Source organism: Dama dama, chromosome 3 (genome assembly GCF_033118175.1).
Source record: "Dama dama isolate Ldn47 chromosome 3, ASM3311817v1, whole genome shotgun sequence".
Lineage (NCBI taxonomy): Eukaryota > Metazoa > Chordata > Mammalia > Artiodactyla > Cervidae > Dama > Dama dama.
In genome coordinates, this window is record NC_083683.1 from 48,409,782 (window position 1) to 48,478,320 (window position 68,539).

A 68,539-nucleotide genomic window follows, 5' to 3' on the forward strand; every position below is an offset into this window, starting at 1 on the left:
CTTACTGTGTTTCATCAACTGCTCTCCTATCTGACCTCATTTTTTCTGCATCTAACTGGTGAGGTCAGATGACTATCTGTTAACACACTGTTAACAAACTATTCATAGTTTACTATGAATAAACATGGACAGAATAAGAGGGACTCTACCACACATAAAATGCATAAGCTTTCTCATGTAACAAATTCTGGCTGCCCAGAATTCTGCTTGCTGCTTCTCCCCCAGCTCACAGGTTTATTTCTCCTTCTTTTCAGCTTCTTGGCTAAGTTCTGGATATTGAGATTACTAGGTAAATAACCTCCAAATCAACGATTTTTTTTTTCTCCCCACATAAAGGTTCAGTCCCAGTCTGAGTCACAGATTACAGGTCTTTAAATTGTAGTTGGATTCATGGGTGGGTAGAATATTGGTCTTGGTGTTTAGCTGACTTTAGAATTTGAATAATTTCCATGGTCTATTTTGGCTTTGACAATTTAATTTTATTTTGCTTTTGTCAGTTCTCATCTCTGATGAAAAAAACTTTTTTTCTCATGAGGAGCAGAGAACTAAATTTTGTATTCACAAATAAGCCATTATTACTAGACAGACTCCAGAGCTCTTATATGTAGATACAGTTTACTGCAAAGATGAATCACACAGAGTACGAAATCAAAAGCAACTAACCAACAGAAGTACGAATCACTTTTTTGCCCACTGAACTAGATCACTTTGAAACAGGCTTCACTTTTTTCATCTATTTGAGTGTCTTCACCCAAACTTTTGTTGTTGTTGTTGAATTTTTATTGCAGATTTTTTAAAAAATCAGTTGTATAAATGCATTGCTTTATAGATGTCTGTGGATTGCTTGTATCAGAAAATAAATCAGATTTTAAATCTAAAAGCATTCATCCAGAGGGGTTTACTTAAATACTCCTATGTGCTAAAATTGTGCTAGGCACTCTTCCTGTCCCCAAGGAGCGTCTAGACTCATTGTTAATATAAGACCAATGAATACAAGAGTGGGGTGGGGGAAGGGAATGAAAACCACAGAAAAAAACATATGTAGCTTAAAATATAGGATGTGGATACAGGCTATACATGCCAGATGGATTCAGAAAGGCAGGGAGCCATTGAATTCTAGAGTTATCAGAAAAGACCCTCAGATGGGCTTAAACATAGGGGGTCTTGAGAAATGTGTGAAATTTGGTCTTTCTACCTTCCAGATGGAGAAGATAAAAGCCATGGCTCCAGGGAGGGCATGGGACATTTCAGGGGGGTCAGACTGGCTTTCTCTGGCCAGAGGCTGGGGCTGGGGAAAGGCTCAGAGATTAACACAAGGACTTGAACAGGAAGATGGGGAAATAGCCAAGGAAGGCTTACAGCAGGTAGAGAAGTTGGAACCAGTGCTTTAAACCTTCACCCACCTCCATCCAGACAAAGTATGGATGTATTTCTTTAAACAATGTAAGCCCCTTCACTTTCCAGCCAGCACACTTGCACGAAAGTTAAATTCTGCACACTTGGAATTCAGGGCTTTATTCTGAGAAGCATCAGAGCATGAGGGGGTGGAGAGAGAGGGAGGAGAAGCCCAGAGCCTCCTGTGAAGACTGAGGCCTGGGTGGGAAAAGCAGCTTCTAAGTGGCTTCAGCTTCAAGGAAGAAAGTGCTGCAGAAACCCCGTCACCGGGGAGGGGAGTACTGATTAAGTCAAGCTCCACATTCTGAGTTTTGTGAAAGTTCGCATTTCTGCCTAAAGTTCCTTGGGGGGACCTAACAATCCTCAGGAATAGAAAACCGTTTACTCAAGAGGAAGGAGGTCTGTTAGGGAACTTTTCCTCCCCGGTATTAATGGAGACACCTGGAGCCAAAAGACAGCACAGCTGAGCCCAGGGGAGAAGGCAGCATTTAGGCCAAGGTGAGATGAGGTGGGAAGTGAGAGCCAGGGGGCCAACTAGGAACTTCTGGCTTCTCCCCCGGCTCACAGAACTCGGTCCAGCTGGAGCGGCGTCCTTCTTCCCGGGCCAGGCCTGCAGCAGTGGCCGACCGTCCCTGGCCAGAGCTGCTCAACCCCGGCCGGCAGCGCCCACTCCCCCCAGGGACTACCGGACCCCGGCCAGGGAGAGCAGACATCCAGGCTGAGCCTGGAACTGGACAGCCCCCCACCTCAGCAGCGCGCAGGGTGTAGTCTCTCCTGACGCCCCCCACCCGTCCTCTGTGTCTCCTCGCGCCCCCTCCCCAGGGTCTGCGCCCGTCCCCCACACCTTCACACAGGTCTCCGTCTGTGCTGTAACACCGGCCGCATTCCCGGCGCTCGGCTCGGGTCAACGTCTGCTGAGCTTCCAGAGGAAGCTCATTCACCGCATAGTTGGATGGGGGAGGAGTTGGGGCGGGGTGGGTGGGGGGGCTGTCGTTCTGAACCTCCAGGTGGGGGTCCAGGGGCCAGGTGCTCCAAGAAGGGGCTAGAAAATAGATCGGGACGACCCCACCCCCCAAGCTTGGCCCTGCTTGTCAGTCTCCAAGATATAGGACTCCTGATACTTCGCGGGCTCCCCTTGCGCCCTTCCCCTCGCCCGCCACCCAAGGACCCAAGGCGATGCCCCTCTCTCCCTCCCCCTCTGCTTCTTTCTACGGCTGCCCCTCCTCCCTCCCGAATCTTTTCCGTCCACGGTCTAGGGCTCGCGGCCTGCGCCTCTGCAAACACCCCCACCCCTCCAATCCGGGCAGAACTCCGAGGGGAGGGGCCGGAGGCCCCCCTTCCCGCCTGTGGTCGGAGAGGGCAGCGCCGCAGCCCGGGATGGGTGGGGGGCGGTAGACAGGGGCCGTCTCTGCGCCCCGCCCGATCAGGCCACTCTGCACACTTAGGGTGGGGGGCGGGAAGCAGGGCTAGCGGGGAGGGGGGGGTCCGGTCCGGGCAGGTGCGGGCTCTGGCTGGGCCCAGGCGGGCTCCGGGGCGGGGTCTCAGGTTACAACCCCGCGGGGGGCCGGGGGCGGCCCGCGGTTTGGGCGAGTTGGCCAGCCTCGAGAGGGGCCGGGCGCATATAACGGGCCCGCGGCGGGGAGAAGACGCAGAGCGCTGCTGGGCTGCCGGGTCTCCTGCCTCCTCCTCCTGCTCCGAAGGCCTCCTGCATGAGGGCGCGGTAGAGACCCGGACCCACGCCGAGCTCCTGCCGCCTCGCTGCGCTCCGCCCGGGCCCGGCTCCGCCAGGCCCCGCGGTGAGCCATGATCCGCCTCGGGGCTCCCCAGACGCTGGTGCTGCTGACGCTGCTCGTCGCCGCTGTCCTTCGGTGTCACGGCCAGGATGTCCGTAAGTCGTCCACAGCCCCTGCCTGCCACCCTTCTGTGTCGACCCTCAGCATCCTCTTTCGTGGCCCTCTCGAGCTCTGGAGCCCGCGGGTCTGGGTTAGAGCGGCTCCGGGGTCAAGGCGCGCGGAGACGGGTGCAGGATGCGCAGAAGCTCATCGAGTGGAATTCTGCAAGTCAGGGGCTCTATCCGAGCGTCCTCCCTGCGGGTGGTGGTTGGAAGCATTTGCCGGTCCTCGCGTTGCGCAGGAATATTAAAGAAGCAAAGCGTCGGGTCGGAAGTTTGCGCTTAGATTCAAGCGCGCTCTCTTTCACCAGCTTTGATAATTAAAGCGCACACGCACACTGCTTGCCTCACCCAAGCACTCAGGGTTCAGCAAAACAGGTTGTGGCCCATAAATCTTAGGAAAAGTAGGAGAGAAAGAGCACGAGCGAAGAAGCGAGCAAGCGCCAAGGGGTTGAATTCCCAGTCGTGTCCAGGGGTCGGTGTCTGGGGTTCAAAGGGAAGTTAGTTAGACAAAGGAGATGCTCTGAAACTAGTAGGCTGAAACCTGAGGCCACGATGAAGGGCTTCGGAGAGACACCCTGAGATCTCAGCGCCCCTCGTGGGTTTTCTGCCCCTCATGGCTGGCCCAAGAGCAAGGTGCAGCCCTCTTGGCATCTCGACTTTCCCCTTGCCTCTAAAAGATACAGAAACTTCCCGCAGGAGAGGCCATCTGAAAGGCGAGAACATTCCAACCAGACCTTGCTTTTGAAACGTCTGGGAAAATAGCGCCCCCTCCCCGCCGTCTTCCCCCCCATCCGCCCCCTCCGCACACCCCACCCCCACCCCCCGCCAAAGCCCAGGTACTACAATGAGTTACTTTTATAAAAGTTTCTGGAACTAGCCGAGGCTCTGCCAGGAGTGAGTGAGCAAGTGTGTGTGTGTGTGTGTAGCAGAGGAGTGGGACACGTTTGGTCGATTGCTATAACAATTTCAACCGTATAAAGTTAGAGATGGCAGTTTTACAATCTGGTCCAAAGGCAGTTCGAACCGCACCTTTCCATCATCTCCTTTGGTAAAGTCACTGTCTGGGATTATATTTAGGACAAATGAAACCTGGAAAGTGTATTAAGTAGAGAAGATTTTTTTTTTTTTTTTTCCACGTGTTTGGGCACGTTTCCGACGGCTGGGATTCCAGCCCTGTCTTGTATGTTACAGATTGTAAATCAATCGCAGGGGAAATTTGGGGGGAAGGTATGGAAATCAAAGTCCGTCTGCCGACTATTCTCTGCAGTCTCGCCTGCCACCAGGCTATCTCTGGAGACAGTTTAGAACGCTGCGTGCCCAGAAGGACTTTCCGTTCGTTAGGGTGGTCGACAGGGGCAGAACTGGAGCCCGCGGCGCAGCTGAAAGGAGCCTCAGGCCGGAGATTTTGGCCAGGGGGTCGGAAGGTGCACTAAGCTGGAGGCGCGCTCAGGGCACTTGTTGGAATACGGTGACTCTAAGTGGCCTCAGCTCGGAATGACTATATATTTGTCCTAAATTTGCACGTACACACTCACAAAGCTGTCTTCTTGACTGATCTCTGCCATAGTGCGCAATGGAATTAGCTAGGTGAGTCTCAAAATCCCCAAACTCTCCATCTGGTATTAGAGGCGCTCACTTAAGTGGCAGAGCGTTCTCAGCGCCGCCACTTTCCTAGGAGGGAATGAATTCCACAGCTCTTTGGGCCCAGATCTTCCAGTCTCGCTCCGCGCCGCCCCTCCCCCCCCCCCCACCCCCGCCTCCTCAGGGGCAGAGCATTGGAGCCGCTGGCTTTGCGCCCTAGCGCATCCTGGCCGGGTAACCCGCTCCCCTGGGTCAGCGGACCCAAAGACGTGACGTGGGGAAGGACGCAGTCTGCGTGGACGTCAGGAATGTCAGTAACCTAGGGCTCGGGCACGCCCCTCCTCCCCATCTTTCCACAAGTTTGAGAAGCTTATTGGCTGCTGCGTTTTTGACCCACATCTGCATTTCACAGCCCTTGTCTCTGAAAAGTGCCCCTCGGCTCGGGGGAGAGACCTCAATCCGTCTTTGTGAGGCTTGTTTGCGTTAGGAGATTGGCAGCGATGGCTTCCAGATGGGGCTGAAACGCTGCCCATATTTATTTAAACTGATTCCTTGCGGAGACCTGTGAATCGGGCTCTGTGTGCGCTCGAGAAAAGCCCCATTCATGAGAGGCAAGGTCCGGTGGGTTCCCCCGGACTCCCCGACCCCCTCTCCCACAATGCCCCCCTGTGCCCGCCCGCCGCCACCTCTCAGGCTCCAGCCCTGCGCGGAGCGGCCGCGAAGCAAAACAGTTCCACAAGAGAGGTAACTTTTTAATTGGCCTGCTACAAAGAGTCGCTTATACGGCCCTGCGGTAATGAGGGGAACCTGATCAGGCGCGCCGGGATGCTATCGGCCGCCGTTTCGAACAGCGATTATGGAGGTGCTGGGCTCCTCCGTCCACACCTAAGGGATCTGGTTACGGAGCTGGCTTCTTTCTGGGGCAGTCATTTAATCGCACTTTTCACCCTCCCAGTGTCCGTGGGCGAGCTGCGTCCAGAGCCGCAGCCACAACGAGTCACCGTAGGGTTTTCACACCCAGCGCTGCCGGCCCCGCCCCTGCGCCCGCGCATCCCGGGACCGCCCTTCCGAGGGAAATCTGATCTGCCTTCTGGGTGAACCCCCTCGTCCAGCTTTTTATTCTTTTCCCTCTTTGGCCCTCCTGGCTGAGAGTGGGTTCTTCTTTAGTCCAGACCCCACCCCTCGCTTTCTGCAGCTCCACCTATTTTAGCAGTGGGTGTGGCCCAGCAATTTTGATACTTCAGCTAGGATTCCCTCCGCCCCCCCACCGCCCCCCGCATGATTATCTTGCCTAAAAGCTGAGTGGATTTTTTTTTTTCTAGTGGTAAAAAAAGGGGTTTATCTTTCAGAGTCTCCTTAAAGAGCAGGGGGCAGGCCCGTTTCTCTCTCCGCCCACCTGGTTTGTGGCCCTTTCCTATTATTCATCCCTTGCTGCCAGTGCTTTGACGATTTTGATGAGAAAAACAGCGCTGGGCGCTCCCTAGCACGTGGTGCGGGCTCTGCCACGCTTGGCGCTCTTCGGAGCGCTCTTGTCAGCACAGGCTTCGTTTGCAGGGTGAATTCCAGACGGCAGGGCGCTTATGGAGGGGGACTACTCCGTGCCCTTCTTGGTCTGCATTCTTGGAGGGGGCCGGGCCTGGACTGGCTACTCTTGGCCGGGACCAGGCATTCAAAGCCTCCTTCCATATCCCCTCCATCACGTTGAGGCGTTGTCTTCAGATGGAAGCAGAGTCTCTCCAGAGGGGGCTCCAGCTGGAGGTCAGCACCCGCAGAGGGGTCTTTAGCCCTGCTTGCCTCCCGGGGCATTTTATCAGCCCTCGTGGGTTCCATGCAGGTGTATTGTTTGACTGGCCCAAACCCCCTCCCCAAGTTGGTCCTAAAACTAATATTACTTAAAGAATGGGACAAGATCCTACCTCTAATAGCTCCTCCTTTCACATACCTCCACCCCCATATATCCACTTCTGGAGCCTGGCTGCTGATAGAGTCTAATTTTTTGTGGGTAGAATTTTCTCCACGCCTTCTGAATTTTAGCTGTCAGTTGTATTCAGCAGATCCCATAATTCCTAGAGGCAGGCAGAAGAAAGAAGGCCTCTGTCCCTGTGTTGAGGGTGGGGTGGGGTGTGGGTGTCTCTGCATTTTCCCCTCCCCTCTGTCTTTACAGTCCTGAGTCCCCCAGTTCAGAGGCTCATCCTTCTCCTGCTCCTACTCTAACTTGCCCATGACCCCCACATCATCATGTCTCCCCAATATGAGATGCATGAAGACAATACTTCATCCTCGGTGCCCTCCCCGCCACCTTCCCTACTGGGTCAGGATTTTCATTGGTGAATAGAGAGCAGAGTGCAAAGTGGACAATAATATTTGTTGACTACATGGAAGAATGAATGATGTCTTAGAAAAAATAACAAGTTCTCTATGTTGGGTGGCCGGAGTCCACACGCTTCAGCATTTGAATGATGTCAAGTTGACCTGCAACCTCTCTCTTTTTCTCTTCTGGCTCCTCACCCCCTCCTTCCCTTGGCTCTCTGCTTCCCCCCGCCCCACCCTCGGTGCAGAGAAGGCTGGCAGCTGTGTGCAGGACGGGCAGAGGTATAATGATAAGGATGTGTGGAAGCCCGAGCCCTGCCGGATCTGTGTCTGTGACACTGGGACTGTCCTCTGCGACGACATAATCTGTGAAGACATGAAAGACTGCCTCAGCCCCGAGACCCCCTTCGGAGAGTGCTGCCCCATCTGCTCAGCTGACCTCCCCACTGCCAGTGGTCGTAATTTATTTATTTCCTGTTCCACATAAATAAATTACTCGCAGGGGCAGCAAATGCCCTGCCATGGATGCTGGTCATCTCTGTGAAGCAGAGGGACTGGTTATCCATGGGACCCCAGCAGCTGAGGCTGAAGGGAAAGGCGACTTCTCGCTTGCAGGATGACAGTGAGCCTGACACACCAGAGGGGTCCTTCCTCACCAGACACCTCCAAAAAATATGCTCCTAAGACCTGGAGGACAGAGGGGACGCCACACAAGCGTCCTCGCTGTAAGCACCTCCGCAAAGTCCGCGAGCCACAGTGGAGATCCAGTGCTCCTTCTGGCCAAAACACAGATTCATTCCTCCTCTATTGCCCACACCTTGGCCGCTCTGTAGAAGGCCTCCAAACATGTGGTCTTCAATGTGGAGCAAGCTCTGCAGGCTCACGGGGCAACAGAAAGGGTAGGCCCCCTTTTGAAAAATACGGAGCATTGGTGGCAGTTTCCTTTTGGTTTTGCCTCTGTTGGTATTGACTGCCAATCAAGGAGCAAGTTCCTAGCAGAAGGAAGAGCTGGGGTCTGGGAGTTCTAGTGGTGAAGAGCAGAGCTGGGCCCAGGACAGAGCCCCAGGTGCCTACACTCTGGAGCTGGGGCTGGTGAATGTATAGGTGTGCAGGTGACCCCTCCCCAGCTCTGGAACCCATGCCCTATCCCCCTGAAGGGGGATGGGGACACACATCTAGGCCTTTTGGGTGGCCCTCACCATTTTCTTCCTGATCAAGCAGAGAAGACAGTTGAAAAGGAAGCGAGCAGTTGCCTTTCCTTAACACTTCACCCGCCATGGAAAGCTGCTTGGGGAAGCCGCTTTGATAGCCCAGTTCCCCAGATCATTTCTGAGGGGGCCTGTGTGAGTGAAGCGTTGATCGCCTTTACTATTTCGCTGCTACAAATGGGGGAGGGGTTATTGATTCGGGGGGGCACTGACTCCAATGCCCTCTGTAACTTCTATGCTCTGCTGTTTTATCGTTTTTTTTTTTTTTTTTTTTTTGTGCTTGCTTCATGGAGACCCAGCTTGAATGTAAGACCTTTCTAACTACCTAACTCTTCTTCTGGGGTGGGGGATGTGTTGCAGGGTGCTTGGGGTACAGGAGGATCTTCTAACCCTCTGGGGAAGAGAAGAAATTGAACTCAGTTTCTCCATTTTGGGTGCTTTCTCTCCTGGTGGCTGATAGACCTTGAATTCTTTGTATTCTTTTTGGTTCCTGCATGCTGATTGCCTTTCAATAACAAATTCTGGGTCATCTCTGTTCTTCTTGGGACCTCAGCAACTCCAGACCCCAGTGAAACTTAACACCCCAACAGAGGGCTTCAGTGGAGTAACAGGAAGCTACCTCCTTCCCTGGTTGTGTCCCTTTCTATGATCCCTTCATGAAAGTTTGAATGATAAGAAGTTGTACTTTATCCATTTCATGACTCTTACATTTTCCTTCTCTATTTCTTCCATTTGCAGGGCAACCAGGACCAAAGGTGAGGATTGTTGTTGTTGTTTGCTTTTTTTTTTTTGCTTTATATTTTCTTCATTAAAAGCAATGCTGTGCTCCTTAGCATGTGGTTTTTAGGCATCAACAAAAGATCTGTTTCACTGGGCACCTTGATGCAGGGGCTACTGTTTTGTACTGGAGGCTTGGTGAGCTTGCTTGACTCAATCCTGACAATGTTTCATGTTTCAGGGACAGAAAGGAGAACCCGGAGACATCAAGGATGTAAGTACACTTTCTACTCCCATGTTGCATCAACTTTTCTAACTGGGTCATCTCCTTGAGGTCTCTTCTAACTTGCCATTTTGTGGGTGTCTCTTTCACAGATCGTAGGACCCAAGGGACCTCCTGGACCTCAGGTAAGAAAGAGAGAAACCCCGTTTTCCACGCTTTCCTTGAGTTATTGATCAACAGGCTCTCCCGGTCTTGCTGTCATCTCAATATTTTCTTCATTTTCAGGGACCTGCAGGTGAACAAGGACCCAGAGGTGATCGTGGTGACAAAGGTGAAAAAGTGAGTAGAGAAACAATGCTGTCTGACCCTTGTGGACTCCCCAGGTTCTCTAAGGACCACCCCCCAAATGCCTCAAGGGCAGCCCGTACACAGACGGGTCTTGTATAAACACTGCTTCACATTGGGGCCTCTTTCTTTCTGCCAAGGGTGCTCCTGGACCTCGTGGCAGAGATGGAGAGCCTGGGACCCCTGGAAACCCTGGCCCCCCTGGTCCTCCCGGACCCCCCGGCCCCCCTGGCCTTGGTGGAGTAAGTATCCTTATGTCCCCTTCCTTCAGGCGTCCCTCCAGAAATGTGGCTTCTAAATTGCTAGTCACACTTCACCTGGCTGGCTCCCAGGGCTGCCAGAAGTGTGTCCACAGCCTGTCTTGAACATGGACTTCTCCCCCAGGCCTGTAATTTAGTGGAATCACATAGTGGGCATGAGACTGTGGTGCTAAGGACTGACTTTGTTCACTCTCTGGGTTTCTGTAAAGAAAGTCTTCAGTTACCTGGCTTCCTGGCATCTCTACTGTGTGGCTGGTCCTTGGGAGTGGGTGTAGGGGTTGGAGGAGAGGATGATTGGGCACTTGCGGTTCCCTGGAAGAAGAGTGACCACTGTCCTTGGAAGACATTGAAGCTTCATCTTTGCCAAGTACATTCCAAGCAACTATTTATTCTCATGAAAGAGCCCCACTGAGTAAAGGTGTGTGGCTAAAGTTGTTTTTGGAATCAGACCAATCAACAAATTATATCATTGCCCAGTTTTTGCAGGTTTGCCATTTTGATGTTTGCTATGATTTAAATTTTTAAACTTGAATGACTCATAGATGCCTACTATATCCTCTGCTAAAATATTTTAAGACTATTGATTTTAGTGTTTTGCTGGGCATTAAGGTCTTAGAAAAGAAAAAAAAGAACCTTTAAAAGTGATATTTTTAGTTATATTTTTCAATTTCTGTGAAATAATATATTTAATATTTTAGAATTAAAGAAAACTTACAAAATGAAAGCAAGTAGTGGATATTCTTCCAAGTAACACTTCATCTCCCAGGGAAATGGTTATGCCAACTATCATCTAATAAGCCATTTCCAAAACTATTTTTCAGGAATCCTTAGTATTTCTGATCAATGCTAGGTTAGTCTCCAACAATTGGAGTTTTTTTCTATCCAGATATAGCTTACCTAGCCATGTAGGGAAAACATAGAGCCTCTCAAGCTTTTAATGTTGTTGGGTTTATTTGCAGAACTTTGCTGCGCAGATGGCTGGTGGCTTTGATGAGAAGGCTGGTGGCGCCCAGATGGGAGTCATGCAGGGACCAATGGTAAGAAAAGGCACCCGTTCTTCGCAGCCAAAATGGCAGGAGGTGGCCCTCAGCAGAGCCAGGGACTCTGACAACCTCACTTTACAGATAATTACTTAGAGCGGCCCTTCCCCATCAGTTACATAACCTCCCATTTAGCTAGCCCAGGGCGTTTGGTTTTTAATGGCGATGGATGCCAGTTTTAATGATGCGCTGGAGTGACTAAGAAGAATGAGGATGGAGAGAGGCATATAGGCTGATCTCTCAGAAGGCCAGTTGCTATTGCTCTTGGAATGAGAACTGAAGAATGCAGACAGCAGCCACTGTTCTCCTGCATCCACAAGACTTCCAGCAGGAAATCTCAGCCCTGCAGCTCCCACTTGGCACATGCTAAATGAAACTCAGACTTTAGTAAACATGGCTGCCATCCAGGGGAAAGCAAGGCCAGCTTCTCTGTCCAAATGGTACCTATAAATAAAAATAGAATGTTGCGAGGGGAGAGGGAAATGAGAGTGAGCAGCCCCTGCAGGCCCCCTGCTCACAGAGTAACTCCTTGTCCTTTGTCTGGGCTGGTGGCTGGGAGGCGGCGGCACCGTGGAGGCCGAGGGTGAAGCCTTTCCAGTAAAGCTTCTCATTTTCTGTTCCAATGCAGGGCCCCATGGGACCTCGGGGACCCCCAGGCCCTGCTGGTGCTCCCGTAAGTATTGGGTTTTTCCTTTTGGAAAGTGGAGACACAGATGCTTTCAAGCTCTCTGATGTCAGTTCTGGGGGGGCCAACCTGGTGTCCTCACTTTACTTTTTAGGGACCTCAAGGATTTCAAGGCAACCCTGGTGAACCTGGGGAACCCGGTGTTTCTGTGAGTACTGGCTCTGGCCCTGCCCTCCTGGGGGGACCTTCCGGTGATGCACCATTCACACCCTAGTCCTGTCACCTTCTGGGCTCTGCCAGTGCCCTCTATAGTGGAGGGCTCAAAGGAAACTCAGATGTCCCCTCTTAGCTCTGGGGGAGCTCTTCACGGAGCCAGATGTGGCAGGAACTGTCCAGGATTCTGTCATGTCAGCCCTTTTTCTGGGTCACCCCTGCTGGCCTGTACTGTCCACTGCCTCCTGCTATGATCTGCTCTGTGCCTCTGCGCTCTCTCAGCACAAACTGGGCTCCTCCATCTTTTTTTCCTTTTAGATGAACTAGCTTCCAAAAGCTATAATCCCCAAGTTTTGCCCACTGATTAGGTGTCTTCCCCCCTCCAACCATCTCTTAAGCTTGCTTATTTTGTTTGTAGGGTCCCATGGGTCCCCGTGGTCCTCCTGGCCCCCCTGGGAAACCTGGTGATGATGTGAGTACACCTGAGTCAATCAAGTGGCTGCCTCATTTGAAAGGGCCTGGAGAGAGGGGGTGCTAGGTGGTGATGGGCAGATGCACCCTAGACTTGGCCAGGGGGCGGGACTAGTCAGTTGGAGACTTGGACACTGCACCATCCGCATTTCCACCGGCAGCTTAGCTTGCAAGTGCCTTTGGGGACAGCTTTGGACCCACTGGGAAGGGAAATAATTAAAACATCATTAGCTCCAGGAAGGGAAATTGAGAAGGGAGAGGGAAAACACAAGGGGAAAGATGCAGAGAAGGAAAAACAAAAGAGAAACACTCAACAGCCCAAGATTATCTTAATTGTAAATGAGTTGGGGAAGGCTCAGGCTGAGTCAGGATGTCTGCAAGGGATGTAAACGAAGGGGAGAGAGGAGAGCTGGCGCTGAAGCTTCTCCTGAGAATCCCATTAGGCAGTGAACGTCTCCGAGGTTAGGGAACACAGGCCAGGTTAGGGAACACAGGCCGGTCAGCAGCGCCTATGAGAAGAGACAGTGAGCCCACCAGGGGAGGCTGGAGGTGGTGGGGGGTGGAGCAGCTTGCCCGGGGCCCAGGCAGGGAAGGCATTCAGGGAAGTCGGGGCCCTGCAGGGGTAGGGGGAGATGAGGAAGCAGGTGGGCAGAGGCACGGCAGGCTGGGAGGAGTGATGACATGCTGGAGTGCACCAGTGATGCTAACGTGTTTTCTGAGGATGCTGAGGTTCATCTCTCTCCCTTCAGGGTGAAGCTGGAAAGCCTGGAAAATCTGGCGAGAGAGGCCCTCCTGGCCCTCAGGTAAAGCCCACCTTTCCTCATCTCTAGTCTCGTTCCCAGTGTCTCCGTCCTTGCAACAAACGCAGTGGCCTCCCACCCAGGTCGTCCAGCTCCGATAGCTTGCTCCTAAAGTTCCAGCGGTCCCCACATATGTCATGCTTTCATGCTGATGACCGTGTCTCTGATCCTAGCACAGGCTAGGGGCGTCCAGGGGGGCTGGCAGATGTTTACACCCAATTTGCCTAAGCTGGGGTGAGGCATAGAGAGAGGGATTCTGGGAGTGACCGAAAGCTGTTCCTGGTGCCGGGCTTCTGCTTCCTGGCCCCCCAGGGACCTGGCTCCAAGGCCTCTCCCATCAGCCCAAGGCAGCCTTTACCTGGTTCTGCTCAGTGCTCTGAACATCTCTTCTTTGGATTGCAGGGTGCTCGCGGCTTCCCAGGAACCCCAGGCCTTCCTGGTGTCAAAGGTCACAGAGTAAGTATCATGGGGGGAGAGTCCTGAAAGGAAAAGATTGACCAAGGGAGAAAAAAGTCTTGGGGGGGAAATGAATTGTTCTCTTTGGCTTCCCCAGAAGTGTGATTGAAAGTCTTCTCTTGTCCCGTAGGGTTACCCAGGTCTAGACGGTGCTAAGGGAGAAGCTGGTGCTCCGGGTGTGAAGGTAAGGACCAAGAAGCATGTGGGCATGGGGGACGGACTACGAGGAGATGCTGCCGAGCTCAGCGGAGTTAGGACGTGAACAGCTTGGGTTAGGAACACCCACTGCTACATCCAAACAAACGAACAGCAGGTCTGGAGAGATCCAGGAATTGTCCCTAACAGAACTAAAGCTTGGAGGTGTCAGTGCTAGCTGAGATGACCAGAGCGTTCGGCTTCTTCCATGGGAATTGTCTTGTGGGCTGGCAGTGGGGGCCCTGCTTGCTGACCCTCCGCATCTTTTTTCCAGGGTGAGAGTGGTTCCCCAGGTGAGAACGGTTCTCCAGGCCCAATGGTGAGTATGAGCACCACCCCCAGAGAGCCTCCAGACACTCTTGAGACACCTTCTAAGGCCCAGCAGATGGCGCCACTGGAGATGCCACCGGCCCCTTTGGGCAAAGTAGATGTTCAGTTTTGTAGACTGATTCGATTATGAGCAAAAAGTAAAGTGTGTCAAGTGGATGGTTTGTGCAAGGGCTCACCAGAATTTCTTTGAAATAACCCTGTTAACAGACTTAAGGTGTGCTTCAATTTTTACAAAGTCTGTTTATTTTCAACATTTGGGGGAGTTCATCTATTGCAAGGAGCAAGAAGTGCCTATCACAAGGCTCCTAATAGGTAACAATGGGAGCACCTGTGTGTTCTGTCATGGCAGAGAAACCTTTGGTGTAATAGATGGGTCCTGAATCAGGAAGGCAGGACCAGGGGTGTCCACGCCTTTGCCTCTTGGGTGCTACTGGCTCCCTCCCCTCCAGTGTCTGTGAAGGGCCTGTGGGTTAAGTGATGGTGCCGAGCGGTCCTTGAACCAACTCATGCTTGTGCCTCCTGGTGTGTGTTCCAGGGTCCCCGCGGCTTGCCTGGTGAGAGAGGACGGACTGGCCCTGCTGGCGCTGCAGTGAGTAATTGACAAGACACAGAGCCACCATTTGCCCAGCTCTTCACGAGGCACTTGCATTCAGGGTTATTTCACCTGACCCTCAAAGCAACCCCATGAGGTGTAGATAATATCATCCTCCCATGAGGATTCACTCTGAGTGTGCCTGTCACAAATCCCCAGGCTGGGTCTGCACAGTCAGAGGACTGGGTGGGGGAGGCCACGGGAGAGCTGGCGGGTAAGGGCAGGAGTCTCTTTAACCAGTCTAGATTATTCAGGTAATCCCTCGACAGTCTCACCCACTCCCCAATCAATCCTGTTTGAATTTATGGACAGACTTTAGTTGGCTATAGTACTGTGTTCCTTTTAGTTCTTTCTGGTCACTTAGATGCTGCCCTAGAAAAGTATAACAGTCTGGGGTCAACTCACTTTACATTACTATACTGTTGGTGACACTGTGATATACCAGTGGCCACCGCTTCATGGGCGTGTCCTCTGTTTAATACCCAGATGCTTTGTCTCATCCAACCTTCCCTCGAATCCTGCCGGGTGGATTCTGCTGTCCTCCCCCTTTTAGAGGAGAAGAAACTGAGGCACTGAATGGTTAACTAGCCTAAGACAAGCTGTGCTTTGCAGCCTCAGACTCCGGTGGCCTCTCGTTAATGGGGGAGTTAAGAGAGTGGGGATTTGTAGCAGTGGAGGGTGCAGGTGTTTAGCTCTGATCCCTTAGCAATAGAGAGCCCTTGTGGGTGCCTGGTCAGGCGAGTGATGCGATGAAAGCTGTGTTTAAGAAAGATTATGCTCTCTGTTGATTTCACACCCCAGCCACCCAAGCTCTGAGGCCCCTCCTCATGGGTCCTTGCAGGAGCGGCCAAAGTAAATCAGCTTCCCTCAGTTGTGCTGCTGTCCAGATAATGTATCTGTTTTGGCATAAATTTCCCTCAGAAGCAGATCAGTGAAATAGCACGCAGTCTCGACCCCCATTTGTCAGCCAGAGCTGTTGAAGTGGCTTGTCCCCGGGTCACTTTGTGTGAGGGGATTAGAGAGCCCCGGGCCTGCCAAGAAGCACTGTGATTGCTACAGACTGTCCAGACCTGGCTTGTGCCTTTTTGGCCAGGCTTGGAGTCATGGGGGCCACACTCCATGAGGGGCACAGATGACCTGCACCCCTGTTCTCCTTCCTCCTGCAGTTGGCCCTGCTTCTTGCTTCTCCTTGCTGACTCCTGTCCCTACGGTAGTTAGACTGGCAGGGTGCACACAGGATTTGGCATGGAAGATTGACAACGTCACACAGTTCCCAGTGCAGGCCTGGTGTCCAGGCCTGGCCAGGGGCTGGGCTGGGCTGTGGTCATGTGCCCCCCACCTTGGGCCAGATGGTGCCCACTCCCCAGCTTTCCTGCAGGGGGAGCCCTGGATGCCCGTCCAACTCGGTCCTCTTGGGCAGCACCACACTCCCCTTGCTCCCAGGCCGCCCAGGCCTCTCCTCTGGCTGACCCCTGCAGGGAGGGTGCTTGGCGAAGCAGCCAGCCCAGAAGGGGCTCTGGCCAGTGCTGAGGCTTTATGTTCCCTGTGACATTTTCTTCTGTTAAGTGTTCTCCTGTTTCCCTGGTTAATGCCAACCGGGAGAGTCTCAGTCATGAGAGACGGACCACAGCCAGGAGAAAGACTTGAGTCTTATTTAAAACAGGAGCTCCCCCTAAAGCATCCTTCTTCAGCTTCCCAGGAGAGGCAGAGGCAGGCAGGCGGAGCTCAGCTGAGGTCTTCCAAGGACCAGGTGCCTGGCCCAGCTCTGCCCAGCCTAATGATTCCCAGGACCCAGAGGGGCCTCAAGAGAGAGACCCTGGAGGTGCTCACCCTTAAAGTGCACGGCCTATAGAGGAAGAGCCGGCAGCCTTGCTGTCTGTGAATTTGTCTCAGGACAAATTTGGTCCTCGGGCTGTGCCCGGTGCCTTGTCCCCATCGCCAGCCTTCTTCCTGGGCTGGTAGCGGATGCCCTGCCCTTCTCTGTCTTCCATAGAAGCAGGTTGTTCTGTGGGTCGGGGATGGGGACACAGATCCAAGAGTTGACCAAGGAGATTAACTGAGTCCTGAAAGGGCTTTCCGCTGTGACAGGCAGGAGGAACTGAGTCAGAAACGATGCTTGGCTATTTCATTTTCCCTGAGTCTTTAAATGATAACATGGCCTTGAATTTGGGGATACTTGGGGTCTCAATGGAAGTTTAAGAAATGATGGAGTAGCTGGAAAATTACCCAAGCTCTGTGAGGCTGAGAGCAAGCCCACTGCAGGCCCAGTTCTCAAAGCCACCATGCAGGGTCCTGGGGCTGCTTCCTCCCGCAGCGCACACCTGCCAGCCTCCTGCTCGGCCCTGGGGCACCGTGAGAGGGACTGAACTTGTGGTATCTCTCATAAGGGCTGCTTCCTTCTCGCTCACAGGGTGCTCGAGGCAACGACGGTCAACCGGGCCCTGCAGGGCCTCCGGTAAGTTCACTTCACCCCCGGCAGGTTCACCTGAGTCCCCATCAGTCGCCCAGTGAAGTGGCAGTGTTTACTCAGTATCCAGGCCACGTTCTAGATTCTCCTGGAAAAACAGGAACAACCTTTCATTACTGAGGGAGTATGTTGGTAACAAGCTTTGAAGCAATGGTTCATTTTTCTCAGCTACACTTTTGGTAGTTTTTTCTGGGGAGGGGTAGAGAGGGAGGTGAAAGAACTACTTGCTTCTCAGCGTGTATATAGTCAGAAACTATATACTGCGTCAGAAATGCGGTTTCCCCAAGCCAGGCTTGGGGACACTGGAGTGGGGACAATTTTCATCCAGGTACTTTAGGCCACAGTGGAGGTAGAGCAGTATCAGTACAAAGGTGGGAAGGCGTGGGAAGTGAGGGGGTGGCTTGCTTTGGAGGCTGGAGGTAGTCTGCCCAGACTGGGCCGTCATCTCTACATCTGCTTGCTTCCTCCAGGGTCCCGTGGGTCCTGCTGGCGGTCCTGGCTTCCCCGGTGCTCCTGGTGCCAAGGTGAGTGTCCTGCTTGTTGAGTCAGGACCCGCCCTTTCCCCATAACCCTTGCTGACTGCCTCCCGCCGGATGACCCCCCCTTCCCTTTGGAGGAGTGTCCCCCATCCCTCACCCTCCGCCACCCCACTGCTGCTCTCCATGGAAGAAAGGAAAGAGCCAGGCATTTTGCAGAGTCACCAGCTGGAAGGGAAAGTAAGATGGAATGATAAAAAGCTGGACATACAGTTACAGCTTCAGAGTGGGATAAGGCAGAAAAAGATGGGGGGTCCCCTGAGACCTAGGAGGGGACCGAAGATCAGGAAACCGAAGGAAAAATTGCAAAGCTCAGCCGACTTAGACCTGGAAGACAGTTGGAGGGAAGTGGGAGCAGAGATGGTGCCATCCTTCCCTCTCACCCCTGCTTCATCTTGCGGGGCGGGGCCTGTCTCTCCCAAACCGTGTTAATAGAGTTCTTCCAAGGATTAATAGAGGCCAGTGGGAGGCCAGCCAGTTCAGGGAAAGGCCCCTGTGGCCCAGGAGGGATTCCAACACGCGTGCGTCCCTGGGAATTCTCTCCTGGTGCCGCCAGGAGATGAATAAGGAGCCTCCATGTGGTCACTGGCATCAGGTTGCTTTTCCCCTTCTGGGGGTTTCCATGGCAACCAGACAGTGTCTGAGGCCCCAGGAGCTGGGTGAAGGAGACCCATTGTGAAGAGGGACAGCGGAAGGTGAGGGGGCCTGACCTTTAGAAAATAATAATTACAAAAGTAAAGCAAGAACGTTCTGAGAAGAAACCTGAGGAGGCTGTGCCCTCCCCTCCAGGTCAGCAGTCCTCCCCAGGGACTCCACCATCCAGAGAGCCCAGCTCACAGCCAGCTGTAACTTTCAGGAAAAAATGAAAGTAAAAGCAGAAGCCATTTTGGGAAAAGTAGTGTCGGGGTGCTGGTCCCCCAGCTTGCTTTTTGCCCTGGCTTGCTGGCTTCCTTCAAACAGGCTTGACTCAGAGCCTGGTTCACATTAGCCAGATACAAGCCCAGTGGTGCCCCGAGCTGAGATGTTCAAGAGCCTCAATAAAAGAGAAAAATAGGTGGGGAAGATGAGGTAAAGGTACCTACCCCTCTCAGCCATCTGTCCATCATCCCACAGTGCTGGACTGGCAGGCTGCCCAGCTCGGGCTTTTCTGATGGGTGCTGATGGAATTAGCACAAAGCCCAGCTTGTAACATGAACCTGTGTGCCTGCTCGTGGTGGTCACCAAGTAGGGGGGAGATGGAGAGTAGAGTGGGGCAGGTAGAAAGTCGTCAGTTCAGCGGGCTCAGCCAGGCAGCCTGTTTGGGAACCTGGGTGCTCCCGTGCAGAACTTTTTGTTATGTTTGTACAGATTGTCCTGAACTGTTGCCCATGGGGTCTGTGTCCCTCTGACCTGTCCTCACTGCATCCTTCCCTCTCTCTTTCCAGGGTGAAGCTGGCCCCACTGGTGCTCGAGGTCCCGAAGGCGCTCAAGGTCCTCGCGGTGAACCGGGTACTCCTGGGTCCCCTGGGCCAGCTGGCGCCGCTGTAAGTGTAGCTCCTCTTTTGCCTGAAGGGTCTGGGGTCTGAGGCCTTGGCACATTTGACTCTGCTGAGGCAACTGGCGCCTCAATCATCAAACCTTCCTTCCGGCTCAATGCCTGCCACCCGCCACCAGCCTCTAGAGACACGTCTCCCTCCATCACCCATCCTCCCTTGAAGTGTCTGGCAGGGCCAAGCCTGGAATGGACCAGGGGCCTTGGGAGCGCGATGAGGGGTGGGAATGTATTCTTCACTGCTTATCTTTTAATGACACTGTCTCCTTTTTCAGGGCAACCCTGGAACTGATGGAATCCCTGGAGCCAAAGGATCTGCTGTGAGTGCTGCCCTCGGACTCAGCTCCTCCAGGCGGGGTCAGTCCCTCCTCCCGCCCCCCTCCTAATGCCCTTCTCTCTGCTCGTGCTGACAGGGTGCCCCTGGCATTGCTGGTGCTCCCGGCTTCCCTGGACCCCGTGGTCCACCCGGCCCTCAAGGTGCAACTGGTCCTCTGGGCCCGAAAGGTCAAACGGTAAGATCCAGAGAACTCCGAGTCCCACCCACAGCCCCAAAGTCAAACCCGCCGCCCCTACTTCCCGTGCTCACAGTGTCCTCTAGCGGGCTGCCTTTAAGGGTGGGGGTGGTGGAGGATTTTTAGGGCCATGGGGAGAACCAAGTGTGAGAACCTATTTTTCTCCTTTGTTAAGGGTGAGCCTGGTATTGCTGGCTTCAAAGGCGAACAAGGCCCCAAGGGAGAACCGGTAAGTACCCGGCTGCCACCCCTGGCCCACTGCCCACCTCCACAGGAGGCGTGTCCCCTACCCTGGGTCCTCTGAGGGTGTACCCAGAGATGAGATGTGACAGAGAAGCTGATGCAGTCTCAGCTGCCGTCTTTGGCCTGACCAGCTTGACTTCCCACTGGGCCACTTCTCCTCGCCCCGCTGATCCTTTGTGACCTCACTTCCACAGGACCCCCAGCCCTGAAATAGCAGCCATAGCCACCTCCCCCTTGTGCCAGGCCCGTGCTTGCCCCAGGGCCAGGCAAAGACTCACCCTGTTTCTCTGCTATGCTGGTTCTCAGGGCCCTGCTGGTCCCCAAGGAGCCCCTGGTCCTGCTGGTGAAGAAGGGAAAAGAGGTGCCCGTGGAGAGCCTGGTGGTGCTGGGCCCGCCGGTCCCCCTGGAGAAAGAGTAAGTGGGCCGGGAGTCCTTCCCCACGCTCGTTGGGGTGTGCCCTGGAGATGCAAGTTGAGTTCCTGTGGCTCTGGGTCTTTGCCAAGTCTGTGGACCTGATATTCCTTTTCTCCACCCACCTCCACACTCCTTATTGGTGTCCCTCACCCCTGGGTGACATGAAGCAGTGGGAGTTCCTTTCCAAAAGGTGGGGGCAGACCCAAGAAGTTAATCTCTCAGAATCTTGCACCTGGAGCTTCCCAGGTGGCGCGAGTGGTACAGAACCCGCCTGCCAACGCAGAAGATGTAAGAGACATGGGTTCAATCTCTGGGTCAGGAAGATCCCCTGGAGGAGGGCATGGCAACCCACTCCAGTATGCTTGCCTGGAGAATCACCATGGACAGAGAAGCCTGACAGGCTATAGTCCATAGGGTTGCAGAGTCAGACACAACTGAAGTGATTTAGTAGGCATGCAAGCACATAGCATCTGTTCTGCAGAGACTGTGGTTGGAGGGTTGGTAGGATGGACACCTGGATCCTGACTAGGCTCTCTGCAGCCACAGTCGGGTCAAGGGCCTCTCTAACTCATTGCCTCTCCCCTCCACTTCTTCCTAGGGTGCTCCTGGTAACCGTGGTTTCCCAGGTCAGGATGGTCTGGCAGGTCCCAAGGTGAGTGGGGGAACAGGGACTGGGGTCCACACATCACTGGTCAAATGGCTTTCTGCTGACTCTCTGCCTCCTCTTGTGTAGGGAGCCCCTGGAGAGCGAGGACCCAGTGGCCTTGCTGGTCCCAAAGGAGCCAACGGTGACCCTGGCCGTCCTGGAGAGCCTGGCCTTCCTGGAGCCCGGGTAGGTAGCAGAGATGCTTCTGTTTTCAGCTTCCAACTCTGAGAAGACTCCTCACACCCTACCCCACCTGGTCCCTCCAACCCTGTGCTGACACCCATTCCCTTCTCTCTCCTAAACAAAGGGTCTCACTGGTCGCCCTGGTGATGCTGGTCCTCAAGGCAAAGTTGGTCCTTCCGTAAGTCCATTCTCTGGGGTCATTGGGAGAGGTTGGGGGGTACTCTTGGGGAGGCAGGTGGGAAAAGAGTCAGGAGCCGGGTGGGGGCAGCCTGTGAATTTTGAGAACTGGGGAGGGGAATGGATGAAATGGTAGGTCCTGTGGCCATATGCGGCCTATGCAGTGACTGCAAGTTCTAAAAATGCCACCCCTTGTGCATCTGGGCCTTCCTTTGGGGAAGACAAAGCTTGATGTGCACTTTCACGAACAAAACTTCTAAGCTAAGCAATGCCTTGTCACTCATGAGGCCTGTGTGTGATGTGGGCTGCCGGTTGCGACCTTGGTCAATCCTACATGCTGTTTGCCTGGCCAGTGACCTGCCCTAAGCCTGCGCTCAGTAGATGGACAAATGTGGTCTCATGTCCATGTGCTGAGAATGGTGTCCTCTCTTTCAGGGAGCCCCTGGTGAAGATGGTCGCCCTGGACCCCCAGGTCCTCAGGGAGCTCGTGGGCAGCCTGGTGTCATGGGTTTCCCTGGCCCCAAAGGTGCCAATGTAAGTAATCACCTGCCCTTCCATTTCCTGCCACGTGGTGCCGCTATCTCCCTGCCCCTGGGGAAAGGGCTGGGTCCCAAACAGTTAACCCAAGGGCTGTGATAGGCGAGATCCATGGTGCTCTGGGTGGCTCGGACCTCCACGCCCCAAGGAGTGCCTGTGATCAGGGGAATCCCAGGGCTCTTTAGAGCCCTCAGAACATCTCAGCCATGACACTGATCCCCGGGGCAGCACTATCAGCTCACACCTCTGAGCATAAGAGGTGCTGATCCTCGACTTTAACCTTTGCTGTACATCAGGCAGTGGCCCCATGCCCCAGTCTCCCCAGCCAGCCATACCCCTACTCCCACCAAAGCCCTTCACCTCATGGCCCTGCCCTCTTTCTTCCAGGGTGAGCCTGGCAAAGCTGGTGAGAAAGGACTGCCCGGTGCTCCTGGCCTGAGAGTAAGTACCTCCCCACTGCCCACCCCTGGGTGTGTGTTGGACACCTGTGGGGAGGGAGCATCCCTGTGGCATGCTCCTGGGACCCCTGGTTGGCAGCATGATGCCCATGGCTGAGCCTGTGCTGCTCTGGGCCCTGTGGGAGTCCACCCCAGGAGACTTTGGTGGCTGACAGCAGCCCGGGAGGCTGAGACAGCTCCTATGCTGAGAAGGACTGAGGGAAAGGAGGGGGATAGGAAGGGAGGGCGGGGAAATGGAGTTCAGGCGGAGGGTTGGCTGGAAACTCTGGGCCACATAGTGCACCTGCCCGGTCCTGGGGTCTGCAGAACTGGAGAAGTATATCATGATATCGCCCCTCTCTCGCCCCACTAGGGTCTTCCTGGCAAAGACGGTGAGACAGGTGCTGCAGGCCCCCCTGGACCCGCTGTGAGTACCCACCCAGCCTCTCCAGGTAGCCCGTGGGTAGGAGCTTGGGGTGGGGGGTGATGGAGCTGACAGATGTGGATCTGGGCTGATCCAGGACCCCTGACCCAGCCTGAGCAGAGGCAGTGTGGACCCCGCCCTGGTGGCCCGGGGTGCGGGTCACTCACTGTTGGGAGAACAGTGGGCAGTGAGGGTGGTGTTGCCTGCCGTGGGTGGCCCCCTGGCCCCTCTAGCCCTGGATGTGGCACCCAGGCTCTCCAGAAGCTGGCTCAGCTCACCGTTGTCTTCCTCTGCAGGGACCAGCTGGTGAACGAGGCGAGCAGGGTGCTCCTGGGCCATCTGGGTTCCAGGTAGGTGGCTGGACCGGCTTCCTGTTTATTCTATGTCCAGGGCTCTGGGGCAGCAGCAGCGCCCCCTTGATGGGGGCCAGGGGATGGGTCTTCCCTGCACCCCAGCTTTTGCCCTGTGCTGGCCTCCCCAGAGGGTGGGGCAGCAACCTCACTCCTTTCCTAACTAAGTCACCTTGGCTTCTAGGGACTTCCTGGCCCTCCCGGCCCCCCAGGTGAAGGTGGAAAACCAGGTGACCAGGTGAGTATGGGGCTCTGTGAATCTGCAGCCTGTTTAGGTGGGAAGGTCTATTCTGATGCCCAGGAGGCAAGGGCGGGAGGGGGAACAAGGAGCCCAGTGAGGCAGGGAGGGTCTGGGACCCGCAGCCCAGCTCTCCACAGTCTGAGCTCAGCAGCTAGCAGGAGGGGCACTCGGCCAAGGCTCCGGGACAGAAAATCCTTGCTCTCTCACATTCTTCTTTGATCTTCAGGGTGTTCCTGGTGAAGCTGGAGCTCCCGGCCTCGTGGGTCCCAGGGTGAGTGTCCTGTTGGCCATTCCCAAGTGGCCTCTCTGAGCGGTTCTGCCTGCCTGTCCCAGCAGAACCGCAGCCCTGGGTCCTGGCCCGCCACCGCCCCTCTCCCGCCCACCAATCCAGCTCCGCTCCTACCTCCCTGCATCTCCCTGGCTCTCCGTTCTCTTCCGGCCTCCGCCTGACTGGTCCGTGATGTCTCCACTCCAGGGTGAACGAGGTTTCCCAGGAGAACGTGGCTCCCCCGGTTCCCAGGGCCTCCAGGGACCCCGCGGCCTCCCCGGCACTCCCGGCACCGATGGTCCCAAAGTAAGTGAGGCCGGTGTGGTCCTCCGGGTGGAAGGGGAGGGGGCTTGGGGGTTGAAGATGGAAGGAGGGAGGGATGGAGGGTGAGACCCAAAGGGGTCTGGGCAGAGGACGAAGAGGAGGAAAGGGGGCTTGGAGTGCCCAGAGGAGGAGCTGCCCACCACAGAGTCCTCTCCCCCACAGGGCGCAGCTGGCCCAGCCGGCCCCCCTGGGGCTCAGGGCCCTCCAGGTCTGCAAGGCATGCCCGGCGAGAGGGGAGCAGCTGGTATCGCCGGACCTAAGGGAGACAGGGTGAGTACCGGGCTGAGCAGGCCTCCCCCACACTCCCTCCCACTCCCCACGGCACCCAGTCACCCTCTTGAGGAACTTGGCGGCCCCTCCACGGCTCTCTGACCTTTAGTGACATGATCCTCTCACACATCCCTCCATCTCACTTCTCTTACTGCTCGTCACCCACCCTGAGACCACAGCAAACGCCTCTTGGCCAGGCTCTGACCCCCGCCTGGAGCCCCATTCAGGGAGGACATTGAGCTGGCAAAGGGGGTCTTGGAGTGCCTCCCTGAGGTGGCCCGTTTTCTCTGTTCCACAGGGTGATGTTGGTGAGAAAGGCCCCGAGGGCGCCCCCGGGAAGGACGGTGGACGAGTAAGTAGATGCTGGTGGCAGGCTCCCTGGGGTTGGGATGGGGACGGATGTAGGGATCCCATACACTCGGGACAGAGGGGCCGTGTGTGACCATGGTCCCTGGTCCTGTCTCAGTTATGTGGGCTGGGCATCCGCAGGGCCTTCCCTGTCAACACTGGGACCCTGGGGTGAGAGGGCGTTCTGGGGGCCATGGAAGGATACACCAAGGGCCCCTGGGTGTGGGCAAAACCCCAGGCTCCCTGCTCGGCACCGCGTCCCTGGCTGCCTCTCCCGGGCCCTCACTCGGCCTTCTCTTCCCAGGGTCTGACTGGCCCCATCGGCCCCCCTGGCCCAGCCGGTGCCAATGGTGAGAAGGTGAGTCATGGACCCCTTTCTTCACTCTGCCCCCATCAGATCTCCTTCTCACCTCCTGCCAAAGACTGTTCTCTCTCCTCCCCTCAATCAACAGCTGCCACCCTCCTCCTCTCCAACTGCTGTAAGGAGTGAGGGTGGGGGCCTTCTAAGCAGCAGAGTCCTGGCGGTGCGCGCCATTGAGGGAAGCAGAGGGGTGGGACACAGGTGTCTTTCTCGACACCCTGAGGAGGCTGCAGGTGTGGCTGCGGGTCAAGTGGGGAGACCGGAGCCCCCACCCGCCGTCAGGGCTGCTTCCTGGGTGCACTTTGCTCTGGAAGGGCCCCCTCTGAACGCACACCCCTCATCTCTGGCTTTTGTCCCACCCCCCCCCCGACCTTAGGGAGAAGTTGGACCCCCTGGTCCTGCAGGAACTGCTGGTGCTCGAGGTGCCCCGGTGAGTATCTGCCTGGAGCCTGGCCCTGCAGGGGTGTGGCTCCCTCCCTGCAGTTTGGGTCTGGGGATGGGAGGAGAGATGAGAAAGGAAAGAGAGAAGGCACACACTCCCCTCCCATGATGTGATCATGGTGGAGGGCCTTCAGGTCCCCAGACCCTCTGGCCACAGGAGGCCTTCTGACCTGGGTCGGTTTGTTCAGGATGGAGCTCCCTGACCCCTTTACTCTGGGGGTTACTGAGCAGTAGGCTGGGCCAGGGCGGGCTCTGGGCTCCCAGGAGGGAACCGAGCAGGCAGGCAGCTAAGCCTCTGCGCTCCGGGCCTCTTTCCTCACAGGGTGAGCGTGGAGAGACCGGCCCCCCTGGACCCGCTGGATTCGCCGGTCCCCCTGTGAGTGTCTCCATCCACCTTCCCTGCCACACCTCCTTCTACTCTGGTCATTCCCCAGCCCACGGGGGAGGGCGGGACAGGGCTTAAAGAGGAGGGGAAGGGCTCCTTTCCCTCCACGCCGATGTGACAGTCCCAACCTCAGAGCAGGCGCTCAGACCCAGGGTGGACACACACTCACACAAAGTCTCTGGCCCTTTGGGAGGAGTTGTTGCCCACACTCACTGGCTTCCTCCTTCCCGAGCCAGGGTGCTGATGGCCAGCCTGGTGCCAAAGGTGAACAAGGAGAAGCTGGCCAGAAAGGTGATGCCGGTGCCCCCGGTCCTCAGGGCCCCTCTGGAGCTCCTGGGCCTCAGGTGGGTAAAACTGAGCTCCCCTGGGAGCTGACCCCCAGGACAGGGAAGCTGGGTGCAGGAGGAGGGGCCTGGGCAGGCCAAGGGCGGCTGGGAGGCCTGGCTGCTGCAGCCGCGGCGGAGGGCAGAGGCTGCATAAAGGAGGAGTTTGTACTCAGGGATGAAAGTTCAAGGAGTTATGCTACCCTGGCTTTTGTTGTCACGGGTGTGGGTGCCTGGTGGGGGCTGGAAGAGGGAACGCAGGTACCGCTTGTGTCTCCCTGAGTACATACGACTCAGGCCAGAGCAGCCAGTCTCTTGGGAGACCCTGGTTGGGCTCTGAGGATGCCTAATGGGCTTCTCCTCCCAAGGTCTCCTGGAACATGAGTCTTCTACTGGTCGGGATAGCAGGCCCGCCTGTGATAGCTTCTCCAGGCTGGGATGTTCATGTTGACAAAGCTGCATCTTTGTGGTCCTGGCTCTCAGGAGTCTGTGGTCGGGACGACTGGGCCTCACTGTCTCCCTTCTTCCTCCTCAGGGTCCTACTGGTGTGACTGGTCCTAAAGGAGCCCGAGGTGCTCAAGGCCCCCCGGTGAGTGAGGCCCCCATCCCCACTGTCGCTGGGCCGGTTGGAGGGTACTGGGGAGTGGGTGGCAGCTTCTCTCACACCCATCCTGGCCTCACAGGGGGAAGGGCCGGACCCAGAGGCTACTCCCCACCTCCTTCCTTCTTACCCACTTTTGCCCCCACCCATCCCACAGCCAGGTGGAAGAGAGGATGCCCCTAGAATCTAAATACCCCAATCCAATCCTCCCCTGCAGAGGCAGCGAGAGGCAGTGGCCACACTCTGGGGGCCCTTTCTGCCTCTCTAACTCCCCTGGCTGCTCTGCACCCCCTTGCCCCTTTCCACTCCAGCCTGTGAGACCAACCCCCCCAACCTTTGATTCTGGGGCCTCCTGAGGGTCCAAGGTGCTGAGTCTCCCCTCTCCTCACATAGGGAGCCACTGGATTCCCCGGAGCAGCTGGCCGCGTCGGACCCCCAGGTTCCAATGTGAGTGCCACCTTGGCTGGTTTCTACCTTACCCCTAGCAGGAGGCACAGGCAGGGGTCACAGAGTCTGGCCCAACCCCATGCACATCTTGTGCCCAGGCCCACACCTGGGAGGAACAGTTAACTGACCGTGGGGACCTGTTTTCCGCGTGGAGAGCTGGGAGCAGGGGCGGTGCCCTTTTGCTGGCCATGGGCTTCTGCCTCCACTTCACTGTGGACACGTGTTTCTTGAACACACTGTGCTTTATGAGAAAGTCTGCATCTCGCCCTCGGGGAGCTCACAGTAGGGGGAGGAGAGATGATAAGGCACTGGGCTCACCAACACTGTCTAGTGCGGCGGGGGGCGGGGGGGGTGGGCGCAGAGGCTCCCGGCTGAGGGGATCGAGGTTGGAGCAATTCCCTGAGGCCTGGTGGTGGGAGTGAGGCCACAGGGAAGGAAGCAGGAGAGTCAGAACAGGGAAAGTGTGCAGTGGCTAGAGAAGCCAGGCTGGCTGTCCAGAGCTCACGTGGAGTGAAGATGGAAGAGGTGGACCAAGGGGGTCAAGCTGCCCTTACTGTGGAGGAAGCCCCCAGAGGGTCATGGCAGCCTGGAGGGATGGGGAAGGGTGAGAGGAATTCTCACTTCCTGTGATTTGCTTCTCCTAGGGCAACCCTGGACCCCCCGGTCCTCCTGGTCCTTCTGGAAAAGATGGTCCTAAAGGTGCTCGAGGAGACAGCGGTCCCCCTGGCCGAGCTGGTGACCCTGGCCTCCAAGGTCCTGCTGGACCCCCTGGCGAGAAGGGAGAGCCTGGAGAGGATGGTCCTTCTGTAAGTCCCACCCCAGGGCCAAGGTCCCTGGGGAAGGGGTGCAAAGTGCCTGGGCTCCCAGAGCCTGGAGTTGGGGGGAGCAGGGCTGTGGGGCTGCCGGGAGGGGGTTGCTGCAGAAAGTGCTCTGCAGGGCAGGAGGAGCACTGACCCTGACCCCCGCAGTGGGCAGCTGGCCACAGCACAGATGGGAGGCAGCTGCGTGCCACCTCTCAAGTTCTCACCTCCTTCCTCTTCTCCCTCAGGGTCCCGACGGTCCTCCAGGTCCTCAGGGCCTGGCTGGTCAGAGGGGCATCGTTGGTCTGCCTGGACAGCGTGGTGAGCGAGGATTCCCCGGTCTCCCCGGCCCCTCGGTAAGTGGGGACGACTCTTCCTCCAGGCGAGCCGGCCCCGCCTGGCTCAGGTGGAGGGTCTACACTGGGTGTTCTTGGTGGCCCAGCCACCTGCTCTGCACCCTTGGAACTGACCCCCGGTCAGCCTTTTCCCCGGAAGGGCTGAGAGGGGCCTCGGAGCACACACTCAGCCTCCTTGTCGCTGCCCCCAGGGTGAGCCTGGCAAGCAGGGAGCCCCTGGAGCATCTGGAGACCGAGGTCCCCCTGGCCCTGTGGGTCCTCCTGGCCTGACCGGTCCTGCTGGTGAGCCTGGACGTGAGGTGAGCAGTGGGTCCCACTGTGGGGACGGGGGAGCCCTGGAGGAGGGGGGGTGACAGGGTGGGCCAAGCCCAAGTGCCCAGATGTGATGGGAAGGTTGTGACGAGAGAGAAAAGGCCAGGGAGACTAAGAGCTGGGTGCACGGGAGGGCGGCAGGAGGAAGCTAGGTGGGAAAGCTTTGGCTGGACGGTGGGGGGAATAAACCTGGGCTCCTGAGGGAGGACGGGGATGGTGGGCAGCTCTGATGGCGTCTGCTCCCCTTTACACAGGGAAGCCCCGGTGCTGACGGCCCCCCAGGCAGAGATGGCGCGGCTGGAGTCAAGGTGAGTGTCTCGTGCGGTGGGGTGGGAAGGACACTTCTTTGGCCTGGCAGGGTCGGGGACAGAGCCACGTCCCTCCTTGCCTCCTCTGGAAATTCCTCTCTGAGCCTGGGACCTCTCTCCTGACAGGGTGACCGTGGAGAGACCGGCGCTGCGGGTGCCCCTGGAGCTCCCGGGCCCCCTGGCTCTCCTGGCCCCGCCGGCCCAGTTGGCAAGCAGGGAGACCGAGGAGAAGCTGTGAGTATCTTGAGTCAGTAAAAGGCCATGGTGCAGGAGGGTGGCTGGGTGGGCAGGGAGCTCCTCTCCACCTCCCACCCTCCCCTGCCCTGCCCCAGGCCCCAGGGACAACCCTGGGTCTGGGCTATGGAGCAGCTGCCTCGGTGCCCAGGCCATGGGCAGACGCGGAAGTGGGCCATCCTTGCCTTGGCTGCTCTCTGACGTTGCCCCCACTCTCCCCACAGGGCGCACAAGGTCCCATGGGACCCGCAGGACCTGCTGGAGCCCGGGGAATGCCAGTGAGTACCTGAGTGCCCGGTGCTGGGTCCTGACGCGGAGGCTCGGTGGCAGGGGGCGGGGGGGGGGGGGGGTCGCGCAGGGACCTGGGGCTCCTTGGCGCAGGTGAAGCCGGCAGAGGGCTCTTGCTCTGGGCTGAGCTGACCCAACCTGTGTCTGTGTGTCTCGTTCCCAGGGCCCTCAAGGCCCCCGAGGTGACAAGGGAGAAACTGGAGAGGCTGGCGAGAGGGGACTGAAGGGACACCGTGGCTTCACCGGTCTGCAGGGTCTGCCCGGCCCCCCTGTGAGTGCTATTGTCTGTGCTTGGCTCCCCAGGGCCTCCCACTCTGCAGGGACCACTTGAGTTTCCCAGGCTGCTGAAGTGACTTGGGATGATCCTAAGAAATGTCCGGGTCTGGACCTCCTCCGGGTCGGAGGGAGGAGCCCATGGAAGGGGCATGGGGCTGGGGGTGGGGGAGCAGATACATGTCCCAGCCAGCTCCCAATGTATATACCCATTCAAGAAGGCCTCCCAGCCTGGGGCCCATCTGTGCTGACCTCTGACCTTGGCCTCTTCCTTCCGCACAGGGTCCTTCTGGAGACCAGGGTGCTTCCGGTCCTGCAGGTCCTTCTGGCCCCAGAGTGAGTGAGAGGGAGTGAGCCCTCCCTCGGGGTGGGGCCGGGGCGCTGGGCAGGTGTCTGAGGAGGAGGGGAGTGTGGCTGCTTCTGGGGAAGCCTTGGCCTCAGGGGCCCTCACTGGGCAGCGGAGGTGGGACCAGCTTGATGAGAATGTGGCCAGAGAAGAACTTGAGACCCCAGGATGAATATATGAGTGGCTCTCGGCTGTCAAATAGCCCTCCCTGGGAACAAGGGTTTACAGAGAGGATTGTAGGAGGGTAGGAAAGCTGTCAGGCCACCCTGCTGGTTCTCAGCCACACACAGGCCAGCATGGGGTTCCGTGACTGAGAAGTGAGGAAAATCGGGAACAGAGTGGCTAGTGCTAGGAGGGCCCCCTCCCCAACCCCAGGTCATCCCCACCTTCCCTTTGTTGATGCTCTTTCCTCACTGCCTGCCTCTCTCCTGGCCTGCAGGGTCCTCCTGGCCCCGTCGGTCCCTCTGGCAAAGATGGTGCTAACGGAATCCCTGGCCCCATTGGACCTCCTGGACCCCGTGGACGTTCTGGCGAGACTGGCCCTGCTGTGAGTGTGCAGACCCCGGCCTGCTGTGTGGGGCCTTCGCAGCACTGGGTGGCTGGAGCTATCTGACACTAAGGGCTTCTTTCGGGGTGTCCGCCTGCAGCTAATGTGACAGCACCCTTTATCCTGGGAGCCCCCTGGAGGTTCAGAGGGTCCACGGGAAACAGAAGAGAGGGGCTAATGAAAGAATAAGGCACATTCTGTGGTTTTCTTGATCCTGTCCCATTGCACGTACACACACATCCTCAACCTCATGGGATGGGAAAAGAAATTCTATTGATGGTACATTCTAGAAGGTGGGGATGGACACAGGAAGGGTGGCGTCCCTGTCATTCCTGGCTGATTTCTCTGTTCCCTGCTGCAGGGTCCTCCTGGAAACCCTGGACCCCCTGGCCCTCCTGGCCCCCCCGGCCCTGGCATTGACATGTCTGCCTTTGCTGGCCTCGGCCAGAGAGAGAAGGGCCCCGACCCCCTGCAGTACATGCGGGCCGATGAGGCAGCCGGCAACCTGAGACAGCATGATGCCGAGGTGGACGCCACACTCAAGTCCCTCAACAACCAGATCGAGAGCCTCCGCAGCCCCGAGGGCTCCCGCAAGAACCCAGCTCGCACCTGCCGAGACCTGAAACTCTGCCACCCTGAGTGGAAGAGCGGTGAGGACCCCCACCACAGAGAGCAGGCGGTCAGCCCCCTGGGCCCAGCCCCACTCAGAACACAGGAGCAGAGTCAGACCTGGAAGGGTCTAGCATGGGTGTCCCCCTGCACCCACATCTCACAGCAGAGAAACTGCAGCCTTGGCCCTGTCCTGCCGTGGCCACACGGCGGAAGTGATGTCAGGGTCAAGTTCCATCCACAGGCTGGCCCTGAGCCTGCCCTTCTGCGTGCACCCATTTAGCCCTGGATGTTCCCCTGGCCCATTCCCTCCTCCTCCCCTCCCTTTGGCGGCATGTGGCCCTCACACCCTGCTCCTCTCCCCCTGGGTGTCCCCATAGGCCTGTCTGTCGCTCCAGGCAGGCCTGGCTTTCTCAGGAGCGTGTGTCTGTGCCTATCTGAGCCCCGATGGGGTGTTGCCTCCCCACTGCAGGAGACTACTGGATTGACCCCAACCAGGGCTGCACCCTGGATGCCATGAAGGTTTTCTGCAACATGGAGACTGGCGAGACCTGCGTCTACCCCAACCCAGCCAGTGTTCCCAAGAAGAACTGGTGGAGCAGCAAGAGCAAGGACAAGAAACACATCTGGTTTGGAGAAACCATCAACGGTGGCTTCCATGTGAGTCCGCCTCTTGCTCTAGGCTGTGGAGGGCGCCTCAAAACCTCCCTCTGCTTTCTTCTGGGGAGTTTTCAGCACCTTGTTCACATTCCTACCAGTTCTGGGTGAGAGAGGGGGCTTAAGAGGAAGGAAAGAGGAGATAGGATTTTTTTTCCCCCATTTAGAGGTGGAAGAAGAGGTCCTCGGAGGCCTGCTCCACTTTCTGGAAGCAAAAATGTCTTCCCAGTGACCCCTCCCCTAGCCCCCTTCAGCTCCTCCTCACCCCGGTCAGCTGGCAGCCCCCATCCCCGGGCCTCATGCTGCTGCCTTCCATCCTCACAGTTCAGCTATGGAGATGACAACCTGGCTCCCAACACCGCCAACGTCCAGATGACCTTCCTCCGCCTGCTGTCCACCGAGGGCTCCCAGAACATCACCTACCACTGCAAGAACAGCATTGCCTACCTGGACGAAGCTGCTGGCAACCTCAAGAAGGCTCTGCTCATCCAGGGCTCCAACGACGTGGAGATCCGGGCTGAGGGCAACAGCAGGTTCACATACACCGTTCTGAAGGATGACTGCACGGTGAGTTAGGCGGGCTGGGCCACCAAAGAGAGAGAGAGCTTCCCGGGGCCCAGGGCTCAGGCTGGAGCAGGCTGAGGGCTGGTCCACAGCAGGGTTCGTGGTCCTAAAGGGGCATGCATATAAGGAGCTGTGTAGGGACGACACACCAGCAACAGCTGGCAGAGATGAGCGTGTCGGTTCTGTCTCCTCCCCTCCCTCGGTCAGTGTGTGGTGACTGGTAGGAACAGTCATGCAGTGTGTGGGGGCCTCTGCCCTTGCAGGGGGGGTGCTCACTGTAGGGGATGAGGAGGAGAAGGGCGGGGGGCAGGGGAGGCTCTGCTGCTGGGAACTAGAGTCTGGAATCGAGGTGGAGGTCAATCCATAAGAGAACTAGAGCCCTCCAGTGTGTTCTGCACTTGGTGTTCTGTGATGCTTGGTTTTCCTGATCACAAGGCATCCACTGACTCTCCTCTTGTTCTCCCCTAGAAACACACCGGTAAGTGGGGCCAGACTATGATCGAGTACCGGTCACAGAAGACCTCACGTCTCCCCATCATTGACATTGCACCCATGGACATAGGAGGGCCCGAGCAGGAATTCGGTGTGGACATAGGGCCTGTCTGCTTCTTGTAAAAACCTGAACCCAGAACCAACACAATCCATTGCAAACCCAAAGGACCCAAGTACTTTCCAATCCCAGTCACTCTAGGACTCTGCACTGAATGGCTGATCTGACCTGACGCCCATTCATCCCACCCGCTCACAGTCTGGACTTTGCTCCTCTCTCTAAGAGACCTGAACTGGGCAGACTGCAAAATAAAATCTCGGTGTTCTATTTATTTATTGTCTTCCTGTAAGACCTTTGGGTCAAGGCAGAGACAGGAAACTAACTGGTGTGAGTCAAATGCCCCCTGAGTGACTGCCCCCCAGCCCAGGCAAGAGGCCCCCCTGCAGGTGCCGGGCGCGGGAACTGTGTGTGTCCTACACAATGGTGCTATTCTGTGTCAAACACCTCTGTATTTTTTAAAACGTCAATTGATATTAAAAACAAAAAAATTATTGGAAAGTACATACTGGCTTGTGCTTCGTGCTTTATTTATTTTCCACGAGTCCTGGATTCTGTGGGCAGGACAAAATGGCTATCCTCAGACATTCTCTTGACTGAAGCCACACTACCTGGTTTAGCCACCTCACACAAACTTGCCTTTTGTTCGTAACCCCTGGCACTGAGTGGAGCCCAGGGTGGACGAGAAACAGAGACCCAAGGTTTGGGAAGGGAGGTGCAAGGCGGAGGTGGGGGGGCTTGTTCTTAAGTGTAAACCCGGGCACACTTCCAGGGTGGATTAGTGCAAGAGGAGACATGCGCTCTGAGCTCAGATGGGGATTGCGGGGTGGGGCGGGGGGGGGGGGGGCGCGGGCTGCATCCTGCTACTGGGGAGAGATCAGAGATGCTCCATGGGAGGGAGGGGTGCATGATGTGGGGAGGGGAGTGAATCCACAGAGGCCCATGATAAGTGCACATAATCAGACACTCTTGCTGACCTACTTATCTATGTCTTTCCCTAAGACTTTAGTTCAAGGAGAAGTATTAGGGCTAAACACTCACCCCTTATTCCTTTTTCCTGGCCTCTATTCCTCACTTCCTGGACTGGCACTTGAAGCTCCCATGGATGTCTTCTCAACTGTGGGCTTATGAATGGACAGCCTTCCACTTCTTGCTTTTCAAAGACTTGTGTATGTGGGGCAAAACGTGAGGAAGTGGACATCTTTTCCACTAGAGGGGGCTGGTGGATGACAAACCAAAGGAGTACTATGCAAACATAATTAAAAGAGCTCTCTCATAATTTAAACAACACTGCTAAATACCAAAAGAGCTAATGGGGGCAGTGTGGAGCGGTACAGGGGTGCTTATGAAAACTTCCTCAGACCACAGGTGGAGCTGATAGTTGAGTTTGGTTCCAACGTGTCAGCCACACTCAAAGCCCATCCTGCCCCTTGACTCACTTCACTGGCCATGGTGGAGTCAGAGCCACTCACTCTACAATCGCTCAGTAGATCCCAACCATCAGCTCAGACCCTGGTAAGAGGAGTCCCCTGTGCACCAGGATATTAAGCTGATCCTTTGCAGCCCACCCATTTCCCGGACACCCAGTTAAAACCTAGAAATAATAGCAACTGCTGCATAGGTAACTGGATGAATGGACCAGAAGGTGGAGCTCAAGGGAAGAGAAGCAGCAGGACAGAAAGCCCTGCATCTGCGGTCAGATCAAAACCACCCCGGGCGGCAGTGCTGCAACGCAGTATTACTGCCCCCTTGTCTTAAACTGAGCCAGAAGCTTGCCGCTGATTCCCATGATCCCTGATGCCCCCAGGAAAGGCAGGTCTCTCCAGGCACAGTAACCTCTCAGATAACATTTTGACCCCAGCAGGACTGGGTGGACAGACCTGGTTGACTAGCTGTAGTCCTCAGTCAGGTTATTGTCCCTTTCTGGAGCTTCCTCATCGCTATGAAAGTGTCCAGCCTCAAAGGGCTTTAGTTTCTGGCACTGCGTGGAACCCAGGAGTCTGACTCCACTGAAGACTTACTCAAGGTCCTGGGTACATCACAAACTTCTAAAATAGTTTCCTCTTCTAAAGAAGAGAAGAAACAGAATGAAACTTGAGGTGGTGAAGAGTCTTACTTTAAAAGGCAAAGAATAAGGATTATTTTTGCCCAGAGAAATATTTAGGACCTCTAGATTCATGTAGAACTTTTACAAACAGACTGATTCTTTCAATAATTTGTTTCACATCTGGGGCTAGAAACCCTAGCAGGACAGTTGACCTAGAGGTCTCAGGGATCCTACTTTGGGGTAACTAGTGTTGCAGAACAGATAGTGGAAGTATACTGTAGCTTCTAAGGGACCTGGTATTGTTGGCATATAATTGTGAATAGTGTTCTTGTGGTTTGGGACCTAATCAAACCTATAAGCTTTTGCACAGCAAAGGAAACCATAAACAAAACAAAAAGACAACTTATGGACTGAGAGAAAATACTTGCAAATGATGAAACTGACAAGGGCTTAAGTTCCAAAATACACAAACAGCTCATACAAATAAATAACAACAACAAAAAACAGCCCAACTGGAAAAATAGGCAGAAGACCTAAATAGACATTTCTCCAAAGAAGACATACATGTGGCCAATAGACACATGAAAAGATACTCAACATCATTATTAGAGAAATAAAACTACAAAGAGGTACCACCTCACACTGGTCAGAATGGCCATCATTAACAAGTCTACAAATAATAAATGTGGAAGAGGGTATGGAGAAAAGGGAACCCTTCTACACTGTTGGTGGGAATGTAAATTGGTACAGCCACTATGGAAGACATTATGCAAGTTCTTCAAAAAATCTGGAAATAGAGTAGCCGTATGATCCAGCAATCCCACTCCTGGGCAATGGCCAGACAAAACTGTAACTCCAAAAGATACATGCACCCCTAAGTTCATAGCAGCACTATTTACAGTAGCCAAGACATAGAAACAACCTAAATGTCCATCAACAGATCAATGGATAAAGAAGGTGTGCCATGTGTATGTGTGTGTGTGTATATATATATATCTCACATGGAATATATGGTAATATTACTCAGCCATAAAAAAAGAACAAAATAATGCCATTTGCAGCAACACAGATGGACCCAGAAATTAAATGAAGTAAGTCAGAAAGACAAATACCATATATCAATTATATGTGGAGTCTAAAGTACAACACAAATGAACACACTTATGAAACAGGAAAAAAGACTCACAGACATAGAGAAGAGACTTGTGTCTGACAAGGGGAAGGGAAGGAGGGGGAAGGAACAGTTGGGAGTTTGGAATTAAGGTGCAAACAATTTTATATAGGTTGGATAAACAATAAGGTTCTATGGCATAGCATAGGGAACTAAAGTCAATATCCTGTGATAAACCATAAAGGGAAAGAATATGAAAAAGAATATATACATATATATATGTGTATAACTGAATCACTTTGCTGCACAGCAGAAATTAACACAAATAGTAAATCAACTATACTTTAAAAAAATTTTAAGAAGAAATGCATTCCTTCCGAATCTCAATCCAGTATAAATACAAAGGTGATGGCAATGACGCCTGAGCCAACCACTTCCTCTATTTTGGCGTTGCTGAGAGAAAATTCTATATGCATTTGTTCAAGTATTAACAGAGAGCATGACACAGCTACTCAGAGCATCCCAGAGTGCAGGATGGGATACTGAGGATATAAACAGATAGGAGAGTTCATAGTGTCATTAGATCACTTGTTCTTTTATGTTTAAAAATGTAGCTGTGCTCATTTGAATATTATAGCTGTATTTAAAGACAATGTTGTGATGCAAGAAATGCTACTGAGGCACACGGTCACAAAAAGTTAACTCAAAACTGAAGTACTAATAGGAGTAGCTTTTTGAGAATCACATGAAAAATATGCTGGAGGCTGTTTGGAAAATGGGAAAAGAAAAAATGAAGCAATATGAACATGGTCTAGTACTTAGGGCATGTTCTCAAAACTGGTGCACATGTGCCTCCATATAAGTCATGTTTCATCATTTACAGAGAGAACAGTCATCACCATCATGTACATACAGACCGTTAAAGGATTCAGGCTAACAGGGAAACAGCTTTTGGGTTACACAATCATGGTCAGAATCAGCCAAACAGCCAGGAAATTTAGCCTCAGTCTGAAGACTCAGAGTGCAAAAATCATTAATGCTGAAAATCAAGCTATGGGAATGGGGGTAAAAAAAACAGACCCTCAGCCACCACCGACTATTAGGTATTTCCCGAAGCACCAGAGCACGTGAAGGAAAGGAGCTAGAGCCTATCTTAGCGGAGCTCTGAAACCGACTACTCAAGCTTCCCCCACATGCCCTGCCACCCTGGGGCTGGAGCCTGCTCGGCAGTGGCCAAGAGAGTGGAGTTCAAGAAACTTGCAACTTCACACCAGGCCCTCTTCATCAGCAAGTTACTCCTCCTCAGACGGTAAAGAATCTGCCTGCAGTGCAGGAGACCAAGGTTCGATCCCTGGGTTGGGGAGATCCACTGGAGAAGAAAATGGCAACCCACTCCAGTAGTCTTGCCTGGAGAATCCCATGGACCGAGGATCCTGGGGGGCTACGGTCCATGGGGTCGCAAAGAGTCAGACACGACGGAGCGACTGACATTGCGGCTGCTATTCCTCCTCAGAGAAGCAGCGTCTCACTTCTCAGGCACCACTGCGCTACCTATTCCAGCCTCCAGGGGGCGCTAGGACAGCCTGTCACCACCAGAGGCAGACGGACAGGAGCCAGGCTTCCCTGGCAGGGGACTGCTTTCCGTGACAGGCGCTCACAGCGACAGGGCTTCTCTTCCCTTCCTATCCTGTGCTGACCCTCTGCGCAGGCAACTGTTCTATGGTCCCCCAGAGGTGCCTACCTGAGACATCCAGGAAATCAGAGGACACACAGATCAATCAAAAGCAGGGTTTATTTTTTTTTTTTTTTACCAAACTCCCCAATCCATGTTCCAGCCAATGGATGAAGGGTAAATTACAGCCCACATAGACTCTTAGTAAAAACAATTTTAATTTTCTACAGAAAAAAAAGTTTTGTTTTTTTTTTAAATAAAGTTCCTAGGCATTTGGAAACAGATGAAAAACTTTCACATGTTGAATGTTCTGTGCTTTCTTCTTCAATGTATTCAAATGCTCCCTCCCTGCTGCTGCTTCTGTGCGGAGGCCCCTTCTGCAGCTGCACTGACAGTCCTAGTTCCCTATCATTGTATTGTCTGATAACCTAGAAACCTGGTATGGTTTCAATTTATAACGCCACCCTCCTCCCCAAACAGCTGAAAAGATCTCAATCAAACTCCTCAAACCTTCTCTGAGTGCCTACTAATTTGCTTGGCAAAGGCTAGGTGCGAGGCAGTGATCCTGCTGGTTCTGAGAAAGGTCAATGGTGCTACAGGGAGGACTTTTCCTCCCAAGTGGCTGGGGATTGAGAGAACCAATTTCTCCTCTGGTTCTACCACTTGGAGCAGGTACAGGGTTCAGGTCCTGGGAAGAGAAGCTGTGTCTCTTCTGACAGGTGCTGCCATGGAAGAACCAAGAGCAGTTTCTAAACAGTTGTGGAATTTACTCCACAATCCACATAGTGATGTGTCTCCAAGGAGCTCTGGGTCATGTGGCCAATGTAGGAAATCTTCACCGAAGTTCTAGGGAAAATAAAACTGAGAAATTAATTCTGTTTCTGAGATAAATTAAGTAAGAGAGATTGCCTAAATAAATTATTGCAAGCTCAGGCGATAACACACAGGTCTCAGATGCATGTCTTCTTGGTTACACAACCAGGAAGTCAGAGGATCTTTTCATATCCCCAGAGACTCTCTGCCCTGAGATGACCTTCTAAATAAGTGGTTCTCAGCTGGGGACATTTTTACCCCACAGGGAACTTCTGGCAGTGTCTAGACATTTGGGGTTGTTACAGCTGAGCGGGGGAGGAGGTAAGCCTCTAGCAGGTAAGGGCCAGGGATGCTGTAAAACACCCCTATAATGCACGGAACAGCCCCTCACAACAAAGAACTGTCTGGCCCAAAATGTCAACAGTGCCAAGGCTAAAAAACCCTACTCTAAATCCTCATATTTCAAATGTCTGCAGCAGACCCTTGTCACTTGCAAATTTAATTGTTACGGTTCTAAAAATAACCCTACAGGTCCATGACATGTGGTAATTTGTGTGGTTAGAGAGTAAGTCTGGCTGGATGCCCTGGGCTTACGCCTTGAGAAAGCCTTTACTTGTCCCATGAGGATTCTACAGCGATCACACAACTTGACCCCATTTTATGGAGAAAATTCTTTATCTAACTGCTTCCTGTGAGTCTGGTGACACTTGGACACTGCATCCAGAGGACAGCAGGGCTCTGCCGTGACTGAGCCTACGGTGCTCCCAGCATAACCTCTTTGCCTGTGGGTCCCATAGGCTCTCAAGCAAAGCTGGCCCGCTCACGTGGCCTGACAGTCCAGGCCCTGGGCACAAAGAAATGAGCAACATACCGAATGAAGACCACTATGTTGTGCACTCCAATATAGGGTAACGTGCAGAAGAAGCTGTCAAACAACAAACAAAGAAATGGTCAGTTTAAGTGTTTTAATTTGAGGGGAAAAAAAAGGAGAATCAGCAGGAATGCTGAGTTACCCTGTCAAACGGAGGAGCAGTCAGCCCCATCTGGGTGCTTCCCCTGCCCCACACCCGCCCTCCTGGCCTAAGCACTGTCCTGGCTTACTGGTTCTGGGTCCCCACAGTGTTCTTCCATCCTCCCCCATCACTATCTTCTTGGTTTGTTTGTTTTTTTTTTTAAATGCCCATCACAAATGCTGGAGTTTGGAAATGTTTCTAGTGGCCTAATGTTCTCTTTTCAGAAATCTGAGCACTTGAGTCACATATCAAATACCACACCCTCCAAAAAAAATCTCAAGATAGCGAACTTAGAGGCTAAAAGGCTGAAAATTTAGGCAGGACCAGCTCCCCTCAATTGAGCTCAACTCTGAACCCCTTTCATCCCATAAAACACACACATATAGAGAACACTGTCCTTACTACACATAGGAATATGGTCCTCCCATCTCGGCCTTTGCAGTAAAATTCACCTGAAAACAAGACACCAGAGTCAGTCCGTGGCCAGGCAAGCTTGACACAGAACAATTCTATTACTAGCAACCCAAGAACCTGAGAGCATTCTTCTATCACATATAAAATATTTCCCCCAGATTGTCACTAATCCTAAGATCATATGCCTCTAACAAAACATCCCACCTCTTCCCTTTTGAGAGGTCAATGGGCCCCAGATTATCATAAGGCCTCTTCTTGATTGTTGGTGAATTGTTTTCTCCTACAAATTCTTGTTTCTGTAACACTTAATTCTTAGCTGATTTTTTCCCTAACTTTTCATAATTATAGAGCTTGTCAGATCTTCCTCATCAACTAGTTCCTACCAGTAGAAATGAGGAGAGGGAGAGGAAAGGAACGAGGCAACAGCATTCCACAGCCCAGCAGGGCCAGGCTCCTAAAAGCAGGCATACCAGGTGCTCGCTCCGAGGTGGAATGTGGGAGATGTTAGTTGTCATGTACGATCCAACCACGGTGTTCATGTACTGAACCTCGCTGGACAGGCTGGTCACCGCCACGGAGTAGAAGTTGGAATTTCTAATTTTCAGGGTGGCCTGCATCAGTGCCAGTGAGGAAACACATTAAGTGTCCTGGGTACAAGACTTGCAGGTGCACAACCCAGGAAGGGCAGCCCTAATCTTACCGTGATGGCGAGGATGACAAGGGACCTCTGCTCATTAAATGTGACTTTTACCACTTTGATGCCATCATCATCCACGAGGACTGAATGTGGAAACAGGAAGAAAACCACCAAACCGGACGCCAGGAGGCAGAGCAGGACAGACAGGAGGACATACTGCTTACTGCAAATGACAAAGTACACAACCAACCCTGGAAGTCAGGTATCAAGGGCCAACGAGTCGAGATAAAACGCAAAACCAGGAATGAGGAGGGGAGGGACAAGGAAGTGCACAGGGCCAGGAATCGCCACCAGGCAAGAAGGGGTAGAGCGGGAGAAGGCTTTCAAAGCCCTCTGAATGCGGTCTGCAATCTGGGAAAAGAAGCTGATGAGAGGAACTGTGTGGACACAAACATCTCTTCCTCTGCCAGGACACCCTCTTCTCCAATTCCTTCCAATTCAGCTCCTTCACTTGAGCCTCAGCCCTCAGAATGTTTCTAGCTTCAAGTTTCCTTCCCCAGGTTGCGATGAGGACAGAGACATCTTGCTTGAGCAAAAAGTATTAAAGGAAGTGGGGAGTTTTACAAGAATAGATAACATTTTCCAAAAGTGAACTGGCATTCATGCACAGAGAAAAGGACTAGGGACTGCTGTAGGCATTAACAGGCGAGACTCAGATGACTCACGTTCTCTGAGGACGCAACCGCTGATCGCTGTGAGGGATCAAAGCCACCAACTCATTAACTTGCTCTAGAAAAGAAACAATTGACAATTTTTATAAAATAAATCCCACATGTGACAGTACTTTCCTTCACATACACAGTAGCCTGTCACAACATATACTCGTCCGGGATTATTTGTTTCTAAGATACTCGTTTCACATTTTGGGTCTCATGAACAAGAAACAAACAAATCTGCAGAGAGTACTACAAATTACAAAACATCTATCAGCGCTGCCAGAGCGCTGACATGGAAGCTGAGAAATCTAGGATCTCAGGACTTCCCTGATGGTTCAGTGACTGAGACTGGGTGCTCTCAATGCAGGGGGCCTGGGTTCTATCCCTGGTCAGGGAACGAGATTCCACATGCCGCAATTCAAGATGCTGCATGCTGCAACAAACCCAGAGCAACCAAATAAATAAATATTAAGAAGAAGAAGAAATCTCGGATCTTGTTCTGGCTTTACTGCATGGCCTTGAGCTGAGACACGGTTATGAACTGCTAAGGCATTACCTCTCTAGGCCGTTGTGTCCTCATCTATAATATGAAGGCTTTGGATTGAATGATTTCTAAGATTTTTACCAACTTTAAACCTCTGTGACCCTCCATCTACACTGCTAAGACTTTTTGAGAGCCAACTTAGTGATGGATAATTCTATACCCAATCCAGGCTCCAGTCCTGGGCATGTTTTTCTCCCCCGACTTGATTTTTTTTTTTTTTTCAGACCTTAGGTTGTTAATGATTCACTATCTGCTTCCTTGAATAGAAGCTTCCAAGATGGTGTCTGCTCCTCCTCCCCCACAAAGCCATGCCAGGCCCTGAGTGCCAGCAATGGAGAAATGTACTTGTCAAACTGCAGAATGCAGAGCAAACCACGTGTTCTAAACCAAGGAAGCAACAGAGGAGTGAAAGTGAAGAAAAGTAAGGCTTTCAAATATCGGGAAACCCAGAGAAGCTGTGGAACCTGCCCAAGTTTATGAATCCAGCTGAGCTGACTCCTACTCAGGGCATGGTCTGTGACTGTGGAACTGCTGCAAGGAAAAAAGTTCAGTCTGGGAGAGAGGAGAAGTCTTGTGGGTATCCTGGCATTCTCCTTGTGGAATCATCTTTTACCATGATCACCAAAGACTCTCACCTGGAATGTAGCCTGTCCCCTGACACGTGAGACATGTAATGCTATCTCGCCCGGTGAACTCCACATAGGGGAACTGAGCAATGGCCTCCTGCTGCTCCCGTTCGGCCAGAGAATCCTCAGTGTCATCTGCTTTCCTTCGCTTGCTGAAAGGCCGGTGAGCATAGATGGAATGAGGGGACCCCATGGCCAGGATGTGCGCCTTGTGTCATGTCCTAGGATGCAAAGAGGCAAGTGAGTGCGTGTTACTGGCTGTGCATCTCTATGCGAAAAGTGTAACACAAAAACGACCAATTTCCCCTCCCGAGTGTGATCCCAAACACCTGAATAATTTCTACCAAGCCCCTCATTTTCTACTAGGGCTCCCTAACCCACCACCGACTCTCGACACATAGCCTGGGGGAACAGGGGCCACGTTCGCCAATCTGCCCAGCTCCTCATCGCCCCAGGAATCGCGGCACCCCAGCTCCCACGAGATCCAGGCTCACCCCTTCTGTCTGCTACTTGCAAACTCTGTGTCTTCCTAGAAAAAAACCTTCCCGGCCAAACAACAAGCCCCAAATTAATAATAGGCCTCAGAGAGTCCCCACTCTTCCGCCCCCAGCTCCAGGAGGCGGGCCCAGTTCACGCCCCTTGTCAAAAAGCGCGCTCCGAGCCCACCAGAGTCGCCCAGGCGGGAGCGAACGCCGAAGACCCCAGACCTGCAGGACACGAACTACCGGCAGCTCCTCTCCGGGCCGGACCTTCCTGCCTCCCGCCGGATGCCGCGGGTTTACCTGCCTCCCGAGTGTTTAGAGCTGCACGCACCCGGTGCGCATGCACTCGGCGCGCGAGCCGGCTCGGGGACGCCGGCGTGAGCGCGCGCGTGCGCTCTTCGAAGCCCAGCCGGCGGCGCCGATAGAGGGCAGCAGAGAGAAGAGAGCGGGGCGGGGTGGCGAGCGGCGCCTCTCGGGGCTTGAAGCTGGTGGACCAGTGGAGATGCTCCGCGGTCCCCCAGAAACACTGGGAAAGGTTCCAGTGAAGGGTCGAGTGAAGGCTCCAGATGAAGAGGGAGGCGGAAAGCGCTGGCAGCCAAAACCATCTCAGCTAATCTTTGAGCACAGAAGTTGTGAAGACGCTGAGGGTAGCAAGATGCATCACAGAACCTGCCCTCAACCTGCTTCAGGGCGTCCCCAGCCCTAGAGACAGACAGACAGACACACACACACCATGCACGTGAGGGGTTAGAGGACACTTTTTAAAGGGCGAGTTTCTCTGTAGAGACTGCCTGGTTGAGCTTCACCTGCCGCAGAAGCAGACATTGCTGCTGCCGCCGCTGCTAAGTCACTTCAGTCGTGTCTGTGCGACCCCATGGACAGCAGCCCACCAGGCTCCTCTGTCCGCAGGATTCTCCAGGCAAGAATACTGGAGTGGGCTGCCATTTCCTTCTCCGAAGCAGACGTTAACCACATGAAATTATAAAGATGATGCTGGGGAGAGGAGAGATTCTGAACTGGGGGCGTGCCCTGCAATGGGGACTGAAAATAGCGACCTGTGCGCTCCGTGCCACCTCCATCCCTCTCTGCTCCTTCTCTTGTGAGGAAGGCTGATGTCCCTGCTGCTCTCTAGCCACCTGCCAATTACTGGCTACAGTCAGCCCACAGAACATTTAGAGTAACAAATATTATAGAAAAAAACGGAGTGATACACTGAAGACAGTAAGGCAGACTTTACTCAAGGGGGGATACAGTGATGGGTGTGGGACGGCTGCTACCGATGGGGTCTTGCCATGGGGCAGAGAGACTGGGCTCAAGTCTGAACACAGCAGGGCAAGTGGGAACTTAGAGCCAAGGAGCAGGTGAGGGTCAGTGGATGGAAAATTACTAAGAGACGGCATCATGGGTAAGGGGAATCCTGGCTAAACAGACCTAACAGGATTCTTGCTACAGATAGGCCATGGTGATTAGACTTCACCTGGGGGTTGGAGGAGGACAAGGAATCCAATCAGATATGGAAGGTGATCAGATTTTGAGGGCCTGGGATTCCTGCTAAGGTGATTTATCAGGTGGTGTTGGTTGAGTTGCCAAGTCATGTCTGACTCTTGCAACCCCATGAACTGTAGCCCGCCAGGCTCCTCTGTCCATGGGATTCTCCAGGCAAGAATACTGGAGTGGGTTGCCATTTCCTTCTCCAGAGGGTCTTCCTGACCCAGGAATTGAACCCATGTCTTCTGCATTTCAGGCAGATTCTTTACCGACTGAGCTATGAGGGAAGCCTTGATTTATCAGGGTTCATGCCAAAACTGGATTTTATAACAAGTGCACAGATGGACCTGGGAAAAGGTTCAGGAACCTGACTAAAGTTTGGTCAAGCAAAGATTATTTGTCAGGAACAACAAGGAGCCACTGCTCCTCTTTTTCCATTTCTGGCCCACACCTTCTCCTTCATGAAATTGTTCTTCACTTCTCTCCATCCAACCTTTATACCAATTTACATTCCTTGTTTACACAATTCTGATTTCGTTGGAGGCAGCAGTATATTCAGTGAAAAATACATTTCCCCACCTTACTTGCCATATGACACAGTTTGAGTCAATGAGATGTGTGGGACTTCCAGGAAAGCTCCTTATAAGGGATGAAGATTCAACTGGTGCTTTGACCTTATTCTTCCTGTTTGGAGTTTGGACTTGATGTTAGAGATGGGGCAGCCATCTTCTGCCCATGAGGCAAGAAGTGTGTGCTAAGGAAGGCTGCGTAGAGGGGTTAAAAGAGCTCAGGTGGCTGATGACATTTGGAACCACAGTCAGGCTCTGGACTACCTTCCTTCTGACTTTTCATTACATGAGAAAAATAACCACCCCCACCTCTACAAGTTGTGGTGTGTGTGCACGCATGTGTCTTTCCCATAGTGAGGTGCAGTCTTAAAAGATACAGACATGGAGCTAGTTGAAGGGAAAGCCTGGATTTTCACAAGGCAGTCTGACTGCTTTACCCAAACACCATGTAGGCCATCCTTAGGTTTCTATTATCTTCTAACATCTGCCTTCAGGGCATGGGCCTTTAGAGAGAGGGAGGCCCCTTGCCTCTCTGAGACCCATCTTCCAAGTTCCGTGTTCCCATCTGAAGATCCTCTTTTCACAGGGAATTCACCTGGGGCATCTGGGGAATGAGCCCATCCTTCAGTCACATGGAGCCTCACTTCGTGGCTTCTGCTGGAAGCCTGCCAAGGGCAAGGGGCAGTGAGCCTAATGTCTGCACTAGGGATGGACACTGCAGAGGAAATCCAGGCTATCCCAGGAGCAGGGAGGGTGAGGAAGGCAGCAGAAGAGAAAGCCAGGGGAAGACTGAGGGCTGTGGATGCTTCGTAAAGGAAGGGAGCCAGGCTAAGGGCTTGAGCCCATGTGAGGAAAACCGGTGCTCAGGTTGCTGGGGAATATAAAGGGGGCCTGGGGGTTTAACCAGCAGAACCCCTGAGGCTTTCTGACAGCCTGTTGTCTGGGACAGACTGTACCCTCCTATTCCTCCTTGTCTCCCCAGCACCCAGCTCGAAGCCCAAGCCCGGTGTGTGGTAGGCCCTCAATAAATGCCTGCGGAATGACCTCACCTGGAGCCTGGCCTGCACTGCCTGGGGGAGTAATTTCAGCATCCGCCACGGCCATCCGGGTGGCTGTTTTAATTGGGCAGCACATTCCTGAGGAGCCACCCATCACTTCTCACCTGTGCATGACTTCCAAGGTTATCTGAGCATCTGGTTATGAGCAGTGAGGTTACTGCAGACGTGAGCTCACCAGGGCTCTTGGTGGTGGGGCAGGGGGGAGCGGAGTGGGACCAACCAGAGCTCCCTGTCCTCCCAGCCCCTTGATTTCTCCATATTCCTAACGTACTCCTGGCCCCACAGGCTGAGGGGAGTCATGCATCGAGGGGCTGTGGTCCTGAAAGGCCCTGCACACGAGGAAAGTGAGCGCTTACAGTTGGCGGAGTCCTTCATGGTCTTCATCCTGTGCCCTTTGTCAATTCACACAGTGGAGACAACTTACTGTTGTTGTTTAGTCACTAAGTCCTGTTGGACTCTGTGACTCCATAGACTGTAGCCCACCAGGCTTCTCTGTCCATGGGATTTCCCAGGCAAGAATACTGGAGTGGGTTGCCATTTCCTTCTCCAGGGGATCTTCCTGACCCAGGGATGGAACACGCGTCTCCTGCATTGCAGGTGGGTTCTTTACCACTGAACCACCAGGAAAGTCCAGAGAAAACTTGCTTGATGTTAAAAATACCAGACCGGGACCAAATATACCATTGCCTTGTTCTGTATACTTTCCAAAGAGATTTGGGGACTCACTAGAGTGTAGAGAGGCTGCTGTAGACCCTGTGGCCACGGGCAGATTTAAGGGGCACACAACCCTTTTAACTTAAGGATTCTGTGTTTATTCTAGCTCAGAGATTTCAGTGCGCAGAGCACTGGTGCATGTGTTGTTCGGACAAAGAGGAATAATAGACCCCACCCTCTAAGATTCCAGGTCCAGTTCTAGTGAAATGGAGCGGAAAAGTATGGTCTTTGCCCTGCCCCCCATATCCTCTGCCTGCCTATTGCCTGTGAAAAACTTTAGTCAAAAAATAAGTTTAATCAGAGAAGTGAGAAATGCTGAAACAAAGGAAAACAATCAAAGGAACCTAAATATTAATAATGTAGCCCTTAAGCGTAGTCAAGGACCTTTAGTTCTTTCTGAAGGGCTATAGATAGTATTCTGAGCCATATCCTGTGGGCTGTCTTATGTATACCAAAACCCCAGGTGGAGAAGATAACTACGTCATGACCAGACCGTACCCAGGACATGAGCTACCTTAATTCTAAGAACTGACCGCAAAGAAATGGGAACAAACTGACCCTGGAGCTGAAGATTAACTGTACCTAAAATGATCAAGATGATGCTGGTCAGACCACTGATGACCAATTTAAAGAGGACTGTTAGAGATGACTGTGCTGTTTCTACACATAGACCCCACCACACCCTATCTTTAAAAGCTCTCACCCCCTGCTTATTGGGGACAGTGGCAGGAGGGTAGTCAGCCTTTGGACAGATGTCTGCAAACTTCCCCTTGACCAACCCCCAGTTGCCCCCATCTGAAATAAAGCAAACTTTCCTTTCCACCAACCTGGGCTGTTTATTGGCTCTTGAGCGATGAGCAGTGGGACCCACCACACAAATTCCTTTCGGGAACGCTAGGAAGGTCTAGAGGGAGAAGGGGGAGAATTTGGGCCCTTGCCTTTAAGAACCTGTTCTAGCAGTGGAGCATTTTGCCACTTACCTGGCACTTCCTTAGATGGGAAGCAGCTGTTATTTCCATTTTAGGCTGAATTCGGGAGGCTGACTGCCCTAGCCATAGGGGTAAGGTCAGAACTGGATCAAGAGTGTTCTGCTCTCAAGCCCCACCTCTTTTTACTTTACTGTGCTTTATCTTATGAAGACTGGTCACAGGAAGTAGGTTTACAGGCCTGTTCTAGGAAAAGCAGTGACCCAGAGGGTGGTTATATGTGAAAGGGATCTGGGTGGGGGGCTTCCCTGTGTGCTGAGCCCACAGCAGCCGGAGGCAGGGAGCTCTGCCTAGAGAGGTCCCCTTGATGGGAAGATAGCGGGGATACAGGGGCTTGTGTGTTTAAGGAACTGATAATCTACTATATACCACTGAAGGTCAGCAAGGCCAGGGTCTTAGCTCTGTCCCCAAGGGCACAGAGGAGGCTGACTGTGGGGCCCACACTCATCTGGCTCAGGGGTGCACTCTGGGACAGCCAATAGTGTTCTGAGTGCTGTCTGCATGGGAGGTATGAGCCTTCCTCCAGAAACCCAGGTGGACAAAAGATATCCTATTGAGGCAGGAGATAAATGGGCTCAGGGTAAGCATTTACAACGAGTCTCCTGTTTACATTTCCTGAGGAAGGAGCAGGTGGGCTCAGGGCTAGACATTTACAATCAGCCTCCTGTTTGCACTTAGAAATAAGCAACAAAAACAGGTTGAATAGCCAGGCTTTGTCTCCTGAGGACACTTGAAGATAACAGCTATGGCAGGGATGGAGGGGGGGCTAAGCCCTACCTGAGCAGAAGATCAAGAGGTCACATATTTCTCATCCTTGGGGCAGGGGAGACACTGCACTTGTGTGGAGAGACTCCTTGGTGGTCGAGAAGGAGGGGTATCATCTCAGGACAAGTGATGCCAAGGTCCCTCTAAAGGCCTCTGGGCTGAAATCCATCTTGGAAAAAAATTGTGCATGCATATTGGGGAGGATCCTAGGTCAGGTCAGGAAAAAGAAACCAGGTGATTGGCCAAAGATAAGCAGACTTCCCGTATAAGTGACTTAACCACCTCTTTACTGCGCTCCTTCTCATATCGGGGACACCCAACCTCTCTCTCTGGGTGTGTCTCTGTTGCTTCTGTCTTAACTGAACAAGCTGTTTCTCTGCGTACTCTCCCATTTGTTGTGCTGTGTCTCTAATAATACCCTTTTTATCTATTTTTACAGTTTTTCCCTCCTTGAGGAATGCACTTTTCAGTGGAGGCAAGGGCCAGGGGAATTTTGCTTCTAGTCTCTAGCCCCTGCTATACAAGTGGCTAGGATTCCTGATTTTCATCCAGGCTGCCCAGGTTCAATTCCTGGGCAGGGAACTAAGATCTCACTTCAAGCTACTGTTCACCGCTGCTGTTTCTCCAAGATCACTATTAAAAAAAAAAAATGTGTGTGTTGGGGGGGAACCAACCTAAATCTAACTCAGAGTCCCAAACTGGTGGGGAATTTAATCTCCTTGGTCATCAAGGCTTCTTCTCTTCCCCAAGATGCCTCAAGAGCCCCACAGACTTGCTTCTTAGAGTCTGAAGCAGGGGCAGGAAGGGCCTCTCACACTCGGCCCACCAGGTTGTGCTCTCTCCTCCTCATCCAGCACTCCACAGGCCTCTGATGTGGGGGCTGCTAGTGCTTTCTCGGGGTCTGAAATCATTGCTCTGGCTGGCACAGCCGATGCCCAGGGTTCAGCATGCCCAGTGCACAGAGCAGACCCGGGGCGGACTCTCGCCAGTGGGCTTGCCTGCAGGCGGTCCTTTCAAAACCTATTGATGTTGCTTCGGGGGCTCTAAGAGCTCTGGTACCATCGTCCTTTACGCCTCGGTACAGAGAAGAATTCAGCGAGAGCAATGTGGTAGGTAAGAAGTGATTTATTAGAATAGGATGTTTGTCAGGCTTCCAAGCAGGCGGGCGAGAAATGCTGTGCCCCAAGAACTCACTGGGCTACAGTTTTATAATCAAAGGAAAAGTGTGTGTGTGTGGGGGGGGGGGGGGAAGGGCCTTCTTTCTCTTTCTTGAGTAGACGTCACGTTTCTATCATCAGTTCCTCCCCCAGGTCAGGCAGGGAGGTTTACTTGTCCCTTTATGGTCAGGCCAGGACTGTCATATAGCACTTTGGAAAAATATTTTCAGTTTTCAGTACGATGAGGGTTTTCTAATTTTGAAAAGTCACCTTTCCATAAATGATTGTTTTTTGTGTGCACAGAACCTGTCCTAGGGATCATTAACTTATTGAGCTCACTGGGCAGGATGTGGCTCTCATGCCACCTTTGTTTTATTGTTTGGGGACATGTCCCATGCTTCTGTTGTATGTTTTGTTGCTAAGCAAGCCTGCTTGGTTTTGTGGTTAAGCAAACCTGCTTTTTTGAGTAATCATTAACTTATCAGGGTCTCCCATATTTTTTTACTTACAATTCCCTAATGGGATTAATGGACTTCCCAGGTGGCACAGTGGTAAAAAATCCTCCTGCCTGTGCGGGAGATGCAGGAAGTGTGGGTTTGATCCCTGAGTCGGGAATATCCCCTGGAGAAGGAAACGGTAACCCACGCCAGTATTCTTGACTGGGAAATCCCACGGATAAAGGAGCCTATTGAGCTACACAGTCCATGGGGTCGCAAAGAGTCAAACATGACTGAGCGCACACGCAGGCAGGCAGTGGGATTGACTAATTACTTATTTTGTCCCTTCATCCTGTCCCTATCACTTTCCCTACTCTCCCTGCCCTCCCCTCATTTTCCTTTCTCTCTTCAACAGCACCTCTGGGACACCTAGTATTATCTCTGTCAGCTCAATAGCTGAGCCACTGATGAAAGACAGATTAAGGAGTAGTCTTAAAGCAGTCTTTTAAGAAAGCTTCTACCCCACAGAAATCAAAGAGCCCCAGAGGGCTGATATCTAACTGGAACAGGGGACAGAAATACAGGGAAAACCAAAACACAAACTGACATCTTAAAAGGAACCCCAAACTAGATTCTCTTGTAGGGGGACTTGCAGATGAAGGAGACAAATGCCTACCCCTGAAGCCTATTAACAACTGTCCCCAGGGTCTATGTAATGGCTGCAGGGGCCTTGATCCTCATAACTGCCAAAGTCCCTCCCCGGATGATGACCTGAGATGAACACACTCTAAGTCACATTGACGTGTGTGCTATCCACACGTAATGTAAACTGCATAGCCCTCCCTCACCTCTGGGAATTGACACCCCTAAGCAACGCCCCCCTCCTGAGAAGGTGATAGGAATAAGAGAGCCCCAGAGAGAGCCTGAGGACAGGAGGCAGAGATGAACTCTAAGAGGTTCTCAGACAAACAAAATCCACACCAACCCCGTCCTGAAAGCCAACTGTCTGAAGTAGCTCTGGGTATCTTCCCTCCTGTCGACTTAAAAAATAGTCACAACCTAAAAGTGGAGAGTTATGCTTTATTCGGTGGGAATTTTTAGGACTTCAGACCCAGAAGACAGCATCCCAAGTAATCCTGAGAGAACTGCTCCAAGGAGGCAAGGGGAGGAGACATATCATATAGAAACTTTGCTAAGGACAGGTAGTTTGGACTTCAAAAGATTATTGTCAACTGAAGAAAATCAGATATCCCAAGTTAAGGAAATTAGTGCTTTTCTAAATATGGGAAGATGCAAGAGTCTGGGCTCACTGAAATTCATTTCATATGCATCCCAGCTATCCTGGGCCAGTATCCTCTGTTTTTTCACATCCTGAGCTCCTTTGGGGCTCACCGTAGGGAGTGTCTGCAGTCCTGATGGCTGCTGGATCACAGGTATTCTCCTCCTTCCTGAGTGCACTTAGGGCTCACCAGTCACACTGGAGGGCTGCGATTGCTGATGACTGTGGCATCCTTGTTTACTGATATGGCAGGAAGGGCTCCATCTCTCACCCCTCATCCCTCTATAGTCCGTGGTTGGATCCCGGCCTCCACATCTGTTGCCTAAGCAATTTTAATAGCCTGCCTAGTAGGCTTTCTGACTTCAAAAAAAAAAAAAAAAAAGATCATTTACTGAGTGTCTATTATGTGCCAGGCACTGGGGAAGGCACTACCTGCACAGTCTCATCTGGTCCCCTCAACAACTCTGCAGATGGGGCATCATTACCACCTTTGATGGATGAGGAGTCTGCAGCTTGGAGAAGTGAACCCATGTCACCCAGCTGGAGTACAAGGGCTACTCAAGCCCCTGTTGCTTGCTCTTATAGCCCTTCCTCCACATTCCATTGGTCTAGTGGTCCTTTTCTAAATAAAATGCAGGGACTTCTCTGTGGTCCAGTGACTAAGAAAGACTCTGTACTCCCATGCAAGGGGTATGAGTTTAATCCCTAGTCAGGGAACTAGATTCCACATGGAGCAACTAAGAATTTGCATGCTGCAACTAAAGGTCCCACATGGTGCCACTAAGATCAAAGATCCTACATTGCCGCAACTAAGACCTGGCACAGCCTAATTAGTTAGTTACAATAAATAAAATGCAAACATGGTGGTATCATCTTGTCTCTTAAAACCTTCGGTGGCTCCTCACAGGCTGCAGGAAGCAACCCAAACTCCTTCCACAGCTTGCAAGGCCCTTCCACTGTCCTGCTGCCCTCTTCCCTCTAACCACACGCTCTGACCACAGCAGACTATTTGTAGCTCCCTAAACATGCTGGGACTTCTTGTGCTCGCTAGTTCTGTCCTCTTTGTGTAGGATATTCTTTCCTCCCTGCCCCACCCAATCCACACCCTGTTTCCTACTCCCAGAGAGATCCTACACAACCACCCAAGCCCAGCCCAGATGTCACCCTGAAATCTTCTCCTGTCACCCCTACACACACTCTGCTTGGTGTCAGCACTGCCGTCTTTACATCTATCTGTCTCTTCTCTAGCGCCTGCACTTTCTCCATTACAATCCTCTGTTAACTAGGCTGAATGTCTTGTTAGACTGTAAATTCCGTGTGGGCAGAGATGGTGTCTCTGGAGCCTAGAGGAGAGCCTGGTGGAGAGTGGAAGCGCCACAGATATTTGTAGAATGAGGGAACGAGTTAAGTGAGTAAAAAAGGTGAGCACCTCAAGACAAGGACAGTGTCACAGGCACAGGACACGGTCTGCATCCCCATCTCATGGAGGTGCTCCGCCCACAGTGGACGTACAGTCAAGGGTGAATGAATGAAGGTGAGAAGAGGAGAGAGGATGGAGGGAGGAGAGAAAAGGGAAGGTTGCATTCACAAGGCAGTTGCAGGCATGGGCACTACTTTGTTCCTTCCACCAGGGGGCGCAAGAGGCCCAGGAGCCTGGTCCTCAGTTCTTGAGGCTCAGTCTTAACACCGGCCAGGTTTGGGGTTGTTTGCTTCCATAGAAGGATTCGGGAGGAGCCAGGATCCGAGGAAAGGAGCCCACCCAAAGCTGAGGTACCACAGCAGCAGACCTGGCACTGACCTGGCCTGCCCTGCCTGGTGGGACCAGAAGGAGCCAGCTACCTGTCCTGGGATCTCCATGCACCCAGGCAAGGCCCACCTTGGGACAGGTAGGTACTTGCAACTGGAGTCGAGCTGGCCCAGAGCTGAGAAAGAACTCAGAGTCCTTCAGGTCATCGACCTGGGGCAGGTAGTTTTCACAGATTCCTGACAGGAGGCAATTGTTTAGAATTCACAGCTTTGTCTTCACACAGCTCCTATGCTAGTAAAGGTCGACCTTGCAGGGACTTGGGGCAGAGAGACAATGGGGAACAAAACACAGTCATTGCACTCTGGGTGCCCCCTCCCTCCCCCGTAGAAGCCCGGAGTGTGACCTTGGGCACCGCCTTTAATCCTTTCTGGGCCTCAGTTTCCTCATATATTGTTGTTCAGTCACCAAGTCGTGTCTAACTACAGCATGCCAGGCTTCCCTGTCCTTCACCACCTCTGGAGTTTGCTCAGACTCATGTCCACTGAGTCAGTGATGCCATCCAACCACATGTAGCATTGTTAAATGATGAAACGAGCTAATCCGTGAGAAATTTCTAGAATACTGTCCATCAGGCAATAAGCATTCAATAAACGGCAGCTATTATCAGATATTCGGAGAAGGCAATAGCAACCCACTCCAGTACTCTTGCCTGGAAAATCCCATGGATGGAGGAGTCTGATAGGCTGCAGTCCATGGGGTCTCAAGGACACGACTGAGCAACTTCACTTTCACTTTTCACTGTCATGCATCAGAGAAGGAAATGGCAACCCACTCCAGTGTTCTTGCCTGGAGAATCCCAGGGATGGCGGAGCCTGGTAGGCTGCAATCTATGGGGTCGCACAGAGTCGGACACAGCTGAAGCGACTTAGCAGCAGCAGCATTATCAGATATTACGGTGATGGTGATTCAGTATCAACAAGCTCGTAGAAGCTCGCATGGAAGGCCCACAGTAGACTGGCCACTGCCACCAGCTTTGAATTAGCCTTGAGCATCCAACCAGCTGATCTTTCCATGGCAATCCTTAGGGATAGAGAAGAGAGATGAGTACTCTGTGCTCACGAGGACTTCAGACCTGAAATGGAACACACCAAACAGATCCAGAGAGAAAACTGAGACTCAGATCCCGTGACTGGAAGAGGCCACAGAGACAAGTGGAGGCAAGGCAGAGAGAAGAAGGGTCCAGCCCAGTGACCTGCCACCCTATCTCTTGGGGTCTTGAGGCCATGTGGCTGCATGGCCACCCTCCTGGGACATTCATTCCAACCAAGAGAGCTTGGTGACTTTGGTCTCAATTAAATGCCACCAAACATTTGTATTCTAGAGAATTTTTAGAGTGCTGTAGTTTTTGCCTCTCACCCACCCCTGTGAACAGGTGTGCAAGGGGACCAGTACAAACAGGAAGAGTGAGAGGATTGGATGGGAGGTGTCAGAGGGAGGTGAGAAAGCAGCCTGGGATGCTGGAGAGATGGAGGGTGAATCTGGACCATGGTCGCTGTGGCCAGGCCTGGGTTCAGCTATGCATTCTTTCTCTCTGGGCACTGGGCAGGGGTGGGGGTGGCCTCTTGAGTGGTGGGGGTCATATGGTGGGTCCCTTGGGTCCTGTTTTTGTCTGCTCCTGCCACAGCTTTCTCTGCTCTATACCTTCTGCCCCTGCCACTGAGCATAGACTCAAAGTTCCCACTCTCCTTCCAGAAGTAGTGCTCATGCTACTTCCTCCACGAAGCCCTCCTTGATTCTGACCCTCTGCCAGGGACCATCTCTGAATTTGCATGTTAACTTGTTTATACTGTCTCATGGGGCTCTTGTCTTGCCTTTGCACGTACAGAGATGGCAGAGGACAGCACTGAGAGCATGGATTCTGGACTCCCTGGGCCAAGATTCTGACTCTAGCCTTTGTAGTTGTATGGTGGGGTGAAAGTTTCCTAACTTCTGTGTGCCTCGGTTTTTCTCCTCTACACATTGGGGAGAACAACAGTACTTTCTGTGCAGGGCACATAGGATTTTAATTTGGCTGTGTTGGATCTTGGTACCTACACTTGGGTTTTCTCCAGTTGCAGTGAGCGGGCTTCTCCTTGTGGTGGCTTCTCTTGCTATGGAGCAGGCCTTCAGTAGTTGCAGCACTCGGGCCCAGGAATTGTGGCTCATGGGCCCTAGGGCGTGCACGGTTAGGTAGTTGCTGCTTGTAGGCTCAGTAGCTGGGGCACGGGCTTTGTTGCCTTGTGGCATGTGGAATCTTCCGAGACCAGGGATCGAACCCATGTCCCCTGCGTTGGCAGGTGGATTCTCAGCCACTGGAACACCAGGGAAGCCCTGATAGGGCTTTGAGTCACACATGTAAAAGTACTTAGGCCTGGACCTCGAACGTAGGAAACACTCTCTAAGTGTATGCTCTTGTTGTCACTGGAGGGCTTGTGCCTTACCTCCTGAAGCCTGTCACTCCTTGAGGAGAGGTCTCTTTACTTAAGCTGATGTGTGTCCCCTCAGGGCCTAGGGCCTGGCCACCGCGGGTCCTCACTGACCTTGTGTGGAATGGTGATGGGACCCGAGGGCCCTCTTGCTCGGTCTCCTGTCCCTCTGGGGCCCCCAGAGAGCCGGGCTGCCTCCGTGGCTGAGGCCCTGCCTCCCACAGCCCCGCCTGAGCTCCAGCAATTTTCCCTGGCAGCTCCCACGTTCTGGACTAACTTTAGGGTTGGTTTCCAGCTGTGGTTGGATTTTTCTGTTTGAAAAATATTTTAAGCAGCTGGTGGGGAAGGGGTGGAGAGGTGGGAAAAGAATAATAAATAAGGTCATGAAAGGAAGATTGTCTACATGGCTTGGAGTGGCCACTGCCTCCAGCGTGGTCTCTGGGCTGTGCCAAGGACTGGGGAGCTTCAGGTGATTGGGGGTGGGGAGGGGACACCCTGGTGGCTTTACAGGCTGACGAGAAAGGCTCTCTCTACCCTTTGCAAGCACCTCTTGTTCCTGCTTTCACTTTACTCCCTGCACATGTTCTGATGGTGCAAGAAAGGAACAGAGGGGGAAGAGCTAGTTCTGCAGCAGGCAGGCTTGAGATTAGACCCCGAGAAGAACGTAGTCTCAGAATTTATCCCAGAAACCCACCCTTACGTCACTCACAGCTCTGTTTTCCTCCAGAACTCAATTTCCTTCTTAGCTCTTATTACACAAGACCTCAGACAGCCCCTCACCCGGTTTATCTTCATTCTCCTAACAGCAGAAGTTCCATCTGCCTGCACCCGTTTCATCAGCTTCCTCTTCCCTTTCAGCTCAGCTCTGCCACTGAGGCCGTCGTCGGGCTCTTTTCACCTCGGCGGGTGGGGGTGGTGGTGAGGTGGGGAGACCTCCGAGAGGAGCTGGCAATGGCGGAGGTTGGGGGCAAGGATCAGAAGCCCAGGGGCTGCCCCCCCTGCAAAGCAGATGGAAGGTTCCTGCTGCCCCTGTGCTGGCTGGGCAGGATGGAGGAGACAGAGGCCCACAGAAAATCAGGGAGGGGAGACAAACTAAATCACAGAGTCGAACAGAAGCCGAGTCAGGAAGAGATGGGGGGCAAGTCAGACGGAGGGGGGTAGGGAGCTGACGGTCACCGGGCAGAAGCCCTGGCCAGGCCCCACAGAAATTCCTGTGGCCTCTGATGGCAGGGTGGGCTCAGGCCTGAGGGCCATTGGGGTGCTGTGGCCCAGCATGGTGTCTCTGGCCTGGGAGGGCAGCGGGGGCCCTGCCTCCGTGCCCAGTTCTCCCGAGGGAGCCCTCCACTGGAGTCAGAGCCAGCACAGGGGGCACGCTGTTGTGCAGGCTGGGCCTTGGAGCCCTGGGGTGCTGTGGGGTGGCAGAGAGTGCCTCACTGTCTAGGAGAACTAGGAGCAGGGCCAGGAAAGGCTGGGAAGTAGCGGGGGCAGACCTTCCAGGCATGAGGAAGGACCCCAGTGAAGCAGGAAGTGGTGGGCCTGGGGACCAAGGAAGGGGCCATGCTGCTGAGGAATGCGGAGTAGCAGCTGGGTGCAGAAAGGAGGCTATCTGGGGTTCAGGGAACTTTGCAGGGGCGAGGATAATGCCAGCCCGGAAGTTGGGTGGGCCGCTGTGCACATAGCTCTCAGCCCTCTGTGGTGGGGAGGAGCTGTGGGGAAGGGCAGGCTGGTTTTGAGTGGACCTACAGCAACCCACACCTCTTAGACACCTCTGCCGTCCCAGGCCTCCACCAGCAAAGAAAACAACACTGGTCTAGGTTTATAAATGAAATCTCTACTTGTTAGGTCACCCTTGCCATACAGCTAACCCTGACCCCGAGAGTATGAATGAGAATGGGAACTTACACTTGCTCATATTATTTTACATTTATACTGAACATGAAACTTTTCAAAACATTTTTTCTTATTATGAAACATAGCATACATCTGTTAAATATATACATATATGAACAGTGTAATAAATAATTATAAATTAAACATCCTTGTCCCCATAGCCCAGAATTAGAACACTGCCAGCACCTCAGAGGTCCTTGTGTCCTTTCCTGATCACAGCCTTATCCTCTGCCCTGGAGGGAGCCAGATCCTGACACTTAATCATCATTTCCTTGTTTGTCTTCCGAAGCATCTCGTCTCATAGATATTATCATCTTTGAGTTTCACAATAACCTTATTATTCCCATTTTACAGATGAGGAAACTGAGGCTCAGAAGGTTTTAATAACCTTAGTCCGAGATCACCCAACATGTAAGCAGCAGAATTGGGATCACGTTTGGACTGGCTGAGGCCCAGGTGGTTTCTTAATCAAACCGGGATCCAGAGGAAACCCTGGGACAACCCCGATTTTGGAGATGGGTGTCCCAGTGCCCCAGAAGAAGGGGAGGCCATCTTCATGGCCAGGCCACGTGCTCCTCTGCTGGATTTGTTGACTCCCCTGACTGGGCAGGGTCCTGCTGTGTGAATACCTGGCAGGAAATGATGGAGGCCTGGGGGGAGTTGGGAGGGGAGGGGAGGTGAAGTAAATGGAGGCTGGGGAATCAAGAGGATGGGATCGGTGCCTAGAGAGAGCTTCAGGCCCTGCCAGACACAGCCAGGGGAGCCCAGGTCTGTGGGGATGTGCCTGAGCCTGGTGTGCACCCAGGTTTTTGCCAGATTTGCCAGGTGTGTCCTCCTTGGTGGGCCAGATGCGCTTGGTGTGAGCATGCGCACAGGAGTGTGTGTGTGCGTGTGAGCACGTGCCCAATTCTACACACTTAGACTGCCGTAACCACCTCCCCCACCCTTATCTTTTTTTTTAATTATAAAATTATATATGCTTGGGGGCTTCCCCGGTGGCTCGGGTGGGTTAAGTATCTGCCTGCAATGCAGGAGACCTGGGTTTGATCCCTGGGTTGGGAAGATCCCCGGGAGGAGAGCATGGCAACCCACTCCAGTATTCTTGCTGGAGAATCCCAAGGACAGAGGAGGCTGTCAGGCTACAGTCCATAGGGTCAGAAAGTGTCAGACACGTCTGAGCAACTAAGCAGGCACGCACATGCTTAGTATAAAAATTCAAATACGAAATTCTTTCCTTTAATTCTAATCCAAATGACCCTGGGCATAAGTTTGGACATTTATCTTTCTATACTTCGTTCTAAGCACATTCAAAGTGAAAGTGAAGTCGCTCAGTCATGTACCACTCTTTGCGACCCCATGGACTGTAGCCCGCCAGGCTCCTCCATCCATGGGATTTTTCCAGGCAAGAGTACTAGAGTGGGTTGCCATTTCCTTCTCCAGGGGATCTTCCCGACCCAGGGATGGAACCTGGGTCTCCCTCCTTGCAGGCAGACGCTTTCCCGTCTGAGTCACTATAGTCATTTAGATACGGATATCCAAGTGCAGTGGTTTGAAGTCTAATTATTTTTAGTAAAATGGTTTCAGAATCTACTTATTTTTTTCCCACTTACTGTACTGTGGTCATCCTCCTTGTCTGGATACATGGGTTTATTTGACATTTTTAAAAAGTTGAAGAGGGCTCCATGACATACCATCATGTGTTTAACTGGGTGGACCTCTCCCAGTCCCGGATTGCCTGGAAGCTGAGAGAGTTGGGTGTAGGTGGAGGCGGGGGCCACGGAGGCGGCCCAGTCCAACTCCACTTTGTGCGCTTAGCCGTTCAGCCGTGTCCGACTCTCCGCAACCCCATGGACTGTAGCCTGCCAGGCCCCTCTGTCCACGGGCTCCTCCAGACAAGAATTCTGGAGTGCGTTGCCATGCTCTCCTCCAGGGCATTTTCCCAACCCAGGGATTGAACCCAGGTCTCCCGCATTGCGGGTGGATTGTTTACCAGCTGAGCTACCAGGGAAGCCCAGCTGCCCTTTGGCCTCCTGCAAATGAATTCCCTTCACCCCCACCCACCCAAAGTCCACACCTCCTATGCTCTGTCACTTGACCTCTGCACAGGGGCGCAGGTTTGGGGGCGCCGCTCGGTGCGGTGAGCTCCTGAGCTCTCAGGCTGTCTGATCCTACAGAGCTGGGAGGACTTGGGGTTGAGGACCCGGGAGTCAGGAGGCTCTGCCCCACCCTGCAGGGGTGCCGCCTACCCAGACGGCCCCAGCAGAGGGCGCCACGCCGGTGGTGAGCCTGGCGCTGCCCCGGGCCCAGGTGGCAGCTTCCTGCTTCCCAGAGGGCACGGTGATGGGCACTGAGCCAGACAGTTCAGCCAGGCTCGGTGCCCCCGCCCCTGCACGGGTGTCATGGAAAATCCGAAGCCTTGATCTTTGTTCTTGATCGCTCCTCCCCGACTTTTACAACTGGAAACTTGCAGCCTCTTTGTTCCCATCAGCTTGGGAGGGAGGTGGGGGGGGAGGGGGCGGTGGCTGAATTAGCAGCGGGGTGCACAGAGCCTGCTGCTTCTGAGGATCAGCCATGACCCCTTCTCTCTTTCACCTACACTCACAGTTTGTCTGTAAACAGAGGGCACTCCTGTGCTGGGAGGCAGGAGCGGGGATGGGCCTGGCCTTGGGGTCCTTCTTGGGTAAACCGTCTCCCCTCGCTGAGACCAACCCCCTGGGGGACCAGGGCCTGAGTCCCTTGCTACCAGCACCCCTAATTCCTCTAAGGTCCTGGTGGCACATGGCTCCCAGCCCTGCTCATTCCTCAGGCGGGTCCTGTGTGTCTGTTTCTACCACGGGATCCAGATCCAATTAGAAATTTATGGTAAGGGAACCACTATGAGAGTTACTGCCTTCCCCTGTCACTTGCCCGCTTGTGCAGGCCTCTCCCCCTCTTCTGGCATGGCCAGAGTTCATGGAAACGTCTCAGGTCAGTGATTCTCACCTTCCTTTCCTTCCCTGGGAGAGAGGGGCCCAACCCTTGTGCTCTGGAGCCTGGCACCTTCCTCTCCTCAAAGCCCTGCTTTCCCGGGGATGGTGTGCTATGGGGGAGGAGCGGCAGGCCTGGGGGCCTCATCCCATCTTCCAGCACCATCTGCTCGATGAGTTGTGTCTCTTGCTTCCTGTGATCTTAGAAGTAAGCCTGGAGGTAAAGCAGGAGGTGAAGAAGTAAGCAGGAGGTGAAGCAGAGAGATGGAGGCATCCTTGTCCCGAAGGTGAGGGAAGACAAGAGGGAGAAGGACCAGATCCTTATTCAGCAGGTGCTGCACCCAGCAAGTCATAGGTGCTGTTAGATCAACCTTCTCTCTGAGGACCCTGTCCTCTGCTGTGTGTGCGAGGGTGTGTTGGGGGCAGTGAGTGCATAACCTTTTGGATCTTGGGCAAGGAGACCTGAGGGAGGCCTGGGGTGGTCGAGGCCAGCCTCCTGAATTAGGGTGGGAGGGGCTGCCCAGGCCACGGCTGCCTGGCTGGGGTTCAGCAGGGCTGGGCCTGCTTGTCTGTCTGTGTGATGTTCTCATCTGGGGTCTGGAACAGGCAGTGCTGTGAGGCAGAGGGAACCGAGCTCGCCGGCCTGGTGCATGGCCATTAACTGAGGAGGCCCTGCCTGCCAGGACCCATTGCTTCTGGCTGGGCCAGAGCAAGACTGAAGAGCTGAGCCCGCCCCTGCAGGCCAGGGAGGGGTGCTGGGGGCTGAGGGACCACAGGCCGGGCCTCTCCGTCCCCCACATCCGATCTGCCTCACCGCCCAAGCAGCACAGATTATTTTTGCTCCTTCTGGCTCTGCCAGGGCCTTTGCCCCATCTCCAGGAGTTACTCAGTTACCAGCATTGGTTTTCTATTTCCAGAGCAAGGCAGGCCCTCCCCTCCCAGCTTCCTTCACCTTCTGGAGAGGACTTGGCACTTCCTCTCCATGCAGCCCCAGACGGGGCCCGAGAGGCATAGGTCCAGGTTCGAGGGTAGATGGTGATAGTCGCTAAATTGTGTCTGACTCTTGTGACCCCATTGACTGGCTCCTCTGGACTGGAGTGGGTTGCCATTTCCTTCTCCAGGGGATCTTCCCAACCCAGGCCTCGAACTGGGGTCTCCTGCATTACAGGCAGATTCTTTACCAACTGAGCTATGAGGGAAGCCCCGTTCGGGGGTAGAGGTTTCCTCAACTTTACTGGAAGAGGCAGGGGTGCCTGAGGAAGGCCTAACCCCCCTCTCATTCACACCTTCATTCTCTGGCTTCCACCCAGAATGCAGAACAGGTCTTTTAAAAATCCCTCTGCCAGATCCACACCGCCTCCCCAGAGCCGTAAGTTGGCGGGACATGACAGTTGCCTCTACTTCCTCCTCAGCCATCCCCTCTTCGCCACACCCTCCAGCCTGACTTCTGCCTGCCACCATTCATAATAAATTCACCAGTCTCTCACCTCACAGGCTTCCTCTGTCTCAGCTGCTTTAACTCAGCTGACCCCACCCTGAAACCCTTCCCTCTCCCGGCTTCCCCACACGGTGCTCTCCTGGTTTTCTTCCTGCCCCGGTGGTGGCTTCAAAGTGACTCTAAAGCCAGTGCCCTTGGACTTGGTCTGGGGCTCCTCTCTGTAGGTTTCCATGGCTGTACATACCACCCACAAGATGGCAAGTCCACATGTCTGACTGGCCCTGTCCTCCCCTTGGAGGCCCAATTTCCAGAGGCAGGTCCCACGTGACATTCCTGCCTGAGGTGCCCGGTCATTTTGAGCTTAACCTGTCTTGACAAGAACTCGGGATTCTCACCTGCTACCTACACCCCCAGGCTTGCCTATGTCACCTCCGCCTTCCTCATTGCTAAGGACTGTGGTCCTTGATTCCTCCTCACCTTCCACATCCATATTATCATCAGGTCCAGCAAACCCTACCTCCAAAGTGTACTGCTAATCCCACCATTTCTCTTAATTGCCATGACCACCTCAGTTTCTTCTAAATTACCCTCTTCTCCTTACCTGGACTCTACCCTCATGACTAGTCCCCTGCTTCCAACTTGGGACTCCTCCATTTCAGTCCCCATGAGCATTAAGAATCATCATTCAGACCATAGTAGCCTTTCCCCACAAACCTTTCAGAGTGTCTGTGTATGTGTGTGTGTGTGTGTGTGTGTGTGTGTGTGTGTGTTACTGTAGACTATAACGCAGGTCCTGAGTAATTCTGGACTTCCCCCATGTCCCCAGCTTCATCTTCTGCCCTCCTTACTGACCAGGCACTTGGCTCTTTCAGTTCCTAAAGGTTGAAGTTCTTTTTCTGTCTCAGGGCCTAGAACTTCCACTCCCCCTGCCTGTCCCTCCCCGTCCAACAGCCTGCCCCATCCTCATCCTGTCTGTTGGCCTGAGTGTCATCTCCTCAGAGAGGCTTTCCACATTGTCCTGTTCACACCAGCCCTCTAGGTCTCAGCTGGCAAAGCCAGGTTGGTCTGTGGGGCTGGAGGAGACGAGTGAAGGGGGGACTCCCTGGGACAATGCTGCCTGCCACAGGTGGTGGAGCACAAACTTCCAGCAGTTTCTTTACACCCAAGCCTAGGGGATCTGCCTGGACTCAGGATGGAACTGGCCACCAGCACATGTCCAGGGGTGTCCTGGCCTCACCAGCCTCTCCCAGTGACATTAAACATTTTGTCCTCCATCCCTCAGAGAATTCCAAGGTCTGGGGAATATGAGCAGTATGGGAGAAGGGGCTGGTGAAATGCTAGCCCTACCCTGACCCCCTCCCATCCCAAGAGTCTCAGATCCTTCCAATTCTGGGGCTATATGTGGGCTCACATTACTCTTGCCTGGAAAATCCCATGAACAGAGGAGCCTGGTAGGCTGCAGTCCATGGGGTCGCGAAGAGTTGGACACGACTGAGCGACTTCACTTTCATGCATTGGAGAAGGAAACGGCAACCCACTCCAGTGTTCTTGCCTGGAGAGTCCCAGGGATGGGGGAGTCTGGTGGGCTGCTGTCTATGGGGTCGAACAGAGTCGGAAACTGAAGCGACTTAGCAGCAACAGCCGCATATTGCTTTGCTTGGAAACCCCAGGTCTCAGCCCCAGTCAGGTTGGCCTCCAAGAAGGTATCCTTGCCCTCCTCCTCCCTCCAGAAGGGCCAGGCCTGTCCCCCACTTGGCTCCTATGGCATCAGAGGTCTGTGCAGCTCACCCTCCCCAGGGTCTTCTCTGCCTAAGAACTAGCAGCGTCTTCCCAGCTTTGTCTCTTCCAGTGGCATTTGTGGTATATGAAGCCAAGGTCTCTGAGAACCAAGATGATCTTGTTTCAGCTAACTCTTTTTCTGGCTTTCCAACTCCGCACGGCTCTATCTATTTCCTTTGTGTCTCCCTGTGTGTGTTGTCCTTAGTTGCTCAGTCATGTCTGACTCTTTGTGACCCTGTGGACTGTAGCCCACCAGGCTTCCCTGTCCATGGGGATTCTCCATACAAGAATACTGGAGTGGGTTGCCATGCCCTCCTCCAGGGAATCTTCCTGACCCAAGGATCGAACCCAAGATCTCCCACATTGCAGGCAGATTCTTTACCAGCTGAGCTACCAGGGAAGCCCTGTGTCTGTCTATTGCTTCCCAATTAATTGATAATTTTCAAGGAGATGTAGCTTGGGTATGGGGAATCCCTTCCTTGAGTCTTCATGGGACTGACATGTGGGATTTCCCAGCATCGGTTCCAACACCTAAGGAATGAGTCTAGACACATGCTTTACATATTTCCCTAGTCACATTTGACCTAATTCATAGGGCTGCTCTCCACCTGTGCAAATACACACATAGTCACATGTATGCACACTTGCACATATATATTCTCTCAGCCATGCTTGCACATACATTGACACACATGCCCTAGCACCTGGATGCCATCCATCTATCTATCCTGTAACGGAAGGCGTTGGTGAGCGTGTCAGGAAGGAGCCCACTGTTGCTGACATCCACAGAATTCATCCTCTGGCCCTTTGTTGAACAAACCTCACAACTAAGGATGTGCCGTTTGTCTTAGAAGGCAGTCCTTGCATGAGATGGCTTATTGTTGTTGTTCAGTCACTCAGCCGTGTCTGACTCTTTGCAGCACACCCGGCTTCCCTGTCCTTCACTGTCTCCCCCAGTTTGCTCAAACTCATGTCCATTGAGCCAGCGATGCCATCCAACCATCTCATCCTCTGTCTCCCCCATCTCCTCTTGCCTTCAATCTTTCCCAGCATCAGGGTCTTTTCCAGTGAGTTGGCTCTTCTCATCAAGTGGCCAAAGTATTGGCACTTCAACTTCAGCATCAGTCCTTCTAAAGAATATTCAGGGTTGACTTCCTTTAGGATTGACCAGTTTGATTTCCTTGCAGTCCAAGGGACTCTCAAGAGTCTTCTACATCACAGTTCAAAAGCATCACTTCTTCGATGCTCAGCCTTCTTTATGGTCCAACTCTCACATCCATACATGACTACTAGAAAAACCACAGCTTTGACCATACGGACCTTTGTAGCATATTGAACACTGGGGAGAGATAGGCTTGTTTGTGGGTGAAGGCTGTTTAGCTTAGAGGCCAGATGGATAAAGAAGGAGCCACAGCATGGTAGGAGCACCAAGTAGAAGACAATTCCCCTTGGCAGGAATGTAGGGAAAGAGAATACTGGAAGACTTTAAGGATACAGATTCTAGTCATCAGCATTAGGAGCTATTCTGTTGTGTGGCAAAGAACAGCCTTCTGTTCCTTTTCCATTCACAGGGCAAGTTAGCTACATCCACTGACCTTGGTGAGTGATGTTTTGGAGAAATCAAGCAAAATGGAGTGAATTTGATACTCGAATCCATGCAAGTACAAAGTGGAAATGTCCACAGGAGGCAAGACATGAGAGAGAAAATCCCACAGAAGCACAAACTTGGAGCCAGAAGTGAGCAAAGTGGCTGGGGTCAGGGTGGGGGTACCTAAGGCCAATATCCACTCCTAGATATACTGGGAGGGACCTTGGATTTCCCACCTCCTGTGGGATGAATGTTTGAGTTGATATCTCAAAGAACAAATGACCCAAGCCAAGTTCCATGTAAATCACATGTTAAAACATGTGTGCTCACACTCACATAAGAATTTCGTTCCCCTTAGTAGAGCATGAATCAAGCAGTGATTTGGCAAGTAACAGGTTAACTTTATAATGAAGACAGCCAAACCAGAATATTTAGGTTCAAAAATCTGCCACTGGCCTGAAGGATCTGGTTTGGCCTTCCTGACTTAGCAAATTAACCAGAAAATTGCCAAAGCCCTGAACTTGTGCTTGACAGACACTCTTTTAGCATGGCCTGCATCCTTGTAGATATATAGATATCTCTCCACACATTATTATTAAGTGTTTCTCTCCACATGTTATTACATCTAGTTTATATTTGTAACCAACTCAGTGATTGTCCCAGACTATCCAGAACCGAACTTTCATAGCAGGCTGGTTTTCTACAGCTGCCTAGCATGTGACTGAACCATAGGTAGAAAACACTGGAAAAATGGGACATGCCAAACAAAGAAAAGGCCATGATTGCTTCTGTTATTGTTACTGTGATGACGTTTACTATTAGCCTAAATTGCACATAAATTGGCAAAGAAAACCTGCTTTTATAACAGAACCCCGAGTAATAAGCACCAAATAGGAAACGAATTTAAAGTAAAGAAATAGGGGGCTTCCCTGGTAGTCCAGTGGCTAAGATTCTGCAATCCCAATGCAGGGGGTCTGGATTCAATCCCTTGTCAGGATACTGACATACTGCATGCTCCAACTGAGACCCGGTGCGGCCACATTAATATTAAAAAAAGAAAGAAAGAAAGAAATAGGAAGATGGCAGGTTTAATGGAAGCCTTTTGAGTCAAAAGAGATTTTTTGCATTTTTATCTTATTTTGTTAGAGACTTGCTTTCAGAATGTGTCAGCGTCATCTGTACCACGATGAAGTAGGTGTAGGTGCTTTAGAGAAGTCCTTCCAGCTCTAAAATACTGAAACTCCCCCAGAGTGGGAGCCTCAGTACTCAAGTAGGTCATCAGGTGTTTACGAGAATGGTCAGATAAGGTGGACAAGTGTGCTAAGTCACTTTAATCTTGTCCAACCCCATGGACTGCAGCCCACCAGGCTGCTCTGTCCACAGGATTCTCCAGGCAAGAATACTGGACTGGGTTGCCATTTCCTACTCTAGGGGCTCTTCCCCACCCAGGGATTGAACCCACGTCTCTTATATCTCCTGCATTGGCAAGGCTGTTCTTTACTGCTAATGCTACCTAGGAAGCCCATTGGTGAACATAGTATGTCTCAAATTTTAATGTGAATGTTAAAATGTGAATCACTTAAGGATCTTGTTCAAATGCTGATTCTGATTCACCAAGTCTGGGTTTGAAATTTCTTATTTATAACAAGCTTCCAGAGTGGGCTGATGCTGCTGGTCCATGGACCACACTTTGAGAAGCAAAGGCATTAAACCTCCAGGGTCTGGAGTGAAGTCCCAGCTCTGTCCCTAGTTTCTTATCTTTGCTGAGCCTCAGTTTCCTCTTTTGCAAAATAAAAGCAGTCTTAAATACATCCTCCCAGAGGATGTTGTGAGGCTCATGGGAGATAACATATCTGAGCGATTGCTCTACATGGTAAAGTGTCTTACAAATGATTATTATTGTTTCGGGGTTGCCTGGCTTTACCTTCAAAGACTTTGGAGTGGAGCTGACATGGTGGGTGGACTGATGGGGTGATAGTAGGGAGCATTCCTACATCTTCGCATCAGCTCCACAGCGCGCTCACGTGAAGCTCTTTCCCTGGAAGCTGTAATTTGCAAAGCCAGATGCTCTGTGTTTCTCCCTCCACCCCGTGATTGCTGGTCTGCTTTTCTCCTGGCCCAGAATCCAGAGAGGCCACATGGCTTCCAGCTGTGCTGGGGCTTCCGGAACACATTCCTCCTCCTCCACCCCCATCCCCCTGGCGAACTCTCCCTTAGCTCCTACGCTCGGGGCTGGCCCGGGCAGAACTCGGCACTAGGCAGTTTGAACTCCCTGTTTTTGCCTCAGGCAGCCAGTGCCCTCCTGTCCTCCTGCCTCCAGCTCACTCCACCCAACCCGCCCCTAGTAATCTTCCTGTCAGGAAAGAATCTGATTCTTGAATTCAGGGTTAGCAATGGCTGATAACCTTAGGGTGACCTCTCCTTAGGGGGGCTTCCTGGTGGCTCCATGATAAAGAACCCGCCTGCCAATGCAGGAGACAAGGAGTTTGATCCCTGGCTCAAGAAGATCCCCTGGAGAAGGGAATGGCAATGTACTCCAGTATTCTTGCCTGGAAAATCCCATGGACAGAGGAGCCTGGTGGGCTACAAGTCCATGGAGTCACAAAAAATTCGGACACAACTTGGTGACTGAGCACACACACATACATTCCTTAGGGGACAAAGCCAAGATCCCCTTAGCACCATGCGGGAACGGTTCAGGCCTCAGTGCCTGGAAAGGGCATTTTTGGAAGGGCTTAGGAGGCCTCTCTACAACTTCTGAGATCCTAAACTTTGGTGTCCTGCATATGTCAGCCTTGCAGTGCTCCATTTTCAGCCACAAACATTCCAGCCCGGCAGTGTTCTTGCTCCCGGCCCGCATGGTGTTTGTGAAAGCTGAGACCAATTCCTTTGATTTCAGAGACTGATATGAACACCTGGCCAGTCCAGCTTTCTTGGCCACATAGAAGCTTGGACACAGATGTCATGATGAGCTATGGGTTTCCAACCCGCTTCCCCACTTAACAGCCTTGTTGTTACGTATGGGAGAGCCTTGTGGTCACGTATGGGACACGATCTCCTCCAGGTGTTCTGGGTGATGAATACCACCCTAGCATCCTTGCCCCTTCTCACTGTTATTCAGACCAATCTCATCCAAGTAAGGAAGATGAATATTATTATAAGGATAACTTTAATTT

The 68,539-nt window shown here is 53.1% G+C and overlaps 2 protein-coding genes across 6 annotated transcripts; one reads left to right on the forward strand and one right to left on the reverse strand.

Moving 5' to 3' along the window:
- The first annotated feature begins 3,012 nt into the window (after nt 1-3,012).
- COL2A1 (collagen type II alpha 1 chain) lies at nt 3,013-33,395 on the forward strand. 2 transcript variants are annotated; one of them, XM_061122852.1, is made up of 54 exons: nt 3,013-3,283; nt 7,429-7,635; nt 9,127-9,143; nt 9,347-9,379; nt 9,481-9,513; nt 9,614-9,667; nt 9,814-9,915; nt 10,893-10,970; nt 11,602-11,646; nt 11,753-11,806; nt 12,230-12,283; nt 13,032-13,085; nt 13,485-13,538; nt 13,669-13,722; nt 14,008-14,052; nt 14,599-14,652; nt 17,066-17,110; nt 17,593-17,646; nt 19,083-19,181; nt 19,465-19,509; nt 19,603-19,701; nt 19,877-19,930; nt 20,251-20,358; nt 20,957-21,010; nt 21,092-21,190; nt 21,312-21,365; nt 21,800-21,898; nt 22,289-22,342; nt 22,712-22,765; nt 23,059-23,112; nt 23,297-23,350; nt 23,580-23,624; nt 23,829-23,927; nt 24,108-24,215; nt 24,514-24,567; nt 24,868-24,921; nt 25,301-25,354; nt 25,688-25,741; nt 25,987-26,094; nt 26,609-26,662; nt 27,068-27,121; nt 27,766-27,927; nt 28,170-28,277; nt 28,469-28,576; nt 28,844-28,897; nt 29,024-29,131; nt 29,356-29,409; nt 29,583-29,690; nt 29,975-30,028; nt 30,478-30,585; nt 30,947-31,235; nt 31,667-31,854; nt 32,176-32,418; nt 32,884-33,395. In XM_061122852.1, exons 1-54 carry the CDS (start codon nt 3,199-3,201, stop codon nt 33,028-33,030), a joined length of 4,464 nt encoding a protein of 1,487 aa, XP_060978835.1. In that variant the 5' UTR covers nt 3,013-3,198; the 3' UTR covers nt 33,031-33,395. The 2 variants fall into 2 exon arrangements, with proteins under 2 accessions (XP_060978835.1, XP_060978840.1); XM_061122857.1 differs by lacking the exon at nt 7,429-7,635.
- Nucleotides 33,396-37,894: 4,499 nt separating this feature from the next.
- TMEM106C (transmembrane protein 106C) lies at nt 37,895-48,748 on the reverse strand. Of its 4 annotated transcripts, none has more exons than XM_061129186.1 (8): nt 48,630-48,748; nt 42,565-42,776; nt 41,395-41,458; nt 40,733-40,892; nt 40,503-40,643; nt 40,021-40,070; nt 39,477-39,530; nt 37,895-38,638 (listed from the first exon to the last, which is right to left on the reverse strand). In XM_061129186.1, exons 2-8 carry the CDS (start codon nt 42,746-42,748, stop codon nt 38,542-38,544), a joined length of 750 nt encoding a protein of 249 aa, XP_060985169.1. In that variant the 5' UTR covers nt 42,749-42,776; nt 48,630-48,748; the 3' UTR covers nt 37,895-38,541. The 4 variants fall into 4 exon arrangements, with proteins under 4 accessions (XP_060985169.1, XP_060985147.1, XP_060985153.1 ...); XM_061129164.1 differs by lacking the exon at nt 48,630-48,748 and adding an exon at nt 43,263-43,422; XM_061129170.1 differs by lacking the exon at nt 48,630-48,748 and adding an exon at nt 43,222-43,382.
- Nucleotides 48,749-68,539: the final 19,791 nt, after the last annotated feature.

Coding starts and splice junctions, on each gene's coding strand:
- TMEM106C (XM_061129186.1), bottom strand. CDS start 42,748: ATGGGGTCCCCTCATTCCATCTATGCTCACCGGCCTTTCAGCAAGCGA. Junction 39,531..40,020: donor GGACCATATTCCTATGTGTA/GTAAGGACAGTG, acceptor GTTGTTTGACAG/CTTCTTCTGCACGTTACCCT. Junction 38,639..39,476: donor AACATAGTGGTCTTCATTCG/GTATGTTGCTCA, acceptor TATTTTCCCTAG/AACTTCGGTGAAGATTTCCT.
- COL2A1 (XM_061122852.1), top strand. CDS start 3,199: ATGATCCGCCTCGGGGCTCCCCAGACGCTGGTGCTGCTGACGCTGCTC. Junction 11,647..11,752: donor CAGGCCCTGCTGGTGCTCCC/GTAAGTATTGGG, acceptor TTTACTTTTTAG/GGACCTCAAGGATTTCAAGG. Junction 23,113..23,296: donor CTGGGCCATCTGGGTTCCAG/GTAGGTGGCTGG, acceptor CTTGGCTTCTAG/GGACTTCCTGGCCCTCCCGG.